A 68,872-nucleotide genomic window follows, 5' to 3' on the forward strand; every position below is an offset into this window, starting at 1 on the left:
TGAGCATGATAGATTCACACTCAAGACCTGCAAGTAGTAAAACATGCATTTAACCAGTTCAGTTACATACATAATTGATATATACATCAAGCAAATTTAATTTATATCATTTCTTTGATCATCATCAACTTCATAAACTCATTTTCATCTCTCCAATCCACTCAGAAACCTCTCATGAGAAAGCCTGACTTACGGAGGGGTAGACGGTGCACTTTTTGAAAACATAAGGGGTAGAAACGTCGACAAAAATAGAGTAGGGGCCGAATTTGCACAAACTTAAAACATCAGGGGCAAAAAATGATTTTTAGCCAAAGAAAAATTAGTAAAAATGTGATGGAAGAGAAGTGAGATATATATGAATTATGCTCTAATCCCATAATTTTAGGGATATGTTTACACCATCCCATATTTAGCTTGCCTAATAAAAGTTCACAAATATATAACTACACGTAAAAAAACCTTCCACAAAACACTTTTTTTTGTCAAAGATGTATGAAATTAAACTCAAAGGATTGCCAAACGGCACTTACAACATGCGAGAAAAATCTCTCTAGAAGTGCTATAACAATGCACACATACATAAGAAAATGAAGCACAAGCATGCACAAAACACGTTTGAACACTAGCCTCCTAACAGTGCAATGTGGGCTTCTGGGTTGTTCTTGTGACCTCGATCAACTGAATAGATGGGCTCAATCAAATAACAAGTCTAAATTTAGGGACATGCCGACTGTTTCTAAGTCGGCTTTTAATGGAAAAGTCAACCCGATCCTTAAGATACATATATAGATGACTTGGTAAGTAGAATATTGGCTGAGTATCCAGTATAGAGAAAGACTTATCTCTACTGAAGGACATTGACATTTTTGGTCCCCGAACTCTCAAGACACCAAGCTTTAAAAACATGAAGTGTGTCTTCAATCCAACTTGGTACAAAGCGTTGATTGAGAGCTTCGAAATTTTTTCAGAACCTTGGTATTTTCAGTTGAACATCAAAATTAATTGTAGAATAATTTCTAAACATTCACAATTTAATGATATGTACTGAATTTAGCTAATTATAGAAGTGTGAGCCCAATCCTTGCATAGGTCACTTATCATTTATCATGACTGAGATCAAATTAGTGCACTATATCCATTCTTAAAATGTTCTTTATATAGATGATATAAATCTCCTGAAGTTCTGAAATATTTCGGAAGGCTAGAGCAGTGAAATAATCACAGAGCATGTTGCATTGACTTTTCTTGTCCTTTTAATATGTTTAAGTTCGTTGAATTCAAAATCGGTTGTGATAAATTACCTAGCACTTTGCATTGACTTTTGTAGGCAATGATTAACATTGTGACCATGTTACAAGGGTCCATAGTTGGTAGGTAGTTATTCCAATAGTGGTATCCTCAACCTCAAACACTTCTAATTCCATTGGGACACCCCGGTGAGGGTTAAGGATGGTTGGGTGGTCAAGAGATACATAGCACCTGTCTTGTTTATGTGTTTTCTTGGTATATATATATATATATATATATATATATATATATATATCACTCTTTTCAAACTTAAATATAAAAACTAGACCCTGCTCATATTATATTGACACGCAATATTTTAAACTTTCAAAAAAAAAATTTTAAAATATCTATTTTTTTTTTATACATCGGAAAAGAACAAAAGATAAAAATGAGACTAAACAGTGCGAAACGTATCCTTCAGGAGGATAACTTCCAGCTTTGGAGGAGAAGAGTGCACCAAAATGAATCATGGATTCTGATGATGACTACCCCTCTTAGCTAGCTAATCTGCAGTGGCATTTCCGTTACGGTGCACCCAAGACAGCTCCACTCGCCACTGCCGATCCAAAAGATCACAGATCTCATGCAAAAGCCCCGCTTGAGCATGATGTTCAATGAGGCCGGTATCCCTCAAGGTGTCAACTAGAACTCTGCAATCTGCATCACAAACAAGCTTCCTCGTTCCATGATTTGTTAAGAAAGTGAATAACAAATAACATGATTTTAATTTAAAGTAAATATACATTTAAGAAAAATTGACACGGAGCTATTCGCTGCTGCGTTTTCGTTCTGGGGCTAGCTTTCCCAACTTCATTATCAAACCTCACTCACCCTATTGGAAACAGAGCTCCACCGTCGATCCATCTCTGCTCCACCACCGCTCCATCTTCGGCGGTCCGCTTCTATTCGCACACGACCTCCGTCCGCCATCTTCTCCGAACTTCATCGTCCTCTCACCGTGATATGTTCATTTCTCTCATATTTTAGTTTGGGCCGAAGAGAGAAAAACTGTTTTTTTTAAGGTCAGCCTGGGCAAAAACATAAGGTAAAACACTCATATTTTTTTAATAACTTAAGCAGTTTGGCCCATCTTCCCACCCAAGCCCACCCGATGACCCACCCACCTCTCTCACTTCCTCACCCATCACACACACACACACACGCGTTTGGCCTGAAGCCCTGAACCCACTTTCTCCTCCTTCCTTCGTCCGTTCGCCGGCCGCCGCCGCCAGCCATTACGTCACGAGTCACGCCGCCGTTGTGCCCCTGGTTCGATCGCAGCGCAGCCTCTCTCTCAGGTACGAGTTCTTCCAATAGTTATTTTCCATTGTCCTTGTTTAAATTAACTATCCAATTCAATGATTCATTACAACGTTAAATGCTTGTGGATTGTGGAAGAAAGCAAATTAAGCTAGGGTGAAGATGTGAGTACTTAGCATTGTTATCATGTTTGATTGGTTCAGGATGAAGATGTCATTGCTTCGGCCTCTCGTGACGAGGCGAGGATTCAGCACAAGCTCTGAGAAATTGGTCGCTTCTGTGCTCTTTGAGAGATTGCCCGTCGTCATTCCCAAAATTGACCCTGTTGTTTATGCATTTCAAGAATTCTCGTAAGTCTAAGATGAGGGCAGGGGAATAAGTCTAAGATTTCACTCACTGGTTATTCTGTGGTTTGCTCAGTTAACTTTTAGAACCTGGTTTAGCAAAGATTTTTGTTATTTTCATCTGCTCTGTTTACTGTTCCATTCTCTTACTGATTTTGTGGTTCTTGTTATTACACTAACTATGTTTTTCCCGGGTTTTGGATGGTTAGGTTTCGATGGCGACAGCAATATCAACGTAGATATCCTGATGAGTTTCTCGACAAGTCTGATGCAAGGTATAGGGGCTAAATAGCAGGTCTATACTCTATAGTTAAAAACTTTGGTTGCTTAAAATTAATTAATTGATTTAAAGAGAGAGATCATGAGAGGCTTATGTAATAGTTTATAGAAAGAGTATATTTATAAGCTTCAAGAGAGTTGAAAAGATGAAAAATTAAAATTAGAAATGAAAATAAAGGAAAAGAAAGGATAGTGATTAGTGAAAAGAGTTTTTTAATGGTTTTTAACAAAACAATTCATAATGGTATCTATGAACTTTTACTCTTTCTATCCTCAAAAATTGATTCTAAGGCTTAGCAATATAAACCACTGTGTACAATCACTGAGTTGGAATGATGACAAATTTATAAGTATGAAGAAAAAATTATTTGCTTTTGAGAAAACCCAATTTCTGTGTGGCATGAGATTCGATCGTCAGACTTTCATAAAAGGGTTGCAGACCATTAAGTGACAATGTAAGAAAGCACAGCATTTGATGTCAAATGTTCAAAGACACTTGATAATAACTAATAAGAACTGTTTGATGAGTGACATATACACATATTATAATAGTATTGAAATTGCAGTTTGTCATTTCTGATCGGGTAGCCATAGTCATACCATAAACCATTAGTTACATGAAAACAGATATAGTTACTACAATACAGTCCTAGATATAGAATACAAGAGGGAGGGTTCACTCTGGCTGGCGTTTAATCCAAAGCTGATTAGAATGGAACCTAACCTCTAAAATCAGGCAGTTCGGGCTTGTTTGGGGCCATAAATAGCCTTGTTTGATTTGCATACCAGGTTTTATCATCAGTCTCAAATGGATTTTTTGTTTCCTTTGGTAAAAAATGGTCTGAGTGTGTTTTGGGAAGCGCAAAACTTCAGTTGCCGCTGATAACATTCTTATTCGAGTATCCTACAAAAAATTAACCCTTAAAATAAATGATACCATTTAAAAGTACGCGTCTCTACATTGACTTTTTTTGCTAGATTCTATTCATTGGCAGTGATTATGATACAAATATATATGTCTTTATCATTTCCTTTACCAATATCTGTACATCCATCTGTTTAATGGGTGTCACTACTGTCAAAGTACAGATGGATCCTTCTTTTCATTTACTGACGTGAACATTATGTTACGTCCAGGGGAAAAGGAGATTATCAGATTGACTATGTGCCTGCACCTCGAGTCACTGAAGCTGACAAAACCAATGATCGAAAGTACGTAGACTGTTACCTTATATAATTTACAGTAATAAAATGCTTCATTTGAATGTATGAAGGAAAATGAATGCTATATAAGAGATTCCATCATGTCATATACTTATGATTTCTCCAATGAAATATTTACTTGGGTCTTCACCTGTTGCTTTAACTTTTGGGATAGTTAGTTCATACATGGTATTAGAGTCTCTATAATCAATGGGTCTATCATCCTTGCTTCCCCCCATTCTTCTAGTAAAAAAATGAATTTTGTACTAAGTAGGTGGACTTTTGTAATGTCCACACTTCATTCATGTGTCTTTACCTAACCTCACAACTCAAGCTTCTGTGATAGTTAGTTAATGGCAACTGAAATCTCTTGTCCCCGTCCTCCTTGGGAGTTGTCAACCGTCCATTTTCCTTGGTGGGATGTTTAGTAAAGGTAGTCATAATCAAGGGTTATTGAGTTTGTTTTTTATTTCCTTACCTGCTTTATTTGTGACTGAATGAGTTTAGTTTAGACAAATCGGCGATATTATAATGTTGATGCACGCTTGCCTATGGATATTTAAGTTGGATTCTGAATGCACCTTCAGTCTTTAAGAAAGCCTTCTTAGTAATGTTATATAGCCGCTGATAGTTCTAACTGAGAAATACACTTGTTTGAGGGCAGGGTAGGTCAATCTTCATCCTATATCTTAGGTAACAGATTCGAAACTACTATATTTTGAATGCTCTTTGGAGACAAGCTTATTTTGGGATTTGTGTTATCCCTTTTAATTTGTTAAGAACAGAATTTGTCTTCAAATATAATTTCTGGGCGTTATTCACTTACTGCTTGCCACTTTAGGTCATTAAATAGAGCTCTTGACAGAAGACTCTACCTTCTTCTCTTTGGTAATGGATATGGGGCTCCAAGCGGAAAGCCTGTATGGCATTTTCCAGAGAAAGTTTATGAATCTGAGGACACTATGCGTAAGGTGAAAATACTTATGCGACTTTCTCCTCTTATTTCCTTATGTTCTTTTGCCTCTGAATTTTTTTGGAAATTTTGCAGTGTGCAGAGTCTGCGTTAAAATCAGTCTTAGGAGATCTTTCTAACACATATTTTGTTGGAAATGCTCCAATGGCCCATATGGTTGTTCAGCCTAAAGAAGACCTTTCAGGCTCCACATCTTTTAAGGTATATTTATAGGAAATTTGTGGTACTTCTGATCTACTATTGAAAGGTTAATATCTTTCAATATGTTCATTTGTATGAGTATGTGTTGGCAATTGCTGAAGTGACTTCCTAGGCCTTTGCCCCTTTTTCTTTGTTGTACCTCTTGATTCCAGAACTAGCATTTTCAATACTTCTGCCTTACTTCTTGACGTGGAAATTGATTATATTTGCTCATTCTTTGCTGAATCTTCTGGCAGAATTTCTTCTTCAAGTCACAAGTAATTGCTAAAAACCAGTTTGACATCGGAAAATGTGAGGATTTTGTTTGGGTGACTAAGGATGAGTTGTTGGAGTATTTTCCTGAGCAAGCTGAGTTTTTTAACAAGATGATCATTAGCTGATAGCAGTGGAGGACAGTTGTTTGATTCAAGTTATTGCAACTTAGTTCTTTTAGTATCTGTGGAGATGACCTTGAAAGAAGATCAACAACATGACAGTTTTTTTGGCTCAACAAAAAGGTTTGGATTCAAAGTTAAATAGGGCATCTCAAATTTTGGAGACTTGTGTAATGATTCAATGGATGCTTGAAGCATGTTGTTCAAAATCTTATTATTTCTACTTGTCATCCCTATTTTCGCGTTAGTTGTACTGTAATAAAATTAATTGCCAACTTGCCATTGTGACCTTGAGACTTGAGAACAGGCCAATATTGTAGTTGTAGATAGTCTCAGGATATCTTTGTTCACCAACTAGTCTTGTTTTGGAGTCCAAAATAACACTTTTCTTATGTCGATCAAATATATAAAAAATCATGTCCATCAATCGTTTACTATTGGTCAAAGCTATTGGTTGGTGAGCTGAATATTATTTCAACATGTGAAGAACTCAACAGAATGAATGTGTTCCAAAACAGAGGATGTTTTGTTGTGGACACTGATAACAGGGAGATTATTGAAGATTAGTAGCATAGAGATCGAGTACTCTATTTATACCCACAAAAACAAAACTCTCTATAATTTGTGTTCACTTACTGATCAGTTCCCTATCTTGTACGCGATGCAAATCCCAACTAAATTTCACCAACTTCTGTTCAACTGCATGCTCTCTTTAAGTACATGTGTGTTTAGATCAGCGTTAGCATAATTGAGACTGAGTAGAATTGAGTTCGGTAAACTTGAATTAAAACAACATGATGTTTGGATCCATGTACTTAAAATGTGATTTCTTCAATAAAATTTTGTTTGGACAGTTTTAATTAGAATTGCTTCCTTTGCTTCAATCAGCACATAAATCCTTAATTTGTTGGAAAAAAACCAGCCACACAATGAAAACATCAAACCACATAAATGATAGATCTCTAATTTGCTGGGAAAGAATCTAAGCCACACAACGACAACTTCAAAACATAAATCCCCATTACTTTGGACACACACTTTTGTTGTCTTGTCTGGTGTCATGGCAATGGCTGCTATTGCTTCCTCTGCTTCAATCAGCACTACTCACCACCACAGCTCTTTGGTCTTTCCACCGAAACAACAACACCACCATCACCTTAGAATTCGATGCAATGGAACAAACCCAAATCAACAAGACGACTCACAAGCCCAGAACAATCCACTTCTCAAGATCGCATGGTATAGTTCTGAGCTTCTTGGCATTGCTGCCTCTGCTTTCCGTTCCCCTTCTGGTGTGGAAGCTCCTCCACAGAGGCTTCTTGAGACTATTGACCGTGCCGCGGTTGTGGACACTATCAAACAAGACTTTCAAAGATCATATTTTGTCACAGGTTCGCCCACACCCTTTTGCTTATTTTCTTCTAAATTGATTCTTAAGATATACAGCTAGCCTAGTATGTACAAAGTTTGAATTTGATGCCTAATGAATGGTATTCTTCTTTTTGGGGGCTATTTTAAGCATATTTTGATGATACTGGAAAAATGTTTTACACTTCACATTGAAAAGGTATGTATGTGTGAGATAGGAAAGAATACATTGGATTCATAAGCTTTTATGGAGTGAATAGGAGAAGGCATAGGTAGCCAGAATGCTTTTTTGAATGTTGTTCTTTCCTTTGATTTGTTAATTATAGGACAAGTTTTATTGCCATATAAATGCTTCGTCGGTCATTGAATCCTTTGAGTCTTCTCGTTTTAAATTGAGGGCGCGGTAACGGTAACGGTTGCATTGCGGTCCTTTGTATCGCTTAAAATTGTGAACAAATGTGGTTGCTGTCGCGGCCGAAGTCACGGTCGCGGACCTGGATTTAAAACCATGTTTTCTCATATATATGTTAGCATGTCAATTGAGAAATAATTAACATGCCTCTGTTTCTGGCTATACTCCACTCAGAAAAGGCGCATGGTTGAGCCTGAAGTGTACTTCTAGTACTGTAGTATGTTCTTCCATACATAAAAACCTCCAAATGAGTGCTTCCTATATAGTGACTGACATGTACTCAAGCTGTTAACGATTAATATTTTCTAGTTACTAATTTGATTATATTCAGATGGGTAATATGTTCTTCTCAACCCTCAGGCGATCTCACATTAAATGCTTATGAAGAAGATTGTGAATTTGCGGATCCAGCAGGCTCCTTTAAAGGCCTTCAGCGTTTCAAAAGGAACTGCACTAATTTTGGAACCCTTTTGGAGAAGTCAAATATGAAGCTTATGAAATGGGAAGATTTTGAGGTGAGGACAACTTTTAACAATTTTCTACTGCTTTCCCATATTTAGTTTTGCAACTGGCAGTCCTAGTCAATGAGCATGTTGTCATGATTTTAAATTGCTGTGGCCGTTGCAATAGCTGTTGGGTTGAGCATTTGAGATTAAAATGGCAGAAAATCTGAATTATTTTTTTGATTTTGAATGGTTGTGTACATCTCTTATATATAGAATGATCACTTATTAGCTTCCTTAAAAGAAAGGATAAGCTAAGAATAAAATTTAAATTAACAACAGAAAGACTGGCTAAGCATCATTCCTAAAATATCGACAGCAGAGCAATCTTTATCTAGAAGTTATAACAATTCTTGTGCACAACATAACAGTTTTGATCTGTAATTCTCTTATCTTTAAACTGGTTGCGATCCTTGAAATTGCAGACAAATGCAGCAGCTGCAATTGTAGTCGTGTTGCGGTTGCAAGAACTTGAAAAACTTTCATGCTGCGTACTAAAATTGCGGTCCGCAACCGCAATTTAAAATAACTGCTGACTCCCTTTGCTTCTTGCTACACATGAAGCTTAAAAAACTGTGGAAAACTTGAAATTTCCATCTTTTTATTACCTACTAATTGGCTTTTTCTTCAATAAGCTTGTTGTATTTTCATACATATGTTTCTATGACAGGATAAAGGAATTGGCCACTGGCGATTCAGCTGTATCTTGTCCTTTCCTTGGAGGCCCATTCTTTCTGGTACATTTCCAACCTACCCATGTATAACCAATTGATTAAGTCACTGATGGACAAAAGGGAATTATTTCTTGCAGGTTTTCATATATCTGCACTTTCACTGGACCCTCCAACTTTCTTTAATTTATCTTACAAAAATTTATGGCACAAGTCATAATTCTTACTAGTGGTTGCTAGTTCTAATAAACATGAGTCAGTTTTCTAATAGAATAAGCAGCAATTCGTTATATAGATTGAAATGCTTACTTAACAGTAACAAAGCAACTTACTTCATATTTTGTGCTATACAATTTGACCATGCTAATTTATGTTGCAGCAACTGGATACACAGAATATTTCTTTGATGTACAATCTGGAAAAGTATGCAGGTGAGAAAAAATTTCGATTCTGATCAAACCAAACTGTTAATTAGTGTTATCATTTTGCCAATAATCTGAATATCTGAAAAAAATTTCAGGCATGTGGAGTACTGGAATGTTCCAAAAATGGCTTTGTTCAAGCAAATTCTAAGGCCTAGCCGGGGATTTGGCTTAAAAAATTATATGAGTAGGTTGTTGAAAGCTTTCCAGGTGAAGCTTTAAGTTACAATGGTTTTGTGATAGTGTCAATATTTCAATGTATACACCTACAAAGCTGCCAAAGTTGGATTCTTGATGTAACCTGATGAAGATATCTGGCTTCAAATACTGAGATCAAGGATCAATCTGGACATTCCTTGCATCTGAAGAAGTAATTTCAGAAGTGTATGGTAGAAAATTAGACATGGTAGTAGGTATCTCCTGTAAATATATAGTTTACAGAATTAATTACTTGTTTGAAAAGTCACTTTTGTTACTAGAGAAACAATAAATAAAAGAGGAAACATACACTGACTTATTGGATCAATCCTCTCATTGACGCTGTTGTGTTAAAATTTTGTGACTATCTCTCTTTTCATAACCATTAAATACGCGAGATCAAGAAAAATGGAAACAAAGCTTCACAACATGAGATGATCTTAATCCCTGACTCACAACATGACACTGTCGCTCTTAGACTATGTTTGTTTTTTAGTTTGACCCCCTTAATGTGTTTTTGGTTTACATGGAACAATGTGCCATCATGTTTGTATAGTTTGAACTCACTTTTACCTTAATTCATTTGCCTCAAAACCCACACTCAGCCAACTGAACACAACTCTCACTTCTACTTTCAGTTGGCACTATTGGGGCATCAGTCGAACATAAACCTCACTATATTATTCACCCAATTCTGTTTAGAAATAAAAGTATTTAAACATAAATCACATTACACTCAACTTACTTTGGCTCAAATCCTATTTTGTAAACCCAAATTCACTAAATTCTGAACACACACTTAAAGATTCATACTTATCGGGCTTCCTGAAATCTCCAACATAAAGCATCTTGAAGTCTCCAATCACAATCTTGTAATCTTTAACTTGTCTCTTATCTTATGTCTACTATATAACTAACACATTGAACAACTTTTGTCTTGAGATTTCATAGCAATTTCTTTGAGCAAAGTGCTCTAACCCGCACCACCTGGCCCATGCACTCCAAAATTTTGCTGATGACAAGCTTTTTGAGTTTGATTTTTTCATATAAAAGGAAAATTAATCATTTACCAGATTTTCTAACAGGAGAATTTTTACTGGTTTCAAATGAGTGAAGAAAAACTTTCTAATGATTAATATGGTCTCTCATTGACACTGAGGTCAAAAGTACTTTCTGTATCAATAAGATCATATATTAGTACAAAAGTCAGACCTACAACATCGCAAATAGTTCAAAAAATCTCAGTCCTCCACATAACATGAATTTGGCTAATAATGTTGCATATACAAATAAGTAATCCAAAACCAAAACTCATTTTCTTATGTACCCTTATTCCATATTTTTCATGATGTGTCTTAGCTTTTGATCTTTACTGTAACACTCTATATCCCTATATGATGAAGTTAATATATTAATCTTCCTTGGTGTATATACATAGCTACCCCATCAATAACATGATAATCAATTTATTTGTTTATAAAGATCACTGATCATTTGATGTATTCTCTCATCTTGCAATACAAATGTTGACACAATGTAGAAGCTATAACCCATGCACGTGCACCGATCAATCCACCGATCCCAACCTGTGAAAGGTGATCTGATCTTGCCCTATCAACCAAGAGGCCACGCACGTGCGACACGTATACTCACGTGTCCGCAGCAGGTGATGTTTACGTGTCAGGAGGAGGATCTTCGTCTTGGTAGTACCATGACACGTACGTGTTTCCGCAAACCCTGTTGCTTCCTATAAAAACGCATTGCTCTTCACTCTTCTTCCTTAATTATCAACAGTGACAGTGATCACAGACATAAAACATTGAAAACAATGTCGCAGTTGCTGAATAAAGCCAAGAACTTCGTATCCGAGAAGGTCAACGACGTGGCCAAGCCGGAGGCGAGTGTGACAAACGTGGACTTCCAGCGCGTGACCAAGGACAGTGTCGAGTATTTGGCCAATGTCTCTGTTCATAACCCTTATTCCACTCCAATCCCCATTTGTGAGATCAACTACTCTTTCAAAAGCGCCACCAGGTACTTCCAGGGCCGGCCCAGGGCATGTGCAAGCAGGCCCACAGCCCAGGGCCTCCAAAAAAAGGGGCCCAAAAAAAATTTCCAAAGGCTACGGTTTCTAAACTGTTGCCTAAAATCTTTAGGCAACAGTTTAGAAACTGTAGCTATTTATGAGATCTTGGTTCTATCACACTAAGAGGGAACCGTTGCCTTTTCAGACTTCTGGCCACAATATTTTGGCTGGGACATCGCGCCTGTGGCCTTTTCTTCAAAAACTACCTCACTTTGCTAAATAATTTTTTTCCCACCCCTTTTTGCTAAATAAATATTTTTTTTTTACATTATTCAGAAAAAAAAAATCTTAAGCTTTTCCAAAAAAAAAGTAGTTGCATTTAAGACCAGTTATGTACTTCTCTATTGAAGGTGTTCACAATTAATAAGAGATAATTGCAGATACAAGTAACTTGACATTTGTTGGTCATATTTAAGAGCTTAATTAGCATTGGAACGTGAAGGTTTCCTTGAGATCTTCTACCTAATTCACTAGATAAGTGGATATGACGTTTTGTTTATGTTAGTCACATTTTTTAAGTTGATGATATTTACAATTTAAATAGATAATGTTCTTTAAAAAAATATTGTTAGGGGTCTATTTTTTTATCTGCCCAGGGCCTCCAAAATGTCGGGACCGGCCCTGGGTACTTCATAATCTACTCGTATTTCATATGTGCACCACAAACCACCAGCTCTGCCACCCGCTCTTATCACCTGAGCTATTCTTGAAGGATTCAGGGACATCAACTTGTTCGTCATTATTTTTTGATATAATGAAAAAATTAGTAATTATTTATGTATTTTTTATTAGGGAGATAGCATCTGGAAGGATACCGGACCCTGGTTCCTTGAAGGCGAAGGACATGACAATGGTGAATGTGCCGGTGAAGGTGCCGTACAGCATATTGATGAGCTTGGCAAAGGATATTGGAGCTGATTGGGATATTGACTATCAACTGGATATTGGTCTGGTTATTGACCTTCCTGCAATTGGCAACTTCACCATTCCTCTTTCTCACAAGGGAGAGGTCAAGCTACCAAACCCTGCTAGCATGTTCGCCTAGAACAAACAACACTGTACCCTAATGCTAGTTTGTATGTCTTACCGTGGTGCAGCAGCTTATAGTGGTGTATGTTTAAATTTCCCAAATTACAAATAATACGTATACAGTTTTAATGTATAACCCTTTTCATTCCTCTGATCTTGCAAGTATGTGTTGTGTTTTTTCCTTTGGGCATTTGCGTTTGGACTTCTAACTTCTAACCTTCAGCATTCTGCTGATCTTAACTCAAAATGAGTAGGAAATATTACTCAAGATTAAAATTAATTTTGGTTTAATTTGAAAATGAATTTAAACAAGTTGTGATAATTGATTCTTTGATTTATTTATTTTTATGAATAAAATGTAGTGTGGGAACTTTACAAAGCAACATGGCTAAACTTCCTCCCTTGAAATTTCTTCCTGAAGGGAATCCATACCTTAATGAGTCGAGGAAGGGACCTCATCATGAAGACTGAAGTACTTCTATATGGAGTATGGACTTTTAAACCTTATGGATCTAGCACGCTTCTACCATATCAAACCTGTAGTGACGATAGTTGATCGTGCAATCTATTTTACAACCCGCCAATATACATCAAAAACTTTAAAAATGCTGATTGTTTTTAGCATTCAAATATTACTAAGGCAAAGTTTCTATTAGTTATTACAAAATGTTACTATTAAATTACTATCAAATGTAAAAATTTGTAAAGATTCACAACAATTAGGGAGATTAGTTGTTGAGTTTTGATACATTATAAATCATTTTTGTTACAAAATCCCCATCTTTTTCGTCGGTGAGATTAGTGGTGGTAGAGCGTAAGGTTTAAGAGGAGGTTGTGGTTTCCAAATCGTGGTTTTCTGGTTTAATGTGGTATATAATATTTTTAATGCTCTATACACCATATTGTGGTTGTAAACCCCTTTCGTACCGCATACTTTATAAGTTGTATACCGCGTACTTAAATAAGAGCGTATGACAAATTTGGTAACTATGAACTGTACCTATATGTTTGGGATGAATGTTTAGTTGAGAATAAGACATATTTGACCACAACAGCAATTTAAATTCCTAGGTCAGACGTAAGGTGTGGACAATTAGACTTAGGGTTCACCTTGCCCAGATTCCACAAAAATCTTCACTTCGACCAGTACCTTACCCAGACTAGTGCCCTACCCAAACCATTCTCATTATCATCCTATTTAATGGGGTTAAAATAAGAAAAATGATGACGCCTTTATTTTAGATGACATATATGTCAAATTTTAATTGGAGGACAATGGGACTTGTACTCCCTATTCTTAATACCCATACTGAATTATGTTAATGTTCTTGGCAAATGTATTGCTTGTTATACATTTATACGTCAGACTTGTTTGACTTTAACAATAATTAGCGTATGCTTATTCCACCTTCTAGAAGTGTCAATGGAATCTTTATCATTTAGACAATGACAAAACTAAAATATCATGTTCTCTCATATGCTCCTCGAAAGACATGGTCTTAGTCCATCATTGTAGACTTTAAAAAACTTGCAAAACAACAGAGCGTACCTTCAATCTTTGCCCGTAAAAGGTTTTGATCAGGATCAAGGTTTCTCTTTAGAAATTGAATTCAAATACTATATTGAGAAGAGAAGATTTTAATTTCTATTGATTAATAGTGACAAAGGGGTTTTGGTAAATTGTTATTACATATCAGGGGAAAGGTTACAACAATTGAAGGTTACAACAATTGAAAACAGATTGAGATTGTCCACTCTCATATTCTACTGGTATTGATCCGTTCCATATTACACTCTATATACATGTTTGAAACACAGGAAGAAAAACCACAGCAAAATTAAAATCATAGAGGACAGAACAGAAGTAAAATTCTTTAACTTACACTATATATCCATCATTATTTTATTATCTCACTGTGATTTTTTAGCATGTATCTGAACATCCACTAAAGAATATGAAATCATTGTTATGTTGTCATGTGCAAACGCGAGTAATATATTTATTGATGGAATACCTGGTCCAGTCAACATCTACCAGCTTCAAAGTCTTCACAACACACACAGAACACACCACAATCCGCGTCTCCATTTTTTTACAGTCCTCATTTACTTCCTTCAAAACATGTCCAAACACTTGTGTTGACTCTGCCTTCCAAGACACCCACACACATTCCACAAAATTATAAATACATATCCAAAGCAGAAGGTACAAAACACCTCCAACTCCAATTTAGACAAAATTTTGTGACGACTTGATTAATAGCTCCAAGCCATGGCAGATACAGACCAAGAAAGACCTCTTGCCCCAGCCAGGGTCCATGTCGATGAAGAGGCCCTCAAAACCAAGCGTAAGAGAAAAATCAAGTGGTGTGGGTGTGTAACTGTACCCATTCTTGTACTTGTCATAGTAATTGTAATCTTAGCATTCACTGTGTTTAAGGTCAAAGAGCCCAAAGTAACAACTAAAGGGATCACAATCACAGATTTTGACCTCATCCTCAATCAAGGTACAACCCCTACAGTTAAGTTGAACATGACCATGATGATAGATATGTCCATCAAGAATCCAAACGTAGGATCCTTCAAACTAGGCAACACTACCACAACTATTTACTACCGTGGCGCGGTGGTGGCAGAGGCACGGACCCCGCCGGGGATGGTGAAGGCGCGGAAGACGTCGGGGATGAATGTCACGGTGGATATCTTGGCCGACCGCCTCGCTTCTAGCCCAAATCTGATGACGGATGTGATTGGGGGGAAGATGACCATGGACACCTACTCAATAATTCCAGGGAGAGTGAAGATTGTGTTTGTTAAGAAGCATGTTGAGGTGAGGATGAATTGCACTGTGACTGTTAACATTTCAAGCAGGGCAATTCAGGACATGATTTGTAAACGTAAAGTGAAACTTTAAGTAGGGATGGATTGTTGTTTTTGTCCTTCTATTTGTTACCTATAGCTGAATTCTGTTTTTATGATTCTTTTAGAGAGATTTATGGCCACATGCCTGTTCTTCAGTGTGTATAAATATAATAAATGACAGTACTTCAGGCCCATACATGATTTTTCACTAGCTACCAGTCTAGGCCAACATTCATTCACTCCAAAGCCAAAACCCATCACTGTCCTCAATTCAGGAAAGAAGCATAACTAAAATTATTGTATGTACTGTGCTATTTCTAGCGCTAGCCCGGCCTAAGAGAGATGTCAACATTCACAATTAAACTAAGCAAAATGTTTAAGATTTGGTGGACTGTGTACATACCAAGCCAAGTCTACTAAGCAAAATGTTTAAGAATTGGAGGGTTGTTTACCAACTGAGCTATTCTAGAACTAGCCCAATGTTGGGCGCTAGTGCTCAGATTCTTCCCATAGGACTTAAAGTTTTGTAAAATATTATGTGACTGACATGGAACCTTGTATGAAAATTAATTTCATGTTGTAAGTCAAAAACTCTCACAAGATCTCCTTGTGAGAATCTTTCTTTCAAGTCTTTCCAAGCATCATATGCATTTTCTACATAAACAATGCTTGGAGCAATAAAGGGAATTACTGAATTAAAAATCCATGAATGAATCAAGCTATTGCAGCGATCCCACGCATGACGCACCATAACTCGATCATCAGAAGAAGGAACCGGAATGCTTCTATTGAGGAATCAGAACTTGTTCTTCGACATAAGTGGTCGTTTCATTGCCCGAGCCCATGAATGGTAGTTCTTGCCGTTGAGGAGAGGATTCACCATAGGAGAGGAATAATTTTCTCCATGATGAATGTAGTATGGACTAGAGGGGTTCTGAGCTGGATCAAGAACCACGAATTGATTGCCACGATCACGGAACCGCGAGGGCTCTGATACCATCTTATGAAAGTAAAACAGATAATTCCAAGAGGAAATGAAGAAAGAATTGAAACTTTGATTCAACAACTTGAGAGTTATTAGTTATTACAATCAGCTCTTGCACATATACATAGCTGTTATCAACCAGTAATGAAGAGAAAACAGTAACTGATCTAACTAATCACATGATTAACTAAGCAACCAACAAACTACATAGTAACAAACTAATAACAGATAACAGAATTAGTGAAAGCTAGTAAAAACTAACTAACTACCCCGATCCTTTTTACTCTCTAATAAGAAGCAACAACTCAAAGGACACAAAATCTATTAGACACCAGGGAAGATAAGAATCCAACATCTTTACTCTAACATTGTTCTTAGTTCTTACACAAAACGGGAAATTACAAATAAAAACGAAGAATGACAGAGGAAGGATTGAGCTGCCACTCGACGATACTGCAAGCAATGCACGGACATTTCAATGGAAAGAAAAATTGGAAAGGAAGAGCACAATCGACATGGAAATGACTTACCTAGGCACGGTGGCAGAGTAGGCGAGTTGAATGGTGGCGTCGATGAAATAAGAGAGGTGGTGGCGGTTATTGTGGCGGAGGAGAGTAGGGAAATCCGTCATGGTGATTGAGAAGGGTATGAGAGATGATTTGGTGGCCTTGCAGTGCTGCAAACCCCTGGACGAATTAAAGAAATAACAGAGCGTGAGGGAAGAGGGAAACTAATGCTTTCTTTGGTTGAGGAGAAATACAGAAGAATAATGAAGATGAGTAGAGAGAAAAATGTGAGAAATATAATAGATTTTTATAAATTGTTTAGTATGATAGAGAAGAAGAGTAACATATTGTTTGGTTGGTGGGGAAGGGCGGAGGGGAGGGTTTTATTTTTTTAATTCATGCTGTTTGGTTCAATTTTTAAGAGGGGAGGAGAGGGAATCAAAACCCCTCATAAACTCAATTTTGTGTGTCATCCAAAGTGGGGGAATGGGAGGCGAAACATTTTGTTGGACAAGAATGTATTTCCTTCATCTTTCTTCTACTGTGTAAAAAACGTCTTTCTCTTCATTTTTTTCTCACACAACTGAACGTTCTCCTCCAACTTTCATAAACAAAAAAAACACCACACTTCTCCCCCATCCAAGCTACACAATCATACTTGCCATCACCATGAAAATAAATTCTGCTCCATATAAACATAACTCATAAAATCGTTGCTTGCTGACTGTCGGCGATCCAATTCATCACTCGTCGGAGCTCCAGGCTCTGGCGATGACCTGCTCCAAAGGATTTACAAAGAAAATGAGTTTTTTCAATAATTTTTCCGGCGAGAGATCTAGTTTAGACGGCGACACAAAGACAAAGACCATTTTGAGGATTAACCCAAAAGTAAATATGTTTTAAAATCTCTCATCTCCCTTCCTTGACTAAACAAAAAATGAGTTAATTTCTCTCTGTTCCCCTCCCCTCCTCTTAACCAAACACAATATCATTTAAAATCAATCCCCTTCCTTTCCCTTCCCTCCCCTCCCCTCCATTAAAATCTTTTCCTTCCCCTCCCCTCATTTGAACCTATCACACCCTAAGAAAATAGAAAGAATAGGGTGGAGAAGAGAGAAAAATTACTTAGGTAACGTTTGGTACACACATTTGAACGGGACCAAACGAGACATATGGGTTATGTTTCACGTTTGTCGTGTTTTTAAGATGGAACGGAACAGGACATGAGCCTCCAGGAACGAGACATTTTGGTTCCATGAAAAGGGATGGAATGGAAGAGAACGGAATGTAACACTTATTACAAAGACAAAATTACCCTGAAGTTATTCTTGTATTTCCTCAATTTTACCATTTCATCTTCTCTATCTCATCAAGCCATCCCTGATTCTCATATTCTTCTTTTTTTTTTGACAAAAGTAAATTGTCTCTTCACACAGACGCTTCAGCATCGCCGACCTCCGCTCCGTCTCCACCAACCTCAGCGACGGAACCACCATGCATTGCTGGGTACCCAAATCGCACAAGGGAGAGAGACATGTGGTGCAGGAAGAGATAGAGGTAACACGCTGGTTCACGATTTGGCTTCGTTCGCAGCGGCCTGAGCATCCACGACGACGAATCTGGCCATTAGGCGTGATTGTCTCTTGTTGCGGCATGGCGGACTGGTTGCGCATGATGGGGGCTGGACTTGATGGAGGTAAGGCTTGTCGCTGGCTGTGGCAGAGCAAGGTCGCTTGGTTGTGAGAGGAAACGACCATGAAAGGGGAGATGCCATTGAAGTTGTTGTTGCAGCGTTATGTTTGGGGAAGAAGCCTATTTTTTTTTTAAATTTGGCTTATCTTTTTTTTACGGTGGACCTTCTTTCTTTCTTTTTAAATGTGTTATCTTTTTACTCTATCTAATTTTTGTTTTTATTTGTATAAAACAATATGTAATATTCTATGAGTCTCACATTCTATCCAAAACAGTTTTTTTAAAATACTTATCTAAAATATATAGGGGTATATGCGTAATTAACTTTATGGTTGATCGGATCAGATAGCCCTTCGGCCAACCAACCAATCGCACATCAAATTTCGATCAACTATGGACCTTCACCTTTCAGTAGATTATCTCGCCTCGATTCTTTTGCATAGTCCGGGGGCCGGCCGCTGGGGGCTGGGCAAGCCAAGCAAAATGGGAGTTTCCTCTTTGTATTCTCATCTGTTTGTTGTATATTTACCAAACACAGTGTACATAACATTATTGTCTTGTTCCTTCTCGTTCCATTCTGTTATGTACGGTTTCCAAACGCTACCTTATGTAGTTATGTATACATCGTAAATAGTTGTGGCGATTAAAATTGACTTTTCTAATTCTCTCACTTTTGAGTGCATAATAAAGAAAGAATACAAAAAATTACACTTTTAAGGTTTCTTCACAAGTTGCGAAGAACATTACAAGTGTTTGGGATCCACAATTTATTCATGTCTTCTCCTTGGTCAGAAGCTAGGGGTGCACACTGGTGGGTTTGAATCGACTCCTAACCTAATCAGCATCCCAAAAAACTAGGTTTGGACTGTTCGATCTGATCAATAGGACTGTGACCCCTTGTTGGATCAGTTATGCAAAAGTTATTTTGAATTTTTGCATGATACATGGGTTGAACTCACAAATTGGAAGGAGAACTGGTGATGACTTTTCACCAGGCCACTTTGCTTCTGGTTAGAAAAAGTGCATATTTTGTTACATATATAATAGGGTTATATCATTTAAAATTTTCATAAAATAGTTAGTTATATTGTAAATTATAAATTTTATTAGTTTAAATTGAGTTTAACCAGTGATTCATTGATTTACTATTTGGACCTAGTCGTTCACCGAATTAAGTTTTAAAACACTGCATGAAAATCTTTGAAAGAAATTAAGAAAATTGATTAAAGATAAAAAAAAAGGGCATTTGTGTAAATTTTCAGTTAAAATTAATAAAATCCCCATCATCTATTATTTTAATAATATAGTTTATGGAAAAGATTAAATTGCATGTAAAATGCACTACAGTATCTCAGTATTTTACTGAACCAAATATTCAACATAGACCAGCTTCAAAGTCTTGACACAAACAACACCACAACACAGTAGTCCGCGTTTCATATTTTTAGCATTTCACATTTCACTTCCTTTTGAAAACATGTCCACACACTGTTAACTAACTCTGGCTTTCAAGTTCCAATTAGCCCACACAATACTCCACAAAATTATAAATACACAACAAATAGCTCTGCATTGATCAAACTCACTAGCTCTGCATTGATCAAACTCCTCCAAAGCCATGTCAGATACCGACCAAGAAAGACCTCTAGCCCCAGCCAGGGACATCAACGAACCGGCCCACAAAAGCAAACGCCATCAAAGAAGAATCAAGTTGTGTTTGTGTATAACTGTAATCTTTCTTCTACTGGTCATAGTAATTTTAATCTTAGCATTCACAGTGTTTAAGGTCAAAGAACCCAAAGTAACAACTAATGGGATCACATTAAAAAACCTGGACCTCACACTCGATCCAACTCCAATACCTCGAGTTAACCTGAACATGTCCATGTTGATAGACATGTCCATCAAGAATCCAAATGCAGCATCCTTCAAACTAGGCAACACCACAACAATTATTTACTACCGTGGCGCGACGGTGGCGGAGGCGAGGACACCGCCGGGGCTGGTGAAGGCGCGGCGGACTTCAGGGATGAATGTCACGGTGGATATCATGGCTGACCGCCTCGCTTCTAGCCCCGATTTGGTGGCAGATGTGATGGTCAGGGGGAAGAAGATCATGGACACTTACTCGGTAATTTCAGGGAGAGTGAAGATTTTGTTTGTTAAAAAACATGTTGAGGTGAGGATGAATTGCACAGTGACTGTTGACATTTCAAGCAGGGCAATTTATCAGGACATGAGTTGCAAACGTAAAGTGAAACTTTAAGTAGGGATTAATTGGGACTTTGTTGTTGTTGTTGTTCCTCTTTTTATTAGGCAGCTGAGTTCTTTTTTAAGATTTTATGGAGGATATTTATGGCCATAGGCCTATAGTTTAGGGTGTCTGAAAATAACGAGAAGCCTAGAGAGGTTCCTGAATGCTTTACTTAAAAATTTGGAGAGCTTTAATTGAAAAAATAATGTAAAAACAATATAGTTTATTTAAATTTTAAATTGAGAAAGTTCCTACAAGAGACTAAAATGATAATTTAACTGCTAAGATACTCATGTTTCAATAAATAGGATGTTAATTTTTGTTTATGGAAGGAACAAAGAGATTGTTAGAGTTGATTGTAATGGTGGAGCAAGTTCAACGTCGTACAAGATCTTAAATAACGAAGGAGGTAACAAAATATGCTATGAAGAACCATTGCTTAGTGTTGTAAAGCAAGTGAAGACCAAGAGTATATATTAGGCTCTAATTTTTTGTTTTTAGATGCACCAGTCAGTACCATTTTAAGCGTATATTTGACTTAGTCCAAATGTTTGCTTTATGAGAGTGCGGGTGTACCAGGGTATCGAGGGGAGATTGAGAGAAATTTATGTGTTGTAATAATTTTCACATGATTATTTTTCTCTGGTTGTTGATATAGACAACGGTCGTGGTTTTTTTTCCAGTTTTAAAGTTTTTCCACGTAATATTCTTGTGTTTTGATTGTGCTTAATTTTCTTCAGTTGTATTATTTCCTAACAGAGACTAGGTCGGTCGATACTCGAACCATTCTAGTTAAACTTAGTATGTATTCAGTGTTTCATTTCCATTATTGATTCATATGTTTATATGGGGTACAAATTATGATTTCTATGCTCGATGATCCCTTCCTGAAACTTTTAAACACAATCCTTTTTGAAGCGAAGTATCTGGAGTTGAAATAGTTATTTCCTTCTCTAGAACCATTATGCCACTGCGGGAATCAATGGAAGTGTCTTTGAGATCAACCAGGGCCGACCCAAGGGTAAAGACACCCAAGCAAGAGCTTTAGGCCTCCCAAAAAAAATATTTTTACTAAAGAAATAAGGCCTCAAAAAAGACCCAAAAAAACCAAGCATTGACACTAAGTCAAAAAGGCCTCAACAAATGTTTCACTTTAAAGTTGTCTTTAAGTCTCTTTTAGTGTTAGGCCGGCCCTGAGATCAACCGACAAATTGAGTCAAAATTCATCACAGCACAATTTTGAATATAAAAATATTTGAAACAACTGTACGAGTAGCAATTGAGGACTGTTGTGAATTGAGAGGTTAAAAAATTACCATAGAGGCATAGAGCGTGTTTTTGTTGCAGTCTAAATCAGCCACAAGTTGTTGTAGACTTGTAGGTGCTTCTTTGTTTCATTGATCATCATGTATTCAAAATACTTCAACTTGTACATATTGATATGTGTGGACCCATCAATAGTGTAAGTATCTCTTACTCTTTCATTAATGAATTGAGTTCATTTTCTAAAGTGAAGAACATGGGTTTATTTTGGTAATACGCACGGTTGGGATTTGGGAGTTGGGTTTGACACCCCACCTATGGGGCTTGGCACCCCACTTTATCAAATACGGAATTTAAAATTCCGTATTCTCCCTATTGAATACGGAACTTAAAATTCCGTACTGTATTTAAGCATGCGTGTCACATTTTCAACCACTCATTATATACTAAAACAGATACGGAATTTTATTTTCCGTATTGATACGGAACTTTAAATTCCGTATTTAATAAAGTGGGGTGCAAAGCCTAAGGGGTGGGGCACCAAACTCAATTCCCTTGGGATTTGTTATAAAGATATTTCAAATCACAGATAATATTCTTCCAAAAATGATGACAGATAGAGTCCCAAAGCATATCACCAATTCACATGTGTTAACAGCAAAAGGGCTAAAAGGCTGGATCACGAGTGTATTAAAAAATAGAATCAAATGCCTACCTTATACGTTACTCCATAATACAGGGCTTAAATTTTTCTCCTGATCATTCGTATTTCATAAGATTACTAGCACAGAATATAAACCTATCTAAGCTTATATAATATTCATATAGGCAAATGCTAACATTTAGTTCGCATCTTTATCATAGTATATCAAAAGACAAATACTATAGCACTTGTGATTGGCCTACGTGTCTACCTCTAAGCTCTATTTATCGCACTTGTTACTTGTTAGCAAGTCCCAATCGCTTACCCAAAAAAAGCAAGTCCCCATCAAATACACCACAAGTGGACAAAGTACAAACGCAGAAAATACAGGTCGATCAAGTTTAGTCAACAAAACCTTAGAATTTCAGCACCAATGCACACATTCCTGGTCTTTACTACTACCAAAAGTCAAGCAACGTTATGCAAAATTAATGGACCCAACTCCTACCTACATCTCCATATAGATACAAAATTAGTCAATTTCACACTTCCACTTCCTAGGCTTCAAGACCATAAATAAACCAAAGCAAGCCGATCAAAACATAACAGAACGGAACAGAACAGAATAACCCCAGTTTCAATCTCCACAACTTCACCTGAATTTCACGGTTTAGATCCTAGTAATCCATGGCGGAGAAAAAGGAGCAAGCTACACCCCTAGCCTCAGCAATAGAGAATCCAAATCCAAGAACCAACGGTGAAGAAGACACCACTCAGCTGTCTCAGCACCACCACCAGAAACTTTCTCGTAGACATTTCATCAAACGGTTTGCATGCCCACTAGTTTTTCTCCTGCTTCTAGCAGTAGTAATCATAGTTCTAATCTTCACCGTGTTTCGGATCAAGAACCCTGTAATCAAAATGAACAGCATCCAAATCACAAATCTCAACCTCACCAACATCGTGGCCGCAAAACCCGGTGTGAACCTCTCCGTAATCGCAGACGTTTCGGTGAAAAACCCAAACGCGGCGTCGTTCAGGTACAGCAACACCACCACGTCGCTGTACTACCGCGGCGTGATGGTGGGGGAGGCGAGAGGGCCGCCGGGAAGGGCCAAGGCTGGCCGGACGATCAGGATGAATCTGACGGTGGATGTGATCACGGATCGGATCAATTTGTCGAGTTCAGATTTGAGGAACGATTTGAGTTCTGGGGTGTTGACTATGAACAGCTTCTCGAGGGTACCTGGGCAGGTGAAGATATTGAACTTGTTTAAGAAACATGTTGTTGTGAAAATGAACTGTTCCACCACTTTCAATGTTACTACTAGGGAAATTCAAGAACAGAATTGTAAGAGGAAGGTTAAAATTTAGTGACACTTGTGTGTTAGTTTTGTTGTCTAATTATTGTACCAAAAGTAAGGAGATTTTCCGTTCTTTGTATGTGTTTCAGTTTTGAAATTTTTGGTTGATTGTTTTGCTTTTTTATTTAGATGAGAAATTAGAATTGCTTATTTGTGTTGTAAGTTTGGATGAGCGTTTGTATAATTGATTCTAGCAGAATTGAGTATTGTAAAAATGAGTTAAAGTGACGTGATTTATGTTTGGATACATCTCTGAAGTTGTCGGGGTGGCTCGAGTTGATGATGTTGTGGTGATTCTTAGGGGTCGTGTCAGGGTTGGTGGAGAAGTGGTTGCTATGAGACAAAGATTGATGCGACAACTCTCATGGTTTACAGTGTTGTACAGATGGCCGAGGATAGGGTACTTTCAGGAAGGAAGGTGGCAGTGACTCTATTTGGTGGATAAATTTCAGAAATGGAGTGTAAATTGGTTGAGTTTTGCTTGAATAGGTCTGACCGACTAAAAAAAATTAATGCTTTAGCTTGATCGGTTACCTGTCATAGATTTCCTTTCAGTAAATAGGTCACCTACCCATTTTTAAAGAAGTTTATATGGTTAGATCTTTTTTTTTTTGAAAAGTGGTTAGATCCTTATATAGCCTAACATGTTTAAGCATATAAGTAAGTCAATGAAGATATAAATTTTAAGATATTATTATAAAAATCTAAAGTAAAAATAATAGAAATAAAATAATTATTTTCTATAAATAGACACGTTTGTTAGTCTTGTAAAACTTTTTGAGTGGTCAAAGTTTCATCTTTTTAACTAATTAGGCTTTTAGAAAGGTATTGACCTTGCCCGTTTATTAACTTGGTCTAAGCATGACATATGTCTGTTGTAGGACCCTGTCAGCAGCATTAGTGGTGGAGTCAAGAATTTAACCTAATCGGGCCGAGAGCCCATGATTAAGAGAGAATTGTTGTAACCAGGAAAAAAATTGATAATATTTTTTTGGAGTTGTAGTTTTCATGACTTTTTGTCTATTATTAATGACAAAATGTCCAAAATCTATATACTATAGAAAAGAAGAACTCTGTGAGACCCACTTAGATGAGTTGGCACTCCCAGGTTCACTCTTATCCACCCTCCCTCATTAGCGGACAAGTGTCAAGCTCTAAATCATTCTGACAAATTTATGGCGAGACAATTTCTCCTTAATTTTAGTTTTGTGGCCCATCATTGACAATCTATTGAATAATCATAAAAAATCTCATTAATTGTTGATTAATTTTTTTTAACTGTCCATTTATGCTGAATCAAAAGTCATCACCCATCAATGACTACTTATGGAATAGTCATTCAAAATATTATTAATTGTTGTTTAATTTTTTTTAAACTCTCCATTAATGCTATAACAAAAGTCATCACCCATCATTGACTACCTATGGAATAATCATTCAAAATCACATTAATTGATGTTTAGTATTCTTATTCATACATAAGGCTTAAAAACGAAAACTTTCTCACTTTTGTTATACGTATCTTGCTTTTTTTTATGTGATTAAAACCGATTTTGCTAACCTTTCAAAATCTACGTTTTTGAAATCAAGATTCAAATTCAAATTTTAAAATTTTGACAACCTATAAATTTAAATTTTGAATATTCTTTTTGGAACAATATTCTCCTTTCATTTTTCACATGCAAACAACATAAACCCTAATTATTTTCATCTATATAAACTCCCTTATGTAATTCTTCTCCTCTATCATTTCATCCCTTAACCATCATCTAAGAGCTTTGAAATAACTGTTGTTGTGATGACTGGGAAATTGAGAAGCAAATGTTAAAAAAGCAAAAAAAGTTCAGGTATTGCTTTTGATTCAACCAATTTCTTGCCATATCATAAGGGTATAGTTACACCTCTATGAACATTATGAAATGATCTGCAACGTGTGTGATTTATTGAAATGATTTTGATTGGAGTGATGCTCTTTTACTTTTCCTTCTGTAATTCCATATGCCTCATCACCATGGGACTTTTATTGTGAATTGGAATTGGGAATGGTGAGCTTATATGGAAGATTCTTGAAGAGTGAATACAACATGTGAGGTTTTTGCCCTCTTCCTACTTTCTGTTAGATTTTGCTGAATTTTTTGTTTGTGTTTTCCAGAGTGGCTTGGTTGAGTTTTGTTCTACAATTAAAAACCAAAGAAGAAATAGAAGGAAGGAGAGGTAAGCCTTGTGAATTTTTTGATTCACATTTATTTTGAGCAAAGCATATTGAAACATATAACTCAGGAAAACATATACATCTTTAGATTTTAGGCATGAATCTTCATCTACTGACCTTGCTGCATGATTTAATGTTCAGCATGTTACAATTTGGTTATACTCTTTTTCTTTTGGTGTTCACAGATTTTGGTTGAGGATGACAGTGTTGAACAGTTGCGGCTTACATAATTAGTATTAAGTGATGTAAGTTAAAATAAAATTAAATGCTATTATATATGCACATGCTATCACTATAGAATAGTTACGTATTGTGAATTTCAATTTTTACTCTAATTTCAGGATGATTCAGATCCGTTCATGACAACTACTTTTGGATTAAAGGCTGATGCATTATCTTCTTCCAACTTAGCAAAGATTGTCGTTTTATTTTGTAATTTATTTATTTATTCGTGCATGTTGAGTTATTTACTGTTTTGCGTTTAGATTATGGTGTGACTATTATTTTTAAGTGAATGCATTTTCTTTTTTATAAAATGTAAAAAAAAAATGAGATTTGAGTTTGAAATTTTAATTGAGTACTAAATAATAGTAATTAGAGCCTAATTTTCAGTCAGATTTTAAAATACTTGATACTTTTTTTTAACAAAATAAGCAAATCAATAATAAATATTATGGGTAGATATTCAACTTTCTTATGCAAAATCAGATTTAGTTTGTGATCAGTATAAATAAGAGAAATTTGTTTATTTAATGAAAAGGAAATGAATAATCAATTTTAAAAAAATCATTTTGATTGGGATACATTTACTTTCAAGGTAAAATGAATTAAAAAAATGTCAATTCTGTTGAATAAATTTTGATTTCTCCTTTAATAATAATTAATGGGGTTTCTTTAACTTTTTATGTAATAAATATAAAAATTAGAATAATCCCATAGATTGTGGTGTGAATATTCAATTTAATATTGAAATTTGAGTTTGAAATTTGAAATTGAAAATTGGTTGTGAATAATAATACTTGCGTCAAAATTTATGGTGTGATATTAAAAAAAATGTAAACACTTAATCCTTTAGTTTTAACGAAAAAAGAAAATAAATATTGAATTTAATGAGTACATAATCAACTTTCTTAAGCAAAATCAGATTTAGTTAGTTATGAGTATAAATAAGGCAAATCCGTTTTTTAAGTAAAATGGAAATGAATAATCAATTTAAAAAAAAAATATTCTAATTGGGCGACATGAAATTTCGGAGTGGAATGATGAAAAAAAGAGTCAATTTCGTTTTAATTAGTAGATTTTGATTTTTCCTTTCATAATAATTATTGGGGTTTCTTTTACCTTTTTTTAGAAAAAATTTAAATAATGGAATGATCTCATAGATTAAATTAAGGAGTGAATATTTAATTTTATTTAATTAATTTATTATTTTTAAAATTGTAAAAAATAATTTTGCGATTTGATTTTGAAATTTAAAATGGGTACTAAATAATAGTAATTTGATCCAATTTTTCACTCGGATTTTAAATTATTTTTCTTAGACACATAATACGTTTTTTATTCACCCTAAATCAGTTGTAAATTTATTCATAATAATTAATTACGTTTATTTTAATTTTTTTAAGAAATAAATATAATTTATTGAATCATCTCATAGATTAAGGAGTCAATATTCAATTTAAGTTAATGCATTTCCTTTTTTAAAAATTGTAAAAAAAAATTGAGATTTGAGTTGGAAATTTAAAATGAGCACTAAATAAAAGTAATTGAGACCAAATTTTAAAACATTTTTCTTAAATGAGTACTATATACTTATGATTAGATCACATGGCAAAAAAGTTTCACGGGGAAAAACATTTTACACAAGAAATAGTTCATGTAAAAACTAATAATTTTTGCTATCTTTTCATTCTCATCCTTCCCTTATGTCTCATAACTTTTACCACTTTTGCTAACTCTCGGGAATAATTTTTAATCTAATTTAAGTATATTTTTCATAATTTTAAAAATATTTAGGATTAAATGTATATGAAGTTTTTGTCAAATTTTGCAAGTTATTACTCATTGTGATTTTATTTGGTTGAATGCTCATTTTTCAATTTTTCATATCTTAATTCATTAATCGTGCTTAAATAATGAGATCAATATTCACCGTGCAACGCACGGGGTAAAAACGCTAGTACAAAAGAAAAAAAGTTTTGATACATTCACACTTCACTTTATTTATCATCTTATTTTAACTCATTTTCTTCTTATCACTCCACATTTTCTTTCACATAGCCTATTATATCATTCATTTATCTATCTTTTCTTCATTGCTCATCTTAGTGTGAGTATAATTGAGATGTGATCATAATTTATTAAAAAAAAAAGCCCAAAGAATTGAGGCCAATAAGTACTAGCGTTTTTAGCCTAATTCTTTACTATTCTTGTGTTAAGCTAAGTGTTAAAAATATTTAAAAGATTTTCGATTATAAAAAAAATATTTAAAAACTTAGACTTAGTGGAACCAAAAAAATATAAAAAACTTGAACTTACACTTATATATTGTGTGACCCTATCTCTCGACCATGTGATAAAAGCCTATCCTTATGTGATTTGAAGGCTGGGATACTATATTGGCTTAATTGCAACTTTGGTCCCTGACGTTTATTAATTTCACGATTTTAGTCCCCCACCTAATTTAATTACACGGATGGTCCCTGACTTTGCTGGTCGTCTGCAACGTTGGTCCTGCCGTTTATTTGTTAACAGAGAAGGCTTACGTGGATGTCCAATTGAAGATAGAAAGAAGGACTGAAGATAGAGGGAAGCATGTGAGTTGCACGTGAGACCTGCAACGGTCATCTTCTACCCTCTTCATCCTTAAAAATCAGAGCACCGTGAGGAAGATGTCTCGAAGCTTGAGATTGAGCGAAAAAGGAAGGGATAAGGAACAAACGAGTCCCTGGAGGCGACGAAGAAAGTTGAATCAGTTGCTGGTCTCTTTCTCTCTCTAAGTCGACTTCCACATCAGTTAAGTGACCATCCACGTAAACCTCCTCCATTAACAAATAAATGGTAGGACCAACGTTGTAAACGTCCAGCAAAGTCAGGGACCATCCGTGTAATTAAATTAGGTGGAGGACTAAAATTGTGGAATTGGTACACATCAGGGACCAAAGTTGCAATTAAGCCTACTATATTAATATCTATTACTCATGTGGGGTGGGAGGGGTAGCTCACTTGGTTGAGCTAAGGGTAGAAGTAGGTGTTGGAGATGGAGGTCCAGGGTTCGAACCCTGAGGAGGAACATTTGTAATTGCTAACAACTAACCACTAACATTTGCCTATAAAAAAAAAAATCTATTACTCATGTGAGAAACAAATACTATAAAAACACTGCAAAATATAAGGGTGGCTATGGCACCTGTGTGCCACCCCTGCCTCCGTCTCTGGGTAGCGTGACCTACTTACATCTCTAATTTCAAGTTAGGTTCTTAGATAGTGATCTTTTTTCTTTCAAACTTGATATGTAACCGGTAGTAGCGAGTAAAAGATGAGAGTCCTAATTTAGAAATTTTTTTAGAGGTCCATATTAGGCAAACCCTATTTAATAAAGTTTGTTAGTGTAGCTATGGTTAATTATTTCATAACATCCCATAGTCATTTTAATATATTTTTTTTCCATCGTTCTCTGTTTTATTTGTTAAAATCATGCAAGTCCTCCTAGTTAGTAGTAGGACTCATAATTTAGCGGATCACATGTGGAATTCAACAAATGAGAGTGAGGAGGATATGGAGAGGGAGAGAGAGTGTGAGAATCCCACAAGGAAATATAAATAACCAATTTTATTTTATTATTAAATTACAATTAAATCAATTAAGTATTGGCATTCTTGCCCATACATGAGCTAATTCACGTTGCCTATTTCTTCTTTCCCAATTTTTTCACAATTAAATCAATTTAGTACCGGCGTTCTTGCTTAGGGTGGGTGGGCGGGCCTAGCGAGGGCACCGACTAGGTTCCTTAAGGACGTGCTGAAGGCCTCTGTTTTCCGGGCTTCTCGCAGAAAGGTTTTTGAAGATGCGAAGATGGGCCTGGGGTTTGATAGGGGTGCTGCTTGGGTGAAAGAATTCTCGTTGCTTTCATTTTCCCTGAGTAAGACTCTCGGGTTCTCGGTCCTCACGTAGCTGGAGGGTTCAGAGTGGGCGAAGTCTTTGGGGCGGAGGAGAACGATGTTGCCTCTGTTTCTTGGATCTCCTTACAGGGAGGGTTCGGGACCCAGTTTTTCCCTTTTGCCTCCCCCCATTTCTCATCCTTCTCCACCCAAAGAGGCTGTGAAAATTTCAAGGCCAAGAGGCAGGCCAAAGAAGGTCGAGGCTAAGGGAAATGAGAAGACAGGTCATCCTACGACGTGTCTTTCCTCGACGACCATGGATGGCAGTGTGGTGGTGACGAAAGGGAAATAGCTGATGGTTTTACCTAAGAAATTGTGAAATCCTTATGACGTCATGACTTGTGCGAGAAGTGTTATCCTAGTGGGATTGCGACTCAAATCTTGGCTAAAAGGTCTCCTTAACTTGCTAGTTTTTCTAGTTTCATGTTGGTGTTGGGTGGGCTTTTTGTGGGGTTTTGTTGGGATTTCGCGGGCTTTGCTAGGTTTTGTTGATCGGTAGCTGTCCTTAGTGGATTTGTTTTACGCTTTAGGGAGGTTTTTAGGCCTTTTCGAGCAAATATGCTTTTTCCAGGTGTAACCTTCGTTAGCAACGTCTTTTGATCCTTTTAAGTATGGTGTATATCTTTGTTCCATCTCCCCACCTTTATATCAATACATATTTTACTTAAAAAAAAATTAATATGAAAAAATTTTCATATAATAATAGAAGTTTTTGTACACTTTTTATTTTGAAGAGAATAATAAAGGTTCCTTAGAACTAGCGTCTAGCATGAAACACAACCTTTATGTATGGGATTGACATCATTATTCTATATTCTTTCTTTTTATTTGTAATTTTACCTTGTTCTTTTTCTTATCTTCTTAACCTCTCTTTTGTATTGGGTTGAAGTACCCCCCGTGCTTCCCTTCAATATATTATTCATGGCTTATAAAAAAAAATAAATGTATATAGGTCAACTCCATCTCACGTTTTGGTTCGACCGAGTCAGTTGATATTCAAAATCTCCAATGAAGCTTGAGAAGAGATTCTTCTTTGCAACAGCAGCTCACAGCCTTTGTTTATTTGTTGCCCGCAGGCACGACCATGCACGATCAACCAAAAATTCCAAGCACTTTCTTCCCAGCACACTCCAACCTCCTCCCAATCTTCACCACCACCATTGTCCCATAACAAACATCAAAATCAAACCATAAAATAAAAAAACACAACAACCAAATCAACACCCAATAATTTACACTTGTTTATAACTAGTGTTCCCAATTCCCTGCACTTCCAAGTTCCAAAAGTCCATGATCATCACCAAATCAACACACAACAAAACAATTTAATGCCATTTGTGTTGAGCTGAGCTGAGCTGGTCACATCACACTAACATTAGTAGTATTAAATGCAGCAACTAATGCCCCCACCCACCCTTTTCCCCTAAGAAAAACCCTCCATTCTCCTTCCACAAATGGGTTATTCCCCTTTTCATCCCTCTCCTTCTTCTCCTCCATGTCCTCTCCTCCTTACCCTTACAGTTACTCTTCACCACCACCACCACCACCCACTTCCCCTTACCTCACCAACCTCGGCTTCGGCTACTCAATCGCCATCGCCCTCGGCTTCCTCTTCCTCCTCTCAACCCTCATCCTCTCTTCCTACCTCTGCTGCCGTGCTCTCCGCCACAACCGCCGCCGCGCCCCCGACGGCGTTGTTCTGCCGCGCATCATCTTCGTCGCCGAGGACGGCGACGAGGAGGAGGGGCCGCGCGTGTCGGGTCTGGACCCGAACGTGATCAACTCGTACCCGAGGTTCCAGTACGCGGCGGCGGAACGCGGCCACGGCGAAACCACGTGCTCGATCTGCCTCTGCGAGTTTAAGGAAGCGGAGATGCTGAGGATGATGCCGGAGTGCCGCCACCATTTTCACCTCTGTTGCCTTGACTCGTGGCTGAAGCTTAATGGGTCTTGCCCTGTTTGCCGGAACTCGCCGATGCCGACGCCGTTGTCGACGCCGCTGCAGGAAGTGGTGCCGCTCTCTCAGTACGCCCGCTGATAGGAGGACAATTAGGTGATTTTCTGTTTCTTGAGTTGGGAAACAATGTGGGGGTGGGGGAAGTGTAAGTAGATGTGAGAAAAAATGGTGAGATTTCAATTTTTTTTCTTTTAATTTTTTATTTTCTTTGAAGATCAAGAAAATGATTAGATGGTGGATTGGTGAGATGCCAATGCAGGACTCTTATATTTGTTGCGCTTGCATGCGGCAATGTGAACTTGTTGTTAGTGTTTGTTTGTCTCTAGGATGGAAAATCTTTGTTTTGTTGTCTGTGTTTTGGTTGATTTGACATTGGATATCTTGATTCTTGAACTCTTGTTCTCATGTCTCAACTTATGTTGACCCACAAGCCACGACAATATCAGTGGAGGATTTCTTTGCCTTTTTTATTTTCTTTTTTCCTCTTTCTCCTTCTCTGGTTTGGAACAAGAAATCAGTACAGTTTTGTTTCCTTTTTTTAATTCATGGACTCATTTAGTTGTAAACAACTTGTATTGGTAGTAGTTCATTCTTAATTCATGCTCAACCTGCCCTTGTTTTGGCCCCATATTCTGATAATATCATCCTGAATTACAGGAACTAGATGCAATGTTTATAATGTCAATGCACTCTCTATTTTAAGATAACCTGGTCAAGTTGTAGATTATATTATTGTCTTGCTTAAGCTGCACACTTCATAATTCATAATTCTCTAATTTTTGTAGCATGTAGTGGTGCCAGCTCGTTCTTAAAACAGTGGCATGGTTCTTTCAATCTTGCACTCACTGATTATTGCAAAACATGAACACTATGTGCAAGCCTTGTTGGACCCGGTCTTTAGAGCCTTATGTTAGTCAATTCCTCTCTATCCTCAGTTGCATTCTATAGCTTCCTGCTATATTCTATTCCCAGTTGCTCATTATTGCCCTTATGGCTTAATAACTCAACAGGATACCACGGTACCACCTTTCATACTTTCATTGTCAAAGTAATCAGCTTCAAGGTATTATCCCACGGTTTATTTTGCTGTTCTGATTTCATGCTGTATGGATTATCTTCACTTTGAGCTTAGTATATTTGTTTACTCATACTTGATCTAAGATCTTAATTCAATGTATTGACTCTTGGAATTTTGTCTTGAGTCCGGAACATACAGGAATCACAAAACACAGATTTTGAAAATGGGGAGGACAAGGTGATTCTATGTTTGGTTTCCAGTTAAAATCCACATTCAGTGCAGTAGAATTCGAAAACTCGCGCTACAAGGCACCAAAATGTGAAAGCAACCTAAAATCTCCATTGACTTTTAGTTGGGTTCAATTGAAAAGTGAAAACCATTATCTTTCTACTGGGTGCTCTTACTTCTCTTTGGTTTTCCAATGTCCAAGTTCTTTTCCTTCAAGCAATTTAATCTACTGATATTTGTGTACTAAACTTCTACCACTCCATGACTTCCTCATTCAGATGGAATGTAAGAGAGTTAAATTTAACACCCATCCATATAATTTCACACTATCTAAAAATTGAAATCTCAAAATACTCTTTCATTACTCACCCTACCTCACAAGTTCCAGTATTGTATTTTTTAATATACCCGGTCTTAAAAAATCTGTTATCAGTTTTTAACATATCAAAATAAAAAAATTAGGACTCTATTTTAAAAAAATATCTACCACGATTTATAAACCAGTTGTGTAATTTTAATATAGTGGTTGTTAACATATTGAAATTTAAAACCCGGTATGTGATATTGTTATGGTAGGAATAATTTTATTATTGCAAGCATGTGGGACTTGGGAGAAACAAAGCTTTCTTCTTCTAGTTCAAGGCCTGTCCACAAAGAAATTTGATTGTAGAGGAATAGATTTGATATGGTCCAGAAACTTGTGTACCAACAATGTGGGGGCTTAACTTGCTGGTCCTTTTCCTCCAAGCTCATGTCAGGTCCAATACATCATCGTTGTCATCAACTACTTCAGCAAGTGGATCAAAGTTGGACCTCTGGCCACCATCACCCCGACCAAGGTCCAAAAGTTCTTTTATTATATCATCACCATCCAGTTTGACATTCCACAACCGATGATTACTGACAATGAAACCCAGTTCGTTCACTTCGGTCGAGCATCGTCAAACCAACATCCAAGTTTGAGGTTGTAAACTGTGTGATTATTAAAGCCCTCAAATGAAAAGATAAGGAAGAAGGAAGTCGTCGTAAGTTGGCCTGACCACCTAGATCACGTCATGTGGGCTTATTGGGCCACGTCACATTCCACTAGAGAGAATCCCCCTTCAAGGTCACCTACGGCTCGAACGCCATAGTTTAATGAAAATTAGCAAGTTATCCCAAACAAGGGAGTCATCCCCTAACTCGGACAATGATCGTGCCATATCTAGGCGACAACATGGACCTGGTGGATGAGTAAAAGGCCATATCCTATATTCAAGAGGTGGCCACCAAGTAGAGGATCACATTAAAGAACAACGCTATGGTAATTCCACTAGAATTCGCTCTTGGAAACCTAACGTTGCGCAAAGCCGACATCACAGGTCGCGACACCACGTGTGGGAAGTTAGCCCCTAACAAGGAAGATCCATACTTGGTGATCAAAATCACCAGCAAGGGGGCTTATTACCTCCGGTCACTCTAAGGGAAAGATGTTCTACTCACACCAATAAACAAGTCATTTCGTTTAGTTTAATTGTAGAATTACCAAGGATGTTTTTTTGAAGATAAAGATGACTTCTTTTCAAAATCAGAAAACCAATATTTTTTTGCAATCAACTAACTTTTCAGCTATCAACTAGCTTATAAGTTTTCAACTAACTTATTAATTAGACGTGAAATATTTACGAGGAGAGAACTATACACAAAATTTTCAAGTGTTAACCTGAAATGATCATAATTGTCTACCGATAGATAGTAGACAACAACATGGAACGTTTAGGCCGGTTTTAACTCATTTCCCCAATTTGCTGGTGAATATGCATTGCTCTGAAGAAGACTGAAAACTTTCCAAATAGATGCTATTGAAGGAGTTTTTACGGTACATCGGAAAGATAAATTGCACCCGTCAGCGATTGATCATTGGACCTCACCCGCCCAATCCATATGTCCCATAACTTTTACCACTTGAGCTATTATTCGAGGACCTATTGAAGGGGTTTGATGATGTGATTCAAATTATCTTTAAGATAATATAAATTTATAATACAGGATGAGTTTATACATAGTTGAAAACACACCATAGATTTCAATTTCCCTGTTGATCACTTGCTTTATTTGTCTATATTTAGAACAATTGCACGGTTTTGTTTATGTTTGGGTAAACGGCGCCTATGACAATTAGCACTCATTGGGTATCCCTTTATTCATAAGCTAATTTAAGAAATTTACTGAAATATATTATAGATAAGCATAACTTTTTATTCATAAGCTAATTTGAGTAGTTTAAAAAATAGACTCAAAACAACTTACAAGTATATCATAAGTTATTTATATTCTTGTTTGGAAGAATTTATTTGACCTTATCTTATAGCGTACGTGAACAAGTATTTGAATATTGAGATAACTTATATAAATAGCTTGTCCTCCTATATATAAGATATTTTGAACTTATTTTCAAAAATTGTTTATAATAGCTTATGAATAGAGCTTATGCTTATTTATAATTTATTTTTAACTTATTTCAATAATTTTTTAAAATAGCTGTTGAATAAACGCTTCTGGTCATAAGCGCTTAATTTCAAGTTGTTTTCCTAAATGCACCTAAGTCCCCCTAAATACTTGCATAAGTGTTTACACTATAATATAAACTCAAATAAACTCCTCAGTGGCTTTTTTTCTGAATGGCGTAAAAAAATTATTAATTGGAGAAAGGGGGTGAAAAAAAACAAAATTAGCTGTCTGGGGTAGTTTCTGGTTTGGTCTTGTGAGCATTCGAGAGGAATCTTGCGAATGATAATAGGACAAAACACTTTTCCAGAACTGAATGACATGAATGGAAGCTTTTTCAGGTTGAACAGTAGGCATTCGCAAGGATGCTTGCGAATGGTAATAAGACAAGATGGAATATGGTGCTTTTTCAGTGTTATGACATGGAATCTGCTTTTGCAGTCTGGCATACGTTTGCAGACTTGCGAAACCTAATAAGACAAGATGGAATCTGCGTTTCAGACGTGCGTGTGGGAGACAAGGGATTCGCAATAAAGCATGCGAATGGCTGACATGAATAGGTGATGGGTGACATGGAGACAGGAGACAGCCAGTGACAGGCGTTTGCAGGCTCGCGAATGCTTTGTCCACAGGCCTTCAAATGCTTTATCGCGAATGCATAAAAAATATAATTTGCGAACACCAGTTATAAAACCAAGCTCTCTGAACCAGATTTCTTCTCAACACCATTTGCGAATTTTCTCCACAACTTCATACGTTATAATAGCTAAAAAATCACCAAAGATGGATAGGGTCATTGCTTTTGTGTATTCTGGAGGTAGAGTTTTCAATGGCAACCAAGGTGTCATTTTTGAAGGTCAAGCTAGGTCCATGCATCTCAAATGCAACATCACATTCGACCGCTTGAAAAGTAAAATCCATGAGAGGTTGAAGCTCCAAAGATACCAAACAATTTCTAGAGTCATTTGCAGATTTATGACTAACTCAAATCCGATCTTTTTTTCACCTCTTGAGCTAGTTGATAATCAAGACGTGAGTGTCATGATGGATGGATTTCGTCAGCAATCTTTCATGACAACGCTAGAGTTATACGTTGATATTGTTGAAGCTGGAAGTTCATCAATACCGGCCTCAACCAATCCGATAAGTGCGCAGCAGACATTCGCTCATGAAGCCGGTGGTAGCCGTGAGGAGGTTGTTCATTTGGGTGATGACACAGTGAATTTGGATGACGATTATGACTACCATGACACTGATAATGTGGATGGTGAGGAGATTTTATCTTCAGATGATCATGATGAAGATGAAAGATTGGACAACAGAGGTGACTCGTCTGACTCGGACGAGGGTGGCTCTGACGGTAATCCTGGACCTCCTATTGGATTACTGATGCCGGTGAATGTTTCTCCTGAAACGCATGGTATGTATAGTCACTTTAACTCTTTAGGTGTTGTATTTATCCATATATCGTGTATGGTATAAATCTTCTTTGTTACAGGCGTCCCAACCCCATTTTGGAATGAGTCTCCACACTATTCATATATTAACTGGGAACACCCCGATGAAGAGACAGATTTCTATACTGGCGGGGATGATCAGACATCGTGGCAGCTAGGTCATGAATTATATATAGGTCAGTGTTTTGAGACCAAGAAAGATGTCCAGATGGCCCTCAAACATTATTGTTTTAATCTAAATATAACTTATATTGTGGCCGAATCCAAACCCACATACTTTGTGGCAAAATGTCCGAATGGGTTCTCTTGGAAGTTGAGGGCCATGTGTTCTGTAAAAACTGGAATGTGGACGGTAACTAGGTGGGGCGGTCTGCATACGTGCATCAATACGATAGCGTCGCAGGATCATAAGAAGATGACATCCGACTTTATCTGTTCATTCATTCTTGGTACAATTTTTTCTAATGATTATTATATTGTTACCCTTAAAAATACTTAGTAACTTATGATTTTGTTCTAATGTCGCAGAGATGGTACGTACCCAACCTACTATACCTGTTTCTCTTATTCAAGAGAGGATCACTGGTGTGCTTAGGTATAAAGTATCGTACTTTAAAGCCTGGAAAGCGAAGCAGAGAGCGGTTGCACAGATCTTTGGTGATTGTGAAGAGTCATATGACTTGCTCCCTAGATGGCTGAATTATATGCTTCGGTTTTCCCCTGGGTCCTATTACGCAGTATCCACGAGTGACATTATCGACTGTAATGGTAATGTAGTTGTTGGTTCGAAGACATTTAAACGTGTATTTTGGACCTTCAAACAATGTTGTGATGCTTTCGAGTACTGCAAGCCTGTGATACAGATTGATGGGACATGGCTCTACGGCAAGTATAGTTCATCGCAACAACATAGGACGGGAACAACAATGTTTTGCCAATTGCATTTGCAATTGTCGAGGGGGAAAATCTGAGCTCCTGATCATGGTTTCTACGTTTGATACGTATGAAGGTCACCCAAAAACAGGGTATATGTTTGATATCTGACAGACATGCTGGCATCAAGGCGGCAGTACGCAATCCCGCTAACGGGTGGCAACCACCAAAACGCTTATCATGTTTACTGCATTCGCCACATTGCCAGCAATTTTAATTGTACGTTCAAGAATCAGAAGCACAAGCTTGACCTGATCAATATGGGTAAGCCACATGCGTATCTTCATTTATTCAAACTTGAATTGGTTAAATATCAAGTTGATTGTATTTGTGTTAAAATGTGCAGGTTACGAGCCTTGTCCATATCTTTTTCAGAGACAACTCCGCCGGTTTCGAGGAATAAGTCCAGCTATCAGAGATTGGATTGACCGCATCGACAATCAGACATGGAGTCGAGCATGCGATGAGGGTGGGCGTCGATATGGCCATATGACAACAAACTTATCTGAGGCCATTAACAAAGTGTTGAAGGGTGCAAGAAACATGCCTATAACTGCATTGGTGAAATGCACGTACGGGAGGATGGTGGATTACTTTGTTCAGAGAGGTCAGGCAGCAGCTCGTGAAAAGGCCGCTGGCCACATATTCTGTAAAAAGGTCATTGTAGCCATAGAAAAGAATGTTCTACTCGCAAGTGCTCATATCGTGCGCACGTACATCATCGATAGGACAAGGTTTGAGGTGGAGGAAGGTTTTAACCAGTGAAGGCATCGCAATGGGTATGTATGGTCTCTGCGGTTGGACAATAGAACATGCGAATGTGGGCGCTTTCAAACATTCAAGTATCCATGTGACCACGCAATCGCTGCCTGTATGCATCAAAGTTTAGACTATTGGAGTTTGGTGGACCCTGTTTATACGCTTCAGAGCATATTGGATGCGTATCAAGGACAGTGGTATCCCATTGGCAATGATATGAACATGCCACCAAGGGAAGGAGTTCGAATTGTTCCAGATCCGTCCACGGCTAGGGCGAAGGGTCGTCTTAGGTCAACTCGAATAAGAAATGAGATGGACTTGACGGAGCCTCAATCGAGTTGAAGATCGGTTTCGCTACAGAGATAAATGTTGTTCTTGTGTGTGAGGGATGTTCTTGTGTTTGAGGGTTGTTTTTATGTTTGGGTTGCTTGTGTTTGTTGTGTGTTTGTTGATTTTGTGTTTGCCCCAATAATGTGGTGGAAGTACACAACTGTTATGAGGTTGTATTAATTATGATGATCAAGATGAGAAATGAGTTTATGATTAAACTAATGTTTTTCCCTTCTATTTATTAATTAACAAAAACAATACAATAGATCGATGATGAGTTCGGTGGGATCCTGTTCCGCAATCAGGCCAAGGTGTGTCTCTCGCTACTCGATATGACTTACCCTCCTGTTCTGCTTGGTTCTCATGTTGGCTACCTTGGCCATAAGATAGTCCATGTTGGATGTTGGACTCATTGTCTCCTACTCCAGATGCTTGGTTCAAATCAAACACAAAGCTAGCCTATGCATGGCTGATCGCATCTGGGTTTGCAACATTCCAGAATGATGGTCGGGGATTCAACACGTCAAAAGCTCGGGGGATATCCAACACTTCACTTACACCACCGCCTCCCCATCTAGGTACAGGGCTCCATCATTGGGGATGAATGTGCTGCATTTCCGGTGTCCTGAACTGGTCATAAATCGAATGAGGCTCCTGTTAAAAATATTGTTATGACTGTGATTCACCGAAATGCATGTCCGGAATGTATGGCTGTGAGCCAGAATATGGTTGTGACTCCGGCATCTATATTTGTGGCTCTTGGTAGTGTTGGGAACTACCAGATGACCCTGACTCATTTGCAGGCTGTCTCGACCCACCACCAAAGTAGTACTGTCGGTATGAATCACCATGATGTAGGGGATACAATGAGTACTCACCATCTCGGGGTGGTAGAGTACCTCCATGTATAGTCACATCCTGAGCATGCACCTCTTTCCAATTCTTGCCCAAACCCTGTGCTTCTGCTCTTCCAACATGTGGTACGTCTGCATGTGTGGGACGTGGTAAGTCTGTAGGCATGAGTTGAACTGACGCAGCAGGAACAGTAATCCTGTCCAGCTGGTGGCATAATGTAAGGCAACGCGCGGCTTGGCTTTGCATTTCCTCAGGTGTATACGTACCGCGACTGACGTCAGAAAGTCCATACCACACATGTTGAATGTGTTCACCCTACATTAGTGAATAAATAAAAAGTTAGTATTTCAAAATTTACAAACGTAGGAAAAAAGAGAAGCAAAGGTTATATAACATTACAATTTGCCCTGTAGTCGAACTCTGACGCGTCAGCCAACGAATGGAATGTTGGGCGTGCCACTTCATGTAACGGTCGTTAGGGCTAGCTAACGTATTAACCACGGGTTGCTGAACCGTCCTTTGGTGTCTTTGCCCCCACATCTGTATAAAGGGCATCATGGCTGTAACCCAATCTTCCTGTTCCTTCCCCGACAAAGTTATGTCATGCAGTTTATCAATTTGATATGGTGGGTCAGGTACCCCCTGAAACATGCCAAACTGTTGCAAGGCTCTATCCTGTTGGTGCCACTCAACAAAGGTGTAGCATATCATTGGCACAACTGATCTCCACAAGTGCATACTTTGCCGACACCGTTCCGGTAGCGAATTTATAACATGATCTAGGTATGGCCTCCAGACAAACTACACATCCAAATTAGACGAAAAAAATTAAGAACATAAACATAAAATGATTGAGACAAGATATCTTAATAATATAATATTAATGTAATATAATATTAGCATAACTAACTCACGTCTTCAATTCTCAGTTCGTCGAGCTTGATCCGCCACAAATCAATTTGATTCGTTTGACGACCAACGTCAACACGATTTGGGTTTCTTCCCCACCTGAAATAAAATTTATTAAGGATTTATTAACGACTTTTTTTGTCTCATTTATGTGAACAAATAAATATAACTACTTGTAAATTACGTGCATACCTTCCTGCGATGGGGCAGCCGAGTGGCAATATCGGTATGGTTTCAGGGGCAGTCATTGGAATCCTTTCCCAAGCCCAGATTTGGAGCAAATAAGTACAACCACCGATTTCTTGTCGTTCATAACCGGTTGCATGGCATAACTCATGATAGAGAGTTGTAAGCACGGTCGAACCCCAACTGTACGTGGAGGCCAGAGCTAAATTCTCTATTAGTAGTAGATATCTTAGAGGCACATGTGATCCCGAGTGGTCGGGTAATAAGAAAGTGCCAATCAGGCGCAAAATGAATGCTCTTGCAACAAATTCAGCTTCTGCCGGCTCAAGTGCACCTAGGTTTTGAAAATCAAAACACTGGTTTAACCATCTCATGTTTAAACAACTTCCTCTAATAGCACGTCGCGGTGGAGTGACTCCTAGCGCACGATTAACGAGATCAGACCAGTCACACCATGTCACCCCGGTAACAGGTTGCCCATCAATATTTAGTCCCAGCTGAACGGCAACATCTTGAAGAGTGATGGTGCACTCTCCAAACGACATATGAAAGGTGTGCGTCTCAGGCAGCCAACGCTCCACCGGTGCTGATATCAACACTTTGTCTTGTTTGATAGAACCACATAAAGCGGCCTCGTAAAATCCAGCCAGTCGAACATATTGTTCGATTTGTGGAGGGACACCATTCAAAGGAATGTGGGGTAATCCCAGCTTCAAGACTTTCTTATTTGTTTGGTTCCAAACATATCCCGACACATGTTTGTTTTGTTTCACCAACAACGTCGGATTTTTTGGACCGAGAGTTAGCACTGCTTCATCCGTCATTTACAAAACCTTCATGAAGTAATTACATGCAACCGAAAATTAGGCATCAAAGAAAGTTTGAGACTCAAAAACAAATGATAAACTAAAATATTTGAAAGGTAAGAATAAGAGATAGAGTTAGAAATAAGTACCAACAATATAGAGACTTTTACACTTGAGAGAGTTTGAGGGTAGGTAGAGCTTGAGAGGTATCAAACTTATCACTTGAGAGTTCAGAAATGAGGCTTAAAAGTTGAGAATTGAGAGAGTTGGAGAGGTGAAGTCGAGCATGCATGGAAAATAACTTCAACATTTCTGGGGGTTCTTTTATAGGGGTTTGAGACCGCCAGAAATGCTCAATATGGCCGACAAGCCATTCGCGAGATCAGTTGCGAATGCATGATCGTGGCCGACAAGCCATTCGAGTGGCAGGCTGCGAAAGCCTTTGCATACCTCTGCAGCTCTGCACCGTCCCATCCATGTCAGCCATTCGCGAGCATTGTTGCGTATGCCTCCTGTTCCTCAGTCAAAACACAAGACTGCATCGGGAAGGAGGAGAATCTCTCCTGGTGCACCAGATTCTCCTTGTCTTATTAGGATTCGCAAGGTACCTTACGAATGACTACTGTTCCACTTGACAAAGCTGCCGTTCATGTCATTCAGTTCTGGAAAAGTTGTTTGTCTTATTACCATTCGCATGGAATCTCTCGAATGCTTACAGAAACTACCCCAGACAGCTAATTTTGTTTTTTTTTCACCCCCTTTCTCCAATTAATAATTTTTTTTTATGCCATTCAGAAAAGAAAAAAAAAAGCCCTCCTCAGTCCTCACACAATTTTCCTCATTAGAAGCCAGCTTAGCTTATATCTAGTAGTCTAGTACCAATTCATCCCCGGCACATGCATGATCTCTTCTGCCCTTGATTCTGGTCCCATATTCGGATTCTTTTATCCTTAATTACAGGAACTAGATGTAATAACCTTGTATTCAGCATGGATCTTGGCATATCTATAAACACTGTAACACGTGCTCATGAAATTTTCACCTAGTTTTATGCAAAACCTACTCAATGGTCAAACTATATTTTAGCCTTGCTTCAGCTACTTCATACTTTTCGCACTGAGAACATTTTATAATCTGTTCAATTCATGTGATGCCAGCTCTTTCTTAAAGGAGTGGCATTCACTAGCTTTTCTATCCACAGTTGCATTTCCTAGTTTAGTGCTATATTAGCAATCCTCTGGATCCATGTAATAGTTGAATTCACATTATATTATGTTTTTATCAATAACTTTTTTTTCTGATTGAAATTAAGTACTTGTTAAGTGATCACTAGAATATTAGAATAATCAGCTAGGGAAGTGCCAAACTCTATTTATTAGCGTACTTAGGATATGGAATCAAATCTCATTATCCTCTATTCTCAGTTGTTCATTCTGATTTACCTTTTATAACTTATTTCACTGACAAATCATCAGCTTCAAAGTACTGTCCCATGATCAATTTTTCTGTCCTTGTTTTATCAATTCTGATGATGTGGCTGCATGAGCATCTTCTCTTTGAGATACATATGGTCAGTTATTTCTTAGTCTGAAACTACATATCTCAATTTCAAGGTATGTGTCTGTTTGAAAATTTTGTCTATTTTTTATAATGAATGTATGAAACCTTTGGATATTCTCATTCCTCAAGATACAGCAATGAAAAATCAGAAAGTTACTAAGAAGTTAAAAAGATGGAGAGGTGTTTACCTTTTTATCTTAATAGTGGGTGTTCTTGCTCTTCTCCTTTATGGTGCTGCCTTCTCCAGATTCTTCTCCTTCAAATCATTTCTCGGCACTGAATCCTTTTACTCCCATTTGAGTCCTGATAGCACAAATGGGAATCAACATAAAGGGATAATAACAGTGCAAATTGTGATTCAGAGAATTCAAAAGGAACTTGACAAACTGAGGGAAACAGAACAGGATCAATCATCATCATCATCACAATCTGCACTGGAGCAAGGTGCTTTTCTTGCTGACATATTAGGGCTTCTTGAGTCAGTAGTGGAATCTCACCCACTAAGTGAAGGGAATGATCAGAAAAATGGAAGCTACAACACCTTTCTTCACCCTCCGATGAAAGAAGAGAAACAATCTGATGAACCTGGTAATTACTTTCTGCGCGAAGAAATTCGCAAGTATGTGAGGATCAAGCCTAACAGATTGGGAAAACAGAACTTCATGGGGGCAAATGCAACTTTCACCAGCATAGGACACGCGTGCTTTGCGATGAAGGAAGAGCTAGAAGAGTACATGGAGTATGATGTTGGAGAATTCTGCAATGATGATTGGAAGCTAGCTCAAAAGCTCATGGTTCATGGTTGTGATCCTCTACCAAGGAGAAGGTGTTTTTCAAGAGGCCCCAAATTCTACAGCCAACCATTCCCTATTGAAGATTCCATGTGGAAACTCCCTGATGATAGAAATGTTAGATGGGGTAATTACAGGTGCAAGAGCTTTGCTTGTCTTGCAAGCAACAACAACACAAATAAGGGATTTTTCAAGTGTTCAGATTGCTTCAATCTCACTCATCATGAGATGCCAAGATGGGTTAGATTAGAAGGTGAATATTCAAATGAGAGTGCTGACTTTCTTATTAATGATGTTATTGGAATTAAGCAAGGAGAGATCAGAATTGGATTGGATTTCAGTGTTGGAACTGGGACTTTTGCTGCTAGGATGAGGGATTTCAATGTGACTATAGTTTCAGCAACTATCAATTTTGGAGCACCCTTCAGTGAAATGATAGCACTTAGAGGACTAGTTCCTCTCTACTTGACTATAAACCAAAGGCTTCCATTTTTCGATAGCACCTTGGATTTGATTCACACAACAAGGTTTCTTGATGGGTGGATTGATTTAGTGCTCCTGGATTTTGTGTTGTATGATTGGGATAGAGTTTTAAGGCCAGGGGGGTTGTTGTGGATTGATAGCTTTTTCTGCTTGAAAGAGGATTTGTATGATTACTTGCAGGCCTTCGAAATGCTGAGATATAAGAAACACAAATGGGTTGTTGCTCCAAAGCTTGATAAGGATGATAAGGAGGTGTTCTTTTCTGCTGTTTTAGAGAAACCTCCTAGGCCATTCCGGTGATCTTGTATCATGATCTTAGATCAACATTCTTTATATACTCTCACTTAATTTCTGATACATGTTAAGTTTTCAGTATTGTAGAGTTGTTTTCTGTGTTGTGTTAATAAAGTTTTGGAAGTGCTACTGACTATTGTAATATGTGTCAATAAGAAGCTTCATAGTTGAATATATAGTTCAGTGCCCATTCATTGAGGTACTTTCAGAAAAGGATTGATAATGTATACTGTAGTTAAGTCTCCCTGATTTCAGCCAGGGCTTTATTTCACACAATTGATTTTGCTCTTATTCTTTCTTTCCCCTCTCATCATATTGTTTGCTATCTGCAATTTTTTCAGACTTATTCTACTGGTATAATCTTCACCCTCACTATGTTTGAAAGCAACCCATGCCCTGTTATGATTGTAGAAGATGAAGATTGAAGAGGGAGAGTGTTCTTCAATCTAAGTTTGGCCAAAAATTGTTAATGTTGAAGTAAAATTAAATTTAGTTGATTTAGGATTTCAGGAGAAAAAAAATTGTTACAACCTGGAAAACTAATTCCAGATTAAGTTCCAGATTAAGTTATGCTGGGTTTTCTTAATCTTTTTCAAATATATCAATAAATTTGTATTATTATTTATCAATTTTCCATTTTATTTTTAATTGAAAATACAAGTTTCTATCACATCAGACTCATCTAATGAAGTTTCAAAAAAAAAAACCCCATCTAATGAAGGATACCGCATAATCATTAAAAGAAGGACGTCGCATAAGTACTCACCAATATGTAAACATTCCACCTGAACTTAAATTCAGACAATAATTAAAATCAAATATTTCTTTAATCGTATAGACCAAAATACATCTTAGAATAGATAAAATCAAACAAAACAAAAGAAAATTTAACCCAATTACTAATTGATGTAACACCATATTATAACTAAGTTTGTACTAATCAACACCGTAAACTTAGACAAATACACTCCATTAGCAAATTTGGCCATAAAAAAAATTGATGAACTTGAAATAATACAACTTATTACTAATCACCTCTTTTTATCAGGTGTGGCGACATTTACTGTATTCTGTCATTCACTACTTGTGGTTAGATGATGTAGCTTAATTTATGTTCTTTTTAGCATTCCTTTTGTTAAAAAAAAAAAACATATTCTTGTGAGTTGTGACCTCTTATGATTTTTTACCGCCATAAAACATATGACATTTAAAAATCACCAATAGAAATTAGGTGTCTAAAAGTGGTTGATGTAGTTTTTGTACCACACACGATTGTTTGGCCATTTGAATCCAGCTCTGTGCAGAATGGAGGAGCCACTATACTCCAACAAGTGACTCATCTTCCCCGTGCATGACCGCCACTTGTCCCCTTTCGTTTCAGTTGTCGGTCACCACTTTCGGAAAGCATCCACCATTCCACCGTCGTAGCCTGGTAGGTAGGTGACTTGCACCCCACTTATTCTCTGACAACCACTAATAACCTTTTTTTTTTCATTTAACACACAGAACAGAGACTAATAAATCTGCACCACAACTTCAATAATCTAATGTCATTAACATTTTATTTATTATGTAAATTTTAGCTCTATACTAGATAATTTAGAAAATTAATTAATACTCGATCTGTTCTAAAATATAGATTGTTTTAGGTTGTGTATATTATTTAAGAACTCAACATTTAATAAATGTTTTGATTGAAAATTTGATCTGTGTAGTTTGGATTGTACTAATCCAAGTGTGTTAGAGTATGCTAGCTTGTTCTGTAATGAGTATGTGTGTGCTATGTTGTATGTGCTCCTTTCTAGGGCTTGATATTCTCTGCTTGCAGTGACGGAACCAGAAATTTTGGGAAGCTGGGATAAACTTATTATTGAGTCCCTAAATTTTGACTTAACTTGTAAATTTTGCCCTTTATCTTTTTTTTTTGGCCCAAAAACCTACTTGGTCCAAAGAAATATTTTCTTTTTTTTGTTTGAGCTAGGGCAATGGACCCAGCAAACCTGGTGGTGGATCCGCCACTGTTTGCTTGTAAGTGCCGTTTGGCTTGGCTTACGCCTTAATCTGATGAACCTTTGACAAAAAAAAGTTGTGATATTAATGAGAGAAAGATATTATTGAGTGTTGTGATATATGAAAATTGAAGGTGTAATTAAAAGATATAATATTAAAGAAATGTATATAAGGAAGAAAGAGAAAAAAAATCATTAGTTTTACAAAAGCAACTTATATTTTGAAATATAGTATAAATTTTAAAACAACTTACATTTTAGAACGGACAAGATAATTATTTACTTAAAAAATTATCATTTCCTGTAAACAAAAACAATAGTATAAAAATTCCCTAAAAATAATAATAGAAAAATGCCTTGTTAAAAAAGAAAGGGTGAACCAAAACACCGTGAATCTCAACGGCGTTAAAAACCTCGACCACATCAAAACCCAAACGCCGTTCTCTGCTACCAGATTCAAATTTCTCCCGAACCTCAGCTTCGGAATCCAAACCTCGAAATCACAACACTATAAATTCCCACACCGAGATTCTCGCCCAAACCTCCCAGCATCACTCACATACACACACACTCTTCTCGCTACTCGCCCCCGATCCGAAAGGGCAAACGAAAATCTCTCATCTCCGTACTCGCATTAGGGTTTGAAAATGGCGGAGGAATCGGCGGAGAGCACGGTCACGACGGCGGCGACCGGTGAATCGCTTCTTGACAAGATCAGCGACAAGCTTCACGGTCACGATTCTTCCTCCGATTCCGATTCCGAGAAACCCTCCCTTTCTTCCGTTAAGCAGAAGATTTTCCGCCTTTTCGGTAGGGAGAAGCCCCTCCATTCCGTCCTCGGCGGCGGAAAGCGTATGAATCTCTCTCTCTACTCTGTTTGCTTGTGATTCTCGTAGATCTATGATCGGTGAAATGTAGATTTTGAATACTGCATTTTGTTAAATCACAATTTTAGGTCCGGTTTGGAAAAACAGCTTAATTAAGCGCGTGCTTATTCATAAGCTATTTTAAAAAGTTTATGGAAATAAATTGAAAATAAGTTCTATGTTCATAAGCTATTATGAAAATAAGCTCAAAACAGCTTATGCTATCAGATAAGCTCAAATAAGCTCTTCCAAACGGGACCTTAATCAGTTAAGATCTTCTATTTGGAATTCATTTTACTGTGATGATCTGATTCTTATTTTCACTGCTAAAACTGTTGATTTGAATCTTACTTTATTGGTTCATGATTCACAGATTGAGAAAGAGAGTTTCAATTTTTTCAATTGGTTTTAATTGCAGCTGCTGATGTTCTGTTGTGGAAGAACAAGAAGGTATCTGCTGGTGCACTTGGAGTAGCTACTGCTGTTTGGCTCTTTTTTGAGCTGCTTGAATACCATCTTCTTACTCTAGTGTGTCACATTTTGATTCTTTCGATTACGCTTTTGTTTTTGTGGTCCAATGCTCATACCTTACTTCACAAGTGAGATTCTGTAACTTTTTAATCTGTTGTAGTTGTTTGTGTGCTTTGTGTTTTTGTCTAAACATTTTGCATGTAATGTTGAATGATGTTGTAGGGCTCCGCCTCGCATTCCTGTGTTTCATCTTCCTGAAGAGCCGTTTCTGGAAATTGCGTCTGCATTGAGAATTGAGATCAATCACGGGTTTGCTGCATTGCGTGATATTGGTACTGGAAAAGATGTGAAGAAATTCCTCATTGTATGTAACTTGCAAACATCTAGTTCATTACTTCATTGCATGTCAGATTTTTGTTTTGCTTACTTAAGATATTAGGTGTGCTAAGTGCTAATTACCTTTAATCTTCCTAAGACATTGCTTGTGATTTTAAAACCACTATGACTACAATTTGATGTGCCCATGATTCCTAATTTATTGTTAGTGTAGCTTTCATGAGGAACTGAACTATTGCTATCATGTTATTGTCTTTTGCTGAGGATTTTGTTGTTGATGTTGTGTTAGGCTATTGTTGGCTTGTGGATTCTATCCATTGTGGGGAGTTGGTGCAATTTCTTGACTCTGTTCTACATAAGTAAGAATAATTTATACTCATTTCTTACATATATTTTAGAAGTTATGAACTATGAAACTTTATTGATTGTCAATGGTTTTCTTTTGCAGATTTTGTTCTGTTGCTCACAATTCCTTTCTTGTATGACAAGTATGAGGATAAGATAGACCCTCTGGCTGAGAAGGCAGCCCATGAGATTAAGAAGCAGTATGTGGTGTTTGATGCAAAGGTCTTGAGTAAGGTCTTGAGTAAGATTCCAAAAGGTCTATTGAAGGGGAAGTTAGCTTAGTGTTCAAGGATTTGTGTACTTTTGTGAAAGAGAAAGAACAAAAAAAAGCTCCACTTGAGTATTTTTAAATACAGGAGCCTCTTTCTGTTACCACCATATACCAAGTGTTGTTTTGGGGTTGTTTCTAGGCCTGGTTTGATATTCATACTCATGGGTTTAGCTTCATGATGTAGTGTTAATTTTTTGCTACAGGCGCCTGGATTTTATTGGCTGCAGTGTTGGATTCCTTGTAGTCATTCAGTCAGTGGCTGTTGTAAGCTAAAAATATTAATATGTTAAGGTTGTTTTTATAAAATTGCTTAGTTTTTCTTTCTATGTTGCATGCCGGGAAGAATGTTTTGAAGTACACTCATATTCATGTTTCATATCAAGGAAAAGGGCATCTAAATTTTGAGGAATGCTTGACACTATTATTTGTTGAAACTAATGTGATTAAGAGTAGGGTGGATGTGATTTATGATGATTGATTGAATAGCTTTTTTTTTGTTACAAGAGAAAATGATTATGAGAATAGCTTAATTTAGTTTTTATGCCCAAAAGTATTTATTACTTAAATGTTACTAATTTTTAAATTTATTTGGGAAGTGTAAGCCAAGTTTATAAATTTTTAGGTGTTGACGGGTTGCTATTGCACTTTGAAATGGGAGGATATGATACCCTTCACTTCATTTTATAAAATAAAAAAAAGATAAGATTGTAAATTGTAAAAGTTTATTATGTAAGCAAACATGATCAATCAAGAAAAATATATGAAATTCCTTTATTTTTAGATGGGTATTAGAGAAATTGCTTGAATATATTTTCTTTTGGTACATCGGAAAGATAAACTGCACTCTCTAGGGATTGATCTCTAGATCTCTCCTTCCCAACTCATATGTCTCATAAAATCTTAACACTTGAGCTATCATTCATGGACATGCAATGATAATGGTTTTTGTGTCGTGCGTTTCTTAGCGGATGAAGAGAAGATGGTTTATGGTTCCTTAGGTTTCAAGGATGTCGAACGAGGCTTTATTTCTTGAAATTTTACCATTTGGTCGAAGCCATGAAGATGAAATGTCAATTAAATATATGGGGTGCATGTTGAAGGTTGGGGTAATGCTGCTCATCCAGCTTTTAAAGATTGAAAGGAATATGGAAAGAATTTGGGGGTATTTAACGAGTATGTCGTTTTGGTTCCTAGCATCTTGGTGAGGGATATATGGGAAGGGGAGGAGATTAAGATGGTCTGAATTTGTTTATAGGAAGTTGTTTCAAGAACTGGCCAAGGGTTGTGGGATTAGGAATGCGCTGTAACGTCGCTGGTGGCGCTTCAGATGCGGTTTATGCAGTCTTGGAGGGGACCTCCAAGTGGTATTTGTGGTCGTCCTTTTGAGATTTCACTGCAGGGTGTGTTCTCTATGTTGTTTTCGTCCTTAAGTCATGGCATGGATTTTAAGAGTTTGTTCACTTCTAATAGAAGTCCATTCTTAGATCATTATTTTTGTCTAATATCTAGCTTGTCGTGCTTGACTTTTGGGTAATGTTGCGTTTGATGGCCAAGATGAAGAAGTTATAGCCGGGTCGGTGAGACAAATGTTGGAGCATTGTCGTAGGAAGTTTAGATGATTGTCCTGGTGTTGGTTGTTTCATTTCTTCCTGAGGGCATCCCAAGTGGTCAAGCTGCACTTCTCCTTCAAGCCTACGATTTTGTAAATTATAAAATACCTAGCAACCTTGCTCATAAATTTACCATAAAAAATAAAAAATACCCAACAAAAACAGACCAAAAATTTATTCTTTGAGGATTTATCAGTAGAGCTATGCTATTTGGTACGAGCAATTTAGTGCACGAGAGCGACGACAGCATATTTGTTACTCTAGGTTACTGTGTATTTCCAAAAAATATCCTTATCATAATTCCATTATTTCAGAAATAGCCCAGCCATCATCTCCTCCCACCTCACCACACAGAGACGTGACGCTCCATCTCCAACCTGTTTACATCCATTAGAGCCACCAAAACAGCGAAGCTATTCTTGTCATCGATCAGTTATTCCTCTCCACTTTCACACCGCAAGCCACCACTGCCGGAAACCACCGCGGAATACACCGTCTTTTCAGATCCTTACAGATCTGGAGCCTTTCTACCGTATCCCAAAAAAGTCTTGCGCCGCCTCCCCCAACTACCACTCCTGCGCCGCACATGGTGGCTTCGCCTAGGCTACCATGTTTGAACAACGCACACATTTAGATCTCTTAGTTGGAGTTAGTCTTGAACAGATGTGATTCTTGAAGTGTTTTGATGAGGGAATAGAAAATGGAAGAACATTTTGGTGGGGTGAGGATCTAAATCTTTGTAACTTAACATTGTTTCTCTATTTGGGACTGCCCGGTGTTTTATTTTTCTTTTAAAAAGTGTGATTTTTAATTTCTGAAAAGAAACACTCGTGCCAGGTCGTGCATCACTGTCTCGTGCACTTCAACATTTTCCTTATCAATAACTTATTTGACGCTTACCTTTTCGATGACAAAATTGATAATTCACCCTAATTTTAATTTTAATGGACTGCCCTATTTTCAAGTTCTGTGCGGGCTGAGCAACCCGGCCCACTTGCATATACCCAGCCGTAGCCTCTAACAAGAGGACAAGACAATATTTCAGGGTTAAGACCAGAACACTCTATATAAACGATGTTGCTGCATCTTCATCTCCACCAGTTTCTGCTGATTTTGTTTTTAGGGTTTAGGCCGCCGCTAGCTGTTTTCTAGTGTTCACTCAAAATCTCTCCAATTCGTTTCGTTAATCTAACAAAACTCAGAATCCATATACGATGCGATGAAGAGAAAAATGGAATAACATCGATTGCGGTTCACTCTGCAACATGATCCCTTTTACCATTCTGTTCGTATTCACTGAGCATCATCTCGATCTACATCCTTTTTCACAATGCTTTTTTCTGTTTCGTATTCATTATTTCGATCTTAAAATCGAACCCGAGGTTCCTATGGAGGAGACGCATAAATCAGTGCGTTTTTTATTCAAGTTTGCCTCGGGAGATTCAATCGAATCGAGATCTAAAAAGCGACCAAGTGTTCATCACGTAGCTTGGTTCAAATCTGGATTTTGATTTCGTACATTTTTAATTCGTGTTAAAATGAAGTAGAACTAGTTTTCAATGCGAAGATCCCAGCAGGGGGGTGAGTTACTCTTATTGTTGAGGCCCCTCTAACTATGAATTGAATTTCAATTCCCTTCGCAGATTTATTTGCCGAATCGTAGGATGCCCAAATTTCTTCATTTTGGTGCATCTTGAACCCTCGGCTATATTCTAAATCAAAACCTTTCAAACTGGTTTTATGATTCACTTGATTTTTCAGATAACCTAAAGAGTGGAGATTATATTCCCTTAAAATGATAATTTTATTCTAATTATATGAACATTTAAGGTGTTTTTGGTTCATAGCAGGGAGGAGAAAATAACTATTTTTTTTATCCAACTCAAACATGAATAAAACAATGCAGCACATAAACAATAAGATGAACTATGAAGATGGCATAGTTTAAACAATAGTCAACCAGGAAATGTTAATGAAGAAAATGTAAAATCAACAAAGATTGAGCGCAAGGAGAGACCGAGGATGAAGAATGATAAAGTAAAGGGTTAAGCATCATAGTTCCTGTTTTTGTGTCGTTGTCTGATTTAGGTTCCTTGCCGGAAGAATTATACGTTTGGAGCTGGGCTTCGGCGAGTGATGATTTGGATCGCTGACGGTGTTAATGAGTCTGATATGAAATTAAAAAATTAATTAAAAACTAACACATCAGGAATTTAAATTAAATTAACAAATATAAAAGAAATTGACACTTATCTTTCACTAATAAAAAATAAAAATAAACAATTTAAGTTATTTTCTTCTCTTTCAAAAAAAAAATTTCATCTTCTGCTTTCATCTTTCATGAACCCTAATTCTCCATCTTTCTTCCCATAGCCCCCAACCATCTTCTCCCCTTAATCCTTTAGCCGCCACCCTTCCTCTCCCTTCACCTTCAAAAACCTTTTCTTCTTCCTTCTTCCTGAACCCATCATCTCTCTCTCTAAAACCAAACAAAAGCCATCACCACCGTCGGCCAAACCATCAAGAGCGGAACCACCCCATGGCAACCTTAAAAGCTCGAAACAAAGCCATGGTTTGATCCGTGTTCACTTAGTCTCGATCTTGCTCGATTTGGGTTCGGGTACGACTGGGATCTTCTGTTTTTGTTCCCTTCTTTCTTCTTCTTAACTGATGGAAGCACGGTGGTGGTGGTGATAGACTTTGTTGACGGTGACGAGAAAGCTTGAGGGGAGGACTTCGATCTATTCCTGAGACAGGACGGTGGAAACAGTGGCATCGATCTGTTCTTGAGGTTTGGGTTGTTTGTATATTGGGGATTAGGGTTATTTGATTTTTATGTACTGGGAATTGTTGAATCGTGTTGTTCCTTCTTCCTCATCCTGTGTTAGGGATTGCAAAGCTGTAACTTCTCCCCTTTGGGCCTGCCATAATTGTTTTCCTAATTCGATTCAAGTGTTAGAGAGATGAGTATTCAAGTGTAAAAGAATTTCTTTACTTTTATACTTATTCCGTGATTGAATTCATTTAGTTTCTTAAAGGTATTCATCAATTTTGATTGTTTTCATGTGACTGTTGATAAATTGGGTATTATGCTTGCTTTGTAGAGCCATTTTAGATTTTACCCATGTGCATTGTTGTTCTTATCATGTCTTTTTCTGGTTTTTTTTTTTGGATTTTGGGGGTTTTATTTTGTGGTCTGGTTGTTGTTTTGGAAAAAATTAATTTATGGGTAGATTTTCTGGGTTTGGGGGTAGGTTGATCTTGATTTTCATGTTTCTGGTTTAGTTATTTATTGAAGAATGTGAGGAAGATGATTTATTTTTCTGGGTTCAAGTTTGATTGAGGCAAAAAAAAATTTCTGGGTTGAGATCATGAAGGAAGAACATTTATTTATTTATTTATTTATTTATTTATTTTTGATAGACAATAAGAATTATATTGAATAGAAGTACAAGGGGTACTTCAACCCAATACAAAAAGAAAGAAAAAGATAAAAGATACTACCAATTAGAAAAAAACAAAGACCTTAAAGATGACGAAACTACCCCACCTAATACTCCTTGAAAATAGACTTAACAAAACAAGCCTCATTGAAACCTTACTAGGGTAAAACCCCCTTGGGAAAACCTAGCAAGGAAAAAGAGTACCAATTTTGAAAAGTCAAGATGATATTTCAAGGAAGTTTACAAAGAATTCTAATAACCATCCCCGACTCAGCGGCCAAGCCTCGCATCCAATTCAGATCCCACTGCAAAATTCGATGGATCACCATGCTGTAACCTCAAAGAACCCTTCAATATTCTAGCATATGAGTATAACTCCTGAAAGCCTTCATCTCTTGTAATCACCAATGCCATAATGAAAAAAAAAAATAGTGTTAGCACTCCCAGCATAAGTTCACGGCCATACACAAGACAAGATGATAATCACCCCAGCTAGAAGATAGGAGGATCATCTCACAAGCCAGCTTTCCTGACATCATAGCAACAGGTCCCAAATTCCATGAAGCCACAAAAATTCAAGTGATATGTCCCCAATTCCAATTATCTCACATCCATCTCAAAAAATCAGCAGCACCATAACTTAATATTACACTCATCAATGTGATACCACATAGCAATCTAAATAAAAGAAACAACAGCACCTTGACTTGAGTTACGTAATTCACATCAGAGCCTTGATTCATTAATGCAACTTCTGAATACTTACCCCCTAACCAAACCTTGTGCTGAACCAGCTCACAATTTATTCTACTTCCACTATTTCCTTGTAAATAAAGTTGTTCCATCAAACTTGTTGCAGACATTCTCCTGGGTTGGAAATCCATTCGAATAATGAGCTTCGGAACTCCTTCCATTTTGCAGACAACCAGCACCAAGAACGACGCTGAATCAAATCATAGACTACATCTCTGTCAACTGGCTCACCCCTAAAAATAACATTGTTTCGATGACACCACAAACACCACACAACTACGCACCACACAGCAACAAAACCTGCCCTCTGTTTTAGATTACAGAAGCCTCTAACATGCTGATTAAAATGCGATCTCCAATCCTCAGGCAAAACATATTCAAATCCAAACCAGCTATAACAAGAACACCAAACAGAATATGAAAAACGGCAAGTAAAGAATAAATGATTCGAACCTTCCTCTTCCTCTTCACAAAAGGGACACTGCGACGTTGCACCACCAGGCAAGATACCCCTTTTCCTTAGATTGTCCTTAGTCTGTACCCTGTTCCAGAACACCCTCCAAATAAAAGCTTTAGCATTAGAAGGGATAGGAAGGCGCCAAAGCAAGCTGAAAGCTGGATTTGACTCAGAATACTCCCATCTTCTCTGCCAATCATAAGCGGATTTCACAGAGTAATTATCCTCCCCATTTACAGACCACACCCATTTATCTGGACTATTCTTTCTGAGTGAAAATTGGTTCAGTTCTACAAAAAGATTATGAAACAGCAGTTCGTCATCATGTTGCAATTCGCGAGACCAAATGAGAGACCAAGTCCAACTATCTTCCTCCCATCTTCCCATATCGGCAACAAGGTGTTGAGGTTGAAGAGATAAGCTAAACAAACTTCCATACTTAGCTACCAGAGGGGTGTCGCCAAGCCAAGCATCATGCCAAAACCGAACTGAATTTCCTTCTCCAATGTTCTTCTTTAAGGCCTCGTCGAACCAGCAGTCATTCAAGGGCCGGCAGCAAGAGGAAATGATGTCCTTCCACCATGCTGAAGCTTTCCTTGGAACAGAGACAAATTCCCTCCTTTGTTGGAGATTATATTTTGAAAATAGCACTTTGCACCAGAGGCTTGTGTCCCTTCCGTCAACAGTCTCCACCTCCACTTCCCTAATAAAGCCTTATTGAAATGACCCCATTGTCTAATACCCAAGCCACCTTGATCCTTTGGTTTACAAACCGTTTCCCATTTTACCCAGGCCAGTTTCTTTTGCTCATCACAACCTCCCCAAAGGAAAGTTCGCATCACCTTATTGCAAGCTTTGACCACCCCTTGAGGCATTTTGAAGAATGAAAGAAAATACAAAGGAATGGAGGATAGAGTACTATTAATCAAGCAAATCCTACCACTAAAGGACAGATTCTTACTTCTCCATCGAGACAATCTGCACTTCAATTTAGCAACAACGGGCTCCCATAAATCTATACGACGAGGATTCCCCCCAATAGGGAGGCCTAAATAGCGGAAAGGGAAATCCATCAATTTACAATTCAGTATGTTCGCCAATACCTGTAGATCTCTGCCTTCAAACGCAACACCAGCCAACTTACTTTTATTAAAATTCACCTTTAAACCGGAAACCAACTCAAAACATCTCAGAATAGATTTCACTGTAAAAACATTCTTTCGAGATGCTTCCCCAATAAACAAAGTATCGTCTGCAAATTGGAGAATTGAAATTTCTGTTCCAGCACCTTTACCAAATTTGTATCCAGTGAACAGTTGTTGGGATACCGCTTGTCTGAGAAGGCCATTCAGTCCCTCGGCAACAATTAGAAATAAAAAAGGTGCCACCGGATCGCCTTGGCGTAAACCTTTCTCCATATTAAACTCTTCAGTAGGGCTTCCATTCACAATAACGGAAACCCTTGCAGATTCTAAACAACCTTGGATCCAAGAAATCCACTTCCCACAAAAATTCATTCTCATCATCATATAATAAAGAAAATCCCACCTTACTGAATCGTAGGCCTTTTCAAAATCTACCTTGAAAGCCATAGATTTAACCTTCCTACTACGAGCGTCATGAGCCCACTCATTTGCAATTAAGATACTGTCTAACAACCCCCTCCCTGGCAGAAATGCAAACTGACTGTCATCGATCACTTTATGCAACACCTGCTTGATTCTATTTGCAAGGATTTTTGAAATGATCTTGTAGGCACAACCAACTAATGAAATTGGTCTATACTCATTCAAACCAACCGGAGCATCATTCTTCGGAATTAAAGATATGAAGGAAGAGTTGCAACCCCTTGGCCACCTACCCTGGCGAAAGAAATCAGATACCATTCTGTGAACATCAGCCGAAAGAAGATGCCAAAAAGCTTTCACAAAACGAAAATTGAACCCATCCGGTCCGGGGCTCTTGTCGCTATCACATGCCCAAACTGCATCCTTAAGTTCCTCAGCACTTAATGCAGCAGTCAAAAACTTATTATCTTCCTCTGAAATTCGGCGAAATGGGACTCCATCCAGTTTCGGCGGCTCCCAATGATCACATCTAAACTTCTGCTCAAAAAAAGCTTTTATGCCTAGCTTTACAGTATTGGGCTCCTCCTCCCATCTCCCATCTAATTCAACCCCAACCAACTTACTGTTCTGTCGTCTGCGATTAACATAAGCGTGGAAAAATTTTGAATTCGAGTCTCCCTCCTGGATCCATTTACATCTGGACTTTTGATAAAGAATCGATTCACGAACCCGAGCCGCTTTCCACAAACCATCCTGTACTAATTTCCTTTGGGCTTGTTCATCTGCATTTAACCCATGTGATGCCATTTTATTATCCAAAACAACCAGCTCAGCCCCTAAGTCAGAGAACTTCCGATTATTGTCACCAAACACATCCCGATTCCAGCTTTTTAGACTTAACCTCAGACCTTTCAATTTTTCTTTCAATACAAAAGCTCCACAACCTGATACCTGCAAGGAAACCCATGATGTTTCTACGAACTGCCTGAACTTAGGATCTTGAAACCAGCAGTTAAGAACACGAAATGGTTTCGGGCCCCAATTAGCGATAATAGGCTTGAGTAGAATCGGGCAATGATCGGAAAAGTCCCTTTTCTGAACAAATTGTGCCATATTTGGCCATGCATCTGAGCAATCAGATGAGATTAAGAATCTGTCTAACCTGCTACAAGATTGGCCGTTTGGACGAAACCAAGTGAAACGCTGTCCTACAAGCGGAGGTTCTGAGAGTTGCAAGTTAGCAATAAAAGCATTAAAGTCATCTGTATCACGCCTACTAGAGGTTGAGCTACTCAGCAACCCCTTTCTTTCACTTGGATCCCTTGCCGCATTGAAATCACCGGCAATACAAAAGCGCAATTCTTGCGCAGATTCTATCCATTGTTCCACTTCAAACCATAACTGTCTCCTGCCAGCAGAATTACATGGCGCATAAATATTCATAATCACGCAAGACAAGTCTAAGGGTAAAAAAATTCCCCGTAAAGCTATATATCCCAAGCCTGCAGAGATATCTTGAACAACTAAATTGCTTTTCTTCCAAATACACAATAAACCTCCAGCTCTGTTAACAGCTGGTTTACTATACCAGTCGAAATCATCATCATCCCATAGTGCCCTGCATAGACTTAAATCTACATTAACCATCTTAGTTTCCTGTAAAAGCAGCACCTCCACTCTTTCCTTTTGAACAATACTCTTGATAGCTTTTAATTTTGCTTTGCTACCAAGACCCCTCGCATTGTAACTCAACACAATCATGGATTACCTGCTGAATCACCCCTCACACCATCCCTCACCTCAGGAGGAAAATTTTTCTCTGGATCATTCGTATTTCATAAGATTACTAGCACAGAATATAAACCTATCTAAGCTTTTATAATACTCATGAATTTTTGTGTGTTTATTTTGAGATTAATATTTCTGAAATGAGAAATTAAGGATTTTTTAATAATTAGTTAATTAGATTATAAAAGTGACATGTAATTTATTTTTTATTTTTTAATTAATTTTTTAATTCCATGTCAGCCTCATTAACACAGTCAGCGGTCCAAATCATCACTCGCCGGAGCTTCGGGCTCCGGCGAGGACTTGCTCCAAATGTTTTTCAAAGAAGAGGACCTTTTCCAATATTTTTTCCGACGAGGGACTTAGATCAGACGGCGACACAAAGACAGAGACCAATATATTGCTTAACCCTAAAGTAAAAAGGTTTGTGTTTTTGAATTTTAAGAAGGGTATTTTAGTCCAATAAATTGTTTTCCTTTATATTACCCCTAATTTGCAGGGTTTTGGCCCTCTTCATTCCCCTCTTATTCCCTCCTAAAAATTCAACCAAAAAACTTAGTTAATAAAAACCCCTCCCCCCTATCCCTTGACAACCAAACAAATAAATAAACATGATATTGATGGAGGGTGGCCACTAGGGTGGGCTGATTTTTTAGTGGTCCATCGATGGACCACCTATTTTCACCGGGATTCACAGGTTACTCGGTTGAGTGACAGTTTTGTTGTTTTTGGAAATAAGCACCAGTTTGTAAATAACGTAAACTGGAGCCTATCATTGCAATTCCTTCAGCAAAAGAAAATAAGCCGAACCCAATACCCCAAAACAAGGTATTTTCTCCAGATCTATCATTTCGTCGATCTCTCCTTTCGTCTTTGCCCTTGGTCTCGCGTGCTTCAAAGTTGTTGTTCTAAGAGGTCTTGTAAACTCTTTCACGATCTTCATTTGTGAGAGTAGAAGTTGGTGAACTTGGTGTTGAAGCTGGTCATTGTAAGACTCCCTCTGACGAAAGCGGTGAGTCCATGAAATCTAAATTTATTTATTTAATCCTAGTTTCTGTATGTTATCGTGTTCATCACTGGGTTAAATAGGGTTAAAATGTTCTGCATTAATTGTGTGTTGTGTGTGACCTTAAATGCGTCTGATTTGAAAGGGTAAAGAGACATTTAATCGTGTTCTTAATTAGGGTGGGTTTAAATTGAAGTCATTAATTTGGGTGATAAATTTGGGGATTATTTGTGTCTGATTTTGAAAGGGTAAAGACATGATTTTGGGTGTCATCGTAACGCACAGGTCAATCTTTGGGGGATGTTGACAATGATTTAAACTGAATATTATGGGATGTTAAGAAGGTGTTGTCATCTGCGCTGTTTTTGAAGTCATGTGAATTTATTTTGTACAGATTTTTGCTATTGATACGAAGGAGATGGAGGATTCTGGAATTCCAAGTGGTGCTCAGCTGAAGGTATTATTGCTATGATATGATTATGTGAAAAACACAACATGAACTAACAAATTTGATCAGGTTTTACATTCCTGTCTGCTGAATTGCTCCCAACTGTCGTGTAGGTTACTCATCGAATGGTGAATGCAAAAGCACTGTTGTTGCTGGAATTCTATCCTCACCTATACCCACTGTGTCTGAATCAACTGGTGAGGATGAAATCGGCGGAGGTGTGGCGGTCAACAATATGGATGATGCCGCACATACTTTGTGGGATGGTTTGAACGAGATTGAGTTTAAGAAGTATAATTTTTTGGACCGTCATGTAGCATTTGAATTCTACAACTTCTATGGTAGAGTAAAGGGGTTCTCCATACGAAAAAGCAAGGTTTTGAGAAACAAGCAAGGTGAAATTGTGCGGCAAGATCTGGTTTGTCACAAGGAAGGCTTTCGTGAAGAGAAAAATAGAATGAGGGCAAATAGGAAGCGGGAAACTAAAGTTGAGACAAGGTGTGGATGCAAAGCCAAAATGAGGATTCGCTTAGTTGGTGAAAGGTGGCATGTTGTTTTTTTTTGGAGATGCTCACAATCACGCCATGTTAGAGGGAAAGCAAACATCAATGTTGCCAGCACATCGGAAGTTAAAAGATGGTGATATAGCTGGAATGACAAGTATGCGAAAAGCTGGAATTAGCACTACTGACATATACAACCTAATGGCTGACCAATCCGGAGGATTTGAAAAAATCAATGCACTTAAAGTTGACATGTATAATGAAATGACAAAGAAGAAACAAAAGGAGCAGTCTGATGCCAAAGCTGTGCTAGTGTATCTAAAGGGACTTGGTTCAGGTGATGCTGGGATGTTTTGGTCGCACCATGCTGATGAAGAAGGGAAATTGAAACAACTCTTTTGGGCTGATGGGATCAGCCATATGGATTTTCAGGTATTTGGTGAAGTTCTTGCATTTGATGCAACATACCGAAAGAATAGGTACGGATGTCCCATTGTTATTCTAGTTGGAGTTAATCATCATTGTCAGACGATTGTATTTGGCACTGCAGTTTTGACTAATGAGAAAGAGGAGAGCTATGTCTGGGTACTTGAGCAATTTTTGGCAGCAATGAAGGGTAAAGAACCTAGTGCAGTTATCACCGATGGGGCTCCCGCAATGCGAAATGCTATTACCCGAATATTACCTAAAGCTCATCACCGATTGTGTGCATGGCACCTTTTACAAAATGCCCAAAGAAATATTGGGGACCCAAATTTTGTGAAAGGGTTTAAAAGTTGTATGTTGGGTAACTATAGTGTTGGACACTTCAAAAAAAAGTGGTTTCAATTGATTAGCGATCTAAATCTTGAAGACAATCCTTGGGTTCAGGGGTTGTATGAGAAGAGGCACATGTGGGCTACTTGTATGATGCGGGGGAAGTTCTTTGCTGGTTTTCGAACAACCTCTCGTTGTGAAGGTATGCATTCTCAAATTGGTAGGATTGTGCGGTCTCGAAATAGCTTGCTTGAGTTTGTACAATACTTTGAGCGGTATGTGAATTATATGAGATGGAGAGAGGTTGATTCAGATTACAAGTCGGTGGTAGGGGATGCTGTTCTGCAGACCAACGTGCGTGCGCTAGAACGTTCTGCTGCAAATGTCTATACAAGGACTGTTTTTCTAAAATTTCGTTCGTGGCTGAATAGTGGAAGCGTAGTGAAGGTTGCTGCATTGAAGGAGACGTCTTCATGTATCATATATTCAATGTACAGGTATTGTAAACCTGGTAAGTTGTGGTATGTCGCACATGATGAAAAGATGTCCACTTTCAGATGTTCATGTCAGCGGATGGAAACCTTTGGTCTTCCTTGTGATCATATCATTGGCCTGTTGGTACATCTTGACATTGATGTCATACCAGACAGTTTAGTGTTGTCAAGATGGTGTAAGGCAGCAAAGGAAGGTATGATAGGGAACTCTGAATCGTCATTCAAATTTTGGGAGTCCATAGTTTTGGCTAGGCTTGGGTCATTGGTGATGAGAAGTAGCGAAATGTTTAACCTCGGCTGTGAATCAATGGAGGACTACCTAGACACCGTTGACATGATGGCGAAGCATGTTGAGAAATTGAAGGCTAAGAGGATTGCAGAAAATGTCGCTGCCGTTGAAGAGGATAATGTGACACCCATTGACGTGAAGAATCCAGATGTTGTTAGGAGCAAGGGATGTGGTGGCACCCGAAGTGTGATTGGGAACAAAGGCAAAAGAAAGTGCACTGTGTGCAAGCAAGAGGGTCACAATAAAACAACTTGCTCTCAGAATAAACGACAAAAAGTTTCAGCAGGATCTGGTAGTGTTGCAGCGGGTAAGGGTGCACGAGGTGCTGATTCGGGACTGTAGCGTGGAGCATTTTGAGGTAAAACAGTTAGCCTTTAAAATATTCAGTTGTTTAGCCAATTGATCCTTCAAAATATTGAGTTGTTTAGTCAATTGATGACATATTAAATCGGTTGTAATTTTTTGTGTAAATTTTAAATGTCTGTCGCAGTGCAGGTTGCTAACTGCTGCAAAGAGGGTTACGTAAGGAACCCATTGAAGTCAAGTGAAGCTGGTTTGTTGGGTTTGGAAGTGATGTGAACCTGGTTTTTAGAGACATTGTGGTTGTTATTTAAGAACTTCATGTAACAGATAATTGTTTTGGGATTGTTTTGACCCTTTATATTTTCATGCTTTAGAATCATTTGAACCTGTTTGTTTATGTTAAATTACCTATGTGTAGACTTTGAATGAACAGCATGTGTGTAATCAAGATGGTTATTCATTTGCGTAATTGTATGTGTTTTTTTGGTGTAAGCAAGGTCATTTGAGCAGAAGGTGGAATGTTTAGCCATCATTATTTCATGTCATTTTTTTGTTCAATTAGTTCGTTAGTGGTCACCTCACCTGGAGTAAGATCACCATTCTTAGCTAGCTTAACAGGATATGGCACGAGGTTGGCATAAAATGACCATTCTTTAAGCAAAATGCATATCTGTGAATATTTGTGCAGCAATCTGGACATGGCCTAGTATGTCTTGTTTTGTTAAACCATTTTGCTTGCTCATATGTCCACTGGCAGAAAAGAGCTTTTAGTCTCTCGTGTTTGGATAAAATTAATGTTCAGAAGTTTGTTTAGAGAGACAGCTCAAGAAAAGATCATGCACCGGAAATAGGTTGCTTATACTGGTTACTTAAAGTGATCTTATTCATTTTGCAACAAGTCCTCGATGCAAATGACAATGAGGAGCTAGAACAATGTCTTATTGAACACACACACGAATATAAAATGGCAGGAGATAATTATAATAACAAGATAGCAATATATAGAACCATCCATAATGATAGATTTTTAAAATGACAGCACATATTTTAACAACAACATAGCAAGATAAAACCATATGAAATGATCCAGTTTAACATTACAGACCTACTAAATAAGGTTACCCTGAGTAACAACATAACATGTCCTCACGCATGACCCAAACATCCAAAGGCAGTAACAAACCAAAAGCCTGGATAGACTGAGGGCAACTTAGGCAGTGTACAAGCAAAGGCCTAGACACCCATCAATATTACAAAAAATGATTTCATGCACCTCCCAGAAATGTCTTTCGCTACCCTGAACTAATCAAAAGACATTTGGTTGTCCCAGAAGCTGTTTGCTTTTCCCAGCACCAATTCGAAGTGTTCATTGTGTCGCCCATTAATGAGTTTCATGGCAGCCTTCATCCTTACCAATTTATCCTCCACCTGCACCAATATGTTTAACATGTCATGACAATTCCACCTTAAGTGCATTCCACCATGAAAACAAACATAGCATTAAAAGAGGCTCACCCTTGGGAGTAAGTTGGACATGAAGACATCATCCATTTGCATCCATTCCAAGGTGCATATAGTGGATTGTTGAGTGCTAAAAAAACCAGCAAAAAATGAAAATCAGATATTTAATAATAATACCATCTCTACGTTATTGTGTCGGTACACCGAGAGTAATGATTACCTGGTTGTGTTGTCCTCACTGGACCTTGCCTCTTCAATATCCCATGTCCCCAACTCAATATTGCCTTCAAGGTAGTTGTGAGGGTAGTATGTGGAAAACATCATACGCCCAATCAGTTTGCCCTAAGACGTGTTCAACGGTGTTAATACTTTAAAACCATGGTTCATTAAAATTTTAAAAGTATGTGAACCTTGAATAAGAATGTGTACTTACAATTGTTCTTATTGATTTTTTCCTAGCAAGAGTTTGTTGTGAATTCAGGTAAGAGTCAACCAAGTATACAACAGTATCATCCATTGAAGCTACCATCAAGTACCATTCTCCATTTGGCTCCATAACAGGGACATATATCTGACCATTTTACGATGTAAGTTCATGTGTACCAAGGTTAGTTGGTTAAAAAATTGCATAACGTAACAACAATTAAAAAATCACAAACATATTTCAGGGTGTCGAATGCAGCCATCCAGTGAGTTGCAAACTCAGGAAGTAATTCCTCAGACATCTTTCCCTTTAAGACAGCCTCCTACAGGTTAAAACTAATATAAGATTGGGCTGGAATCCTTGAACATGAACAAGAACAAAGTAAGGACAGAAATCTTTACCGCGAATTGTGGGGGCAAAATCCAGGCTGGTTGAGCTTCAGTATTATGTTGATTCCAGGTAAGTTTCACCGCCATTAACTCAATTATCTGACAAAACAACCAATTGATAAGTACCCTCAACTTAAACTGCGTAGAATCAAAAATGAAAAACTGAGTTACAACCTTCTTGTCTATAACTTGATCTGGGCGAAGTGTCTGAAAGTGCTCTCTTGTCCCAATTGCAGAGCCAATTTTAAACAACTCCTCACTGCATGAAAAATTATCTCAATTCAGAAAACATTAACCTATTTCAGCATGTTGCCCATGCACTCAATTTGGGGGATAATCCCATAGCGTCATACCTCGGGTCACCATGAAGCTTAAATATATAAGCGCATAAGCGGAGTTCATCATTTGTTAACAACATCTCAGGGGTGGGGCAAAATTTGCAATCCATAGCCTAACCAATAAAAAATTAAAACCAAAGATCATTCAATATTGTCCGTAACAAACATAGGGCAACAACAAATACATGCATGGGTTGTGGATACCTTTGGCAATATAAGGCCAATTTTCTTTGGAGATGTTTTGATGTTAGGAGATATGAATGGTCTGGCCATCTTTCTTGGTCGAGATGTTGGTGTTCCAACGTTGGTTGGCTTTTTACCCTTGTGCTGCAAAATTAGATGTTGGGAATTCCCACGTAAAACAAATGCATTTTGAGAATTTGCAACCAAGTTCTATAACCAGTACGAATAATAACTAAATTCTTGTTGGATATAAGAACAAAGTTGACGCACCTTTGAGCCTTGGTCCTGACCTGCTCCTCTACTCCCATCCAGTTTAAAATCAGATGTCATTCTTGTTGTTTGTGTGGGAGGTTCAACGATTTTGCAATCATCACTGTCTGATTCAGAAACATTGAAATCCACCTCAAAACCTCCTTTGAGCACCTCCTTTCCCTTTGCTGAACTCCTTTTTTTCATGTTTCTTATGGGTGTGTTGTCAGTTTTCACCTTCCCACCCTCTTCAGTTCCTCCTAGTTCATTGTTAAGTCCATCATTAAGTGGGGACTTGACATGGGGCTCATCGTCGTCAGTAGTTGTCAAGTCTACGCACATGTCAAGAGTTTTTTTCACTGCATCTATAGTATGTGCATCCTTGCCCACCATCCTTGAGACAGGTTGTTTCGGAGCATAAGTTGGTGTTCGTTTAATAGGAGCAGAAGATGTTGTTCCTGTTTCAGGAGCAAAAGTTGTTGTTCCTGTTTCAGCTTGGTAAACACCACCACTGGTATGGTGATCGCAGCTGGCCTTAAACACATTGGGTGATGCCTTTGAGTCCAATGTCTTGTTCTCAAGCAAAGTGCTAATTTTTTCATCTAGAGTCTGAAGAAGCTTTGTGTTGTTGGAAATCTCTTCATCAATCTTGCCCACATGCCTGTTCATTGACTGCAAAACAGTTGAAGGTGAGAATAAGTTACAAACAAACAATTCATGGTACCATTAATTCACACGATTGTAAGTTATGAAGCTGACCTTCATGTACCCAATGAGGCTGTTTAAGGCCTTTAGCAGTGTGAACAAACCCTCTAGGAAATCTCCTCGCCCTACTTGATCAAGCTGTGACAAATACATGAAAAATGGTAGTTAAACAAAGATGATGATGAGAATGAAAAATCAAGAATCTCAATATTTAAGTTTAAGTAACAAGTTAAAATCATTCTGCAATGACTATAATCAATTCTACTTAACTAATAGATTCTAAAATTAGCTAAAAACAACACCAACAATAAACAATTACAAACTTGCAGGGGATTTTCTTATGGTGTGAATGAGATAGTTTCGGGACCCAAAAACACAATGTCGGTGGGTTTTAAACGAAGAAAACAACCGTTGGTTTTATGCAGCAGCTATATTCACATCCACCGAATGGACTCATACAGTTAATCACACCTTATAGTCTTCAGACATAGGACAGAGGAGGATATAGTTAAAAACCAAAGCCATAGTTAAACAAAATGTTCATATCCATGTTTCTACAACTATTTTTTTTAGCAAAAGGACAGATTCATATAGTTAAAAACCAAAGCCATAGTTAAATCAAATGATCATATCCATGTATCTACACCTATTTTTTTAGCAAAAGGACAGATGTTTATAGTTAAAAACCAAAGGAAAATTTTGGAAAAATGGTCATATCCATGTTTCTACAACTATTTTTTTAGCAAAAGGACAGCCTCATATAGTTAAAAACCAAAGGAAAATCTTGAAAAAATGGTCATATCCATGTTTCTACATATATTTTTAAACCCAAAAGCCAGATTAAAATACTTAAAGAGACCCTTAAAGAACTTGATCATGCACTTCAAAATTTTAACTTCCATTGTTATGACAAGTTGGTCATGCACTCAAAGGTACTGTCAATAATTTCAAGGTACCATGTGTCTCAGTTGGTGCATTTCCTCCTCTGCTTCAGCCTCAATCCGCTCCTCTGTTTCAGCCTCGTTATTCCTGTGTTCTGAGTTAAGTGGACTGCAAAAAAAATGCCCATTTTCAGAAACTGGTAAGGACCACCAACATAAAAGTCAAAACAACATAACAACATTGAATACACAATTTACCTTGCCATTTCTAGCCGAAAATGATCCACCAAGTTGCTTCTGAAAATTTTTCCCGAATCCTGGTGCCAGTGATGATTTTTTAGTGCTGCTACTAAGATGGGGTGGGGATAATGGTTCACCTGTAAAATGCTATCATAATGGAGATCTTAAGGATCTCCAAAATCTGCTCTGCATCCTACTCGCTCAGGCTATGACATGACAATGTTTAACATTTCATAATTTAAATATATTTGAAGAGATGGAATGGAGAGATTAATATGTAATTCAAGGTAATTCATATACTCAAAACTTAAGGGAATGACCACGCAGGTATGAAATCCAGTCAGCAAATAAAACAAGTTCCTAAGACTAGTCAACACAAGAAATACATGAACCGTTGCTTAACATTACAGGTTTCTTAGCCCTAACTAGAAGGCCCTTACGTGAAGGGTGTGCATGATTTAGGATATGTCACAACTTACAATAAAAAGGGAAAATAATCATTCATTTAATAACAATGATAGGGCCAATCTTAGTTGAATATACTTCAACCAAGGTTCAACATACCCCTCAAGTCCAAATTTTGTTGCTTCAAGCTAGAATTTTCCATCACCAAATCAAAGTTCTCCACCTCAAGGGATTGGATTCGCTGATTCTTCAATTGAACCTTATGGTAGTTGTA

General features: G+C 37.7%; 12 protein-coding genes, 1 long non-coding RNA gene and 1 other non-coding gene across 15 annotated transcripts; 11 read left to right on the plus strand and 3 right to left on the minus strand.

The window, feature by feature from the left end:
• The first annotated feature begins 2,427 nt into the window (after positions 1–2,427).
• LOC130746164 (uncharacterized) lies at positions 2,428–6,370 on the plus strand. The gene is made up of 7 exons (XM_057598714.1): positions 2,428–2,588; positions 2,754–2,900; positions 3,104–3,169; positions 4,311–4,385; positions 5,218–5,347; positions 5,425–5,550; positions 5,787–6,370. The coding sequence occupies exons 2-7, from the start codon at positions 2,755–2,757 to the stop codon at positions 5,928–5,930; spliced, it is 687 nt and encodes a 228-aa protein (XP_057454697.1). The 5' UTR covers positions 2,428–2,588; position 2,754; the 3' UTR covers positions 5,931–6,370.
• Positions 6,371–6,870: 500 nt separating this feature from the next.
• LOC130746163 (uncharacterized) lies at positions 6,871–9,822 on the plus strand. 2 transcript variants are annotated; one of them, XM_057598712.1, is made up of 5 exons: positions 6,890–7,315; positions 8,065–8,219; positions 8,878–8,944; positions 9,258–9,309; positions 9,399–9,822. In XM_057598712.1, the coding sequence occupies exons 1-5, from the start codon at positions 6,985–6,987 to the stop codon at positions 9,520–9,522; spliced, it is 729 nt and encodes a 242-aa protein (XP_057454695.1). In that variant the 5' UTR covers positions 6,890–6,984; the 3' UTR covers positions 9,523–9,822. The 2 variants fall into 2 exon arrangements, with proteins under 2 accessions (XP_057454696.1, XP_057454695.1); XM_057598713.1 differs by lacking the exons at positions 8,878–8,944; positions 9,258–9,309; positions 9,399–9,822 and adding an exon at positions 8,633–8,871 and having other exon boundaries at positions 6,871–7,315.
• A 1,109-nt stretch (positions 9,823–10,931) lies between these two features.
• Positions 10,932–12,758, plus strand: LOC130742719 (desiccation protectant protein Lea14 homolog). Its single transcript, XM_057594821.1, has 2 exons — positions 10,932–11,532; positions 12,377–12,758. Exons 1-2 carry the CDS (start codon positions 11,327–11,329, stop codon positions 12,627–12,629), a joined length of 459 nt encoding a protein of 152 aa, XP_057450804.1. The 5' UTR covers positions 10,932–11,326; the 3' UTR covers positions 12,630–12,758.
• Positions 12,759–14,777: 2,019 nt separating this feature from the next.
• LOC130746165 (late embryogenesis abundant protein At1g64065-like) lies at positions 14,778–15,669 on the plus strand. The gene has a single exon (XM_057598715.1). It carries the CDS (start codon positions 14,886–14,888, stop codon positions 15,525–15,527), a length of 642 nt encoding a protein of 213 aa, XP_057454698.1. The 5' UTR covers positions 14,778–14,885; the 3' UTR covers positions 15,528–15,669.
• A 1,096-nt stretch (positions 15,670–16,765) lies between these two features.
• Positions 16,766–17,581, minus strand: LOC130746166 (uncharacterized). The gene is made up of 2 exons (XR_009022036.1): positions 16,991–17,581; positions 16,766–16,913 (listed from the first exon to the last, which is right to left on the minus strand). It is a non-coding gene; the product is annotated as an uncharacterized LOC130746166 (long non-coding RNA).
• Positions 17,582–20,019: 2,438 nt separating this feature from the next.
• LOC130742720 (uncharacterized) lies at positions 20,020–21,159 on the plus strand. The gene has a single exon (XM_057594822.1). The coding sequence runs from the start codon at positions 20,277–20,279 to the stop codon at positions 20,922–20,924; it is 648 nt and encodes a 215-aa protein (XP_057450805.1). The 5' UTR covers positions 20,020–20,276; the 3' UTR covers positions 20,925–21,159.
• Positions 21,160–23,143: 1,984 nt separating this feature from the next.
• LOC130746168 (uncharacterized) lies at positions 23,144–24,306 on the plus strand. Its single transcript, XM_057598717.1, has one exon. The coding sequence runs from the start codon at positions 23,506–23,508 to the stop codon at positions 24,190–24,192; it is 687 nt and encodes a 228-aa protein (XP_057454700.1). The 5' UTR covers positions 23,144–23,505; the 3' UTR covers positions 24,193–24,306.
• A 7,237-nt stretch (positions 24,307–31,543) lies between these two features.
• Positions 31,544–33,509, plus strand: LOC130746169 (RING-H2 finger protein ATL67). Its single transcript, XM_057598718.1, is given in 3 exon segments — positions 31,544–32,586; positions 32,588–32,607; positions 33,297–33,509. Coding segments are annotated over 3 exon segments (564 nt in total). The 5' UTR covers positions 31,544–32,049; the 3' UTR covers positions 33,304–33,509.
• Positions 33,510–40,467: 6,958 nt separating this feature from the next.
• LOC130744775 (serine/threonine-protein phosphatase 7 long form homolog) lies at positions 40,468–42,497 on the minus strand. Its single transcript, XM_057596933.1, has 4 exons — positions 41,680–42,497; positions 41,493–41,586; positions 41,077–41,379; positions 40,468–40,893 (listed from the first exon to the last, which is right to left on the minus strand). Exons 1-4 carry the CDS (start codon positions 42,495–42,497, stop codon positions 40,468–40,470), a joined length of 1,641 nt encoding a protein of 546 aa, XP_057452916.1.
• A 1,242-nt stretch (positions 42,498–43,739) lies between these two features.
• On the plus strand, positions 43,740–45,887 carry LOC130746167 (probable methyltransferase At1g29790). Its single transcript, XM_057598716.1, has one exon. It carries the CDS (start codon positions 44,138–44,140, stop codon positions 45,611–45,613), a length of 1,476 nt encoding a protein of 491 aa, XP_057454699.1. The 5' UTR covers positions 43,740–44,137; the 3' UTR covers positions 45,614–45,887.
• A 2,230-nt stretch (positions 45,888–48,117) lies between these two features.
• Positions 48,118–50,229, plus strand: LOC130746171 (reticulon-like protein B5). The gene is made up of 5 exons (XM_057598719.1): positions 48,118–48,468; positions 48,901–49,081; positions 49,176–49,317; positions 49,579–49,648; positions 49,738–50,229. The coding sequence occupies exons 1-5, from the start codon at positions 48,264–48,266 to the stop codon at positions 49,914–49,916; spliced, it is 777 nt and encodes a 258-aa protein (XP_057454702.1). The 5' UTR covers positions 48,118–48,263; the 3' UTR covers positions 49,917–50,229.
• Positions 50,230–53,074: 2,845 nt separating this feature from the next.
• On the plus strand, positions 53,075–53,230 carry LOC130709702 (small nucleolar RNA snoR145). Its single transcript, XR_009010179.1, has one exon. It is a non-coding gene; the product is annotated as a small nucleolar RNA snoR145 (small nucleolar RNA).
• An 8,401-nt stretch (positions 53,231–61,631) lies between these two features.
• On the plus strand, positions 61,632–63,362 carry LOC130744778 (protein FAR1-RELATED SEQUENCE 5-like). The gene has a single exon (XM_057596934.1). It carries the CDS (start codon positions 61,632–61,634, stop codon positions 63,360–63,362), a length of 1,731 nt encoding a protein of 576 aa, XP_057452917.1.
• Positions 63,363–64,367: 1,005 nt separating this feature from the next.
• LOC130742721 (uncharacterized) lies at positions 64,368–65,120 on the minus strand. The gene is made up of 3 exons (XM_057594824.1): positions 65,005–65,120; positions 64,839–64,914; positions 64,368–64,751 (listed from the first exon to the last, which is right to left on the minus strand). Exons 1-3 carry the CDS (start codon positions 65,106–65,108, stop codon positions 64,626–64,628), a joined length of 306 nt encoding a protein of 101 aa, XP_057450807.1. The 5' UTR covers positions 65,109–65,120; the 3' UTR covers positions 64,368–64,625.
• Between the last annotated feature and the right edge of the window lie 3,752 nt (positions 65,121–68,872).

Source organism: Lotus japonicus, chromosome 3 (assembly GCF_012489685.1).
Source record: "Lotus japonicus ecotype B-129 chromosome 3, LjGifu_v1.2".
In the NCBI taxonomy this organism is placed as follows: Eukaryota; Viridiplantae; Streptophyta; class Magnoliopsida; order Fabales; family Fabaceae; genus Lotus; species Lotus japonicus.

Coding starts and splice junctions, on each gene's coding strand:
- LOC130746164 (XM_057598714.1), top strand. CDS start 2,755: ATGAAGATGTCATTGCTTCGGCCTCTCGTGACGAGGCGAGGATTCAGC. Junction 5,348..5,424: donor CTGAGGACACTATGCGTAAG/GTGAAAATACTT, acceptor GAAATTTTGCAG/TGTGCAGAGTCTGCGTTAAA. Junction 5,551..5,786: donor CAGGCTCCACATCTTTTAAG/GTATATTTATAG, acceptor ATCTTCTGGCAG/AATTTCTTCTTCAAGTCACA.
- LOC130746163 (XM_057598712.1), top strand. CDS start 6,985: ATGGCAATGGCTGCTATTGCTTCCTCTGCTTCAATCAGCACTACTCAC. Junction 7,316..8,064: donor AAGATCATATTTTGTCACAG/GTTCGCCCACAC, acceptor CTCAACCCTCAG/GCGATCTCACATTAAATGCT. Junction 9,310..9,398: donor CAATCTGGAAAAGTATGCAG/GTGAGAAAAAAT, acceptor AAAAAATTTCAG/GCATGTGGAGTACTGGAATG.
- LOC130742719 (XM_057594821.1), top strand. CDS start 11,327: ATGTCGCAGTTGCTGAATAAAGCCAAGAACTTCGTATCCGAGAAGGTC. Junction 11,533..12,376: donor TCTTTCAAAAGCGCCACCAG/GTACTTCCAGGG, acceptor ATTTTTTATTAG/GGAGATAGCATCTGGAAGGA.
- LOC130746165 (XM_057598715.1), top strand. CDS start 14,886: ATGGCAGATACAGACCAAGAAAGACCTCTTGCCCCAGCCAGGGTCCAT.
- LOC130742720 (XM_057594822.1), top strand. CDS start 20,277: ATGTCAGATACCGACCAAGAAAGACCTCTAGCCCCAGCCAGGGACATC.
- LOC130746168 (XM_057598717.1), top strand. CDS start 23,506: ATGGCGGAGAAAAAGGAGCAAGCTACACCCCTAGCCTCAGCAATAGAG.
- LOC130744775 (XM_057596933.1), bottom strand. CDS start 42,497: ATGACGGATGAAGCAGTGCTAACTCTCGGTCCAAAAAATCCGACGTTG. Junction 41,380..41,492: donor ACGAACTGAGAATTGAAGAC/GTGAGTTAGTTA, acceptor TTGGATGTGTAG/TTTGTCTGGAGGCCATACCT. Junction 40,894..41,076: donor GGACGGTTCAGCAACCCGTG/GTTAATACGTTA, acceptor TCACTAATGTAG/GGTGAACACATTCAACATGT.
- LOC130746167 (XM_057598716.1), top strand. CDS start 44,138: ATGAAACCTTTGGATATTCTCATTCCTCAAGATACAGCAATGAAAAAT.
- LOC130746171 (XM_057598719.1), top strand. CDS start 48,264: ATGGCGGAGGAATCGGCGGAGAGCACGGTCACGACGGCGGCGACCGGT. Junction 49,082..49,175: donor GCTCATACCTTACTTCACAA/GTGAGATTCTGT, acceptor ATGATGTTGTAG/GGCTCCGCCTCGCATTCCTG. Junction 49,649..49,737: donor CTTGACTCTGTTCTACATAA/GTAAGAATAATT, acceptor TTTCTTTTGCAG/ATTTTGTTCTGTTGCTCACA.
- LOC130744778 (XM_057596934.1), top strand. CDS start 61,632: ATGACAAGTATGCGAAAAGCTGGAATTAGCACTACTGACATATACAAC.
- LOC130742721 (XM_057594824.1), bottom strand. CDS start 65,108: ATGATGTTTTCCACATACTACCCTCACAACTACCTTGAAGGCAATATT. Junction 64,915..65,004: donor AGTGAGGACAACACAACCAG/GTAATCATTACT, acceptor TGGTTTTTTTAG/CACTCAACAATCCACTATAT. Junction 64,752..64,838: donor TGTCCAACTTACTCCCAAGG/GTGAGCCTCTTT, acceptor ATATTGGTGCAG/GTGGAGGATAAATTGGTAAG.